This window comes from Misgurnus anguillicaudatus, chromosome 21 (assembly GCF_027580225.2).
Source record: "Misgurnus anguillicaudatus chromosome 21, ASM2758022v2, whole genome shotgun sequence".
Classification (NCBI taxonomy): Eukaryota; Metazoa; Chordata; class Actinopteri; order Cypriniformes; family Cobitidae; genus Misgurnus; species Misgurnus anguillicaudatus.
The window spans coordinates 25,545,001-25,603,628 of NC_073357.2; the positions used below are offsets into that span (position 1 = coordinate 25,545,001).

General features: G+C 37.9%; 3 protein-coding genes across 7 annotated transcripts; all 3 read left to right on the forward strand.

The window, feature by feature from the left end:
• Positions 1-9,271: 9,271 nt before the first annotated feature.
• Positions 9,272-17,202, forward strand: ugt5g1 (UDP glucuronosyltransferase 5 family, polypeptide G1). 2 transcript variants are annotated; one of them, XM_055198794.2, is made up of 2 exons: positions 9,272-10,050; positions 12,757-17,202. In XM_055198794.2, exon 2 carries the CDS (start codon positions 12,768-12,770, stop codon positions 14,352-14,354), a length of 1,587 nt encoding a protein of 528 aa, XP_055054769.1. In that variant the 5' UTR covers positions 9,272-10,050; positions 12,757-12,767; the 3' UTR covers positions 14,355-17,202. The 2 variants fall into 2 exon arrangements, with proteins under 2 accessions (XP_055054769.1, XP_055054775.1); XM_055198800.2 differs by lacking the exon at positions 9,272-10,050 and adding an exon at positions 10,283-10,524.
• Positions 17,203-18,451: 1,249 nt separating this feature from the next.
• On the forward strand, positions 18,452-22,728 carry LOC129439901 (probable G-protein coupled receptor 132). Of its 3 annotated transcripts, XM_073859899.1 has the most exons (5): positions 18,452-18,745; positions 18,855-18,985; positions 19,070-19,166; positions 19,263-19,845; positions 20,072-22,728. In XM_073859899.1, exons 3-5 carry the CDS (start codon positions 19,157-19,159, stop codon positions 20,469-20,471), a joined length of 993 nt encoding a protein of 330 aa, XP_073716000.1. In that variant the 5' UTR covers positions 18,452-18,745; positions 18,855-18,985; positions 19,070-19,156; the 3' UTR covers positions 20,472-22,728. The 3 variants fall into 3 exon arrangements, with proteins under 3 accessions (XP_073716000.1, XP_055054800.2, XP_055054791.2); XM_055198825.2 differs by lacking the exon at positions 18,855-18,985 and having other exon boundaries at positions 18,452-18,730; XM_055198816.2 differs by lacking the exon at positions 18,855-18,985 and having other exon boundaries at positions 18,453-18,745.
• A 3,456-nt stretch (positions 22,729-26,184) lies between these two features.
• Positions 26,185-53,889, forward strand: fxr2 (FMR1 autosomal homolog 2). Of its 2 annotated transcripts, none has more exons than XM_073859900.1 (17): positions 26,185-26,566; positions 28,572-28,624; positions 29,964-30,057; positions 30,478-30,549; positions 33,139-33,287; positions 34,437-34,530; positions 34,619-34,735; positions 36,099-36,269; positions 36,826-36,904; positions 38,829-38,984; positions 39,147-39,235; positions 43,162-43,381; positions 46,065-46,244; positions 46,668-46,871; positions 50,077-50,175; positions 50,455-50,546; positions 52,252-53,889. In XM_073859900.1, the coding sequence occupies exons 1-17, from the start codon at positions 26,516-26,518 to the stop codon at positions 52,360-52,362; spliced, it is 2,031 nt and encodes a 676-aa protein (XP_073716001.1). In that variant the 5' UTR covers positions 26,185-26,515; the 3' UTR covers positions 52,363-53,889. The 2 variants fall into 2 exon arrangements, with proteins under 2 accessions (XP_073716001.1, XP_055054756.1); XM_055198781.2 differs by having other exon boundaries at positions 38,829-38,938; positions 39,149-39,235.
• The last annotated feature ends 4,739 nt before the right edge of the window (positions 53,890-58,628 follow it).

Genomic DNA, 58,628 nt, shown 5'->3' on the forward strand with positions numbered 1-58,628 from the left:
TGTAATGCACTGTAAGTTGCTTTGGATAAAATCGTCTGCCAACTGCAGAAGTGAAACACTATTTTTTTTTAAACTAACGAAAAACAAATCCCCTTATATCAAAAAATAAACTCGTCTAGAGTTTTAGAAAAGATCACCATCCATACTATGCACAACCGTAAACGCATGAAAATGACCATTCACACACACTGGGATATGCGCATCCAAGTGAAAAAAGCGTATTACTCTATAGATGATTATCAGTCATGTGACCTTTTACGTCATTCGCCCATTTTTTTCAGCTTACTGCCGCCATTTGAGTACCTACCGAGTACCAGGCTACTGACAAGCATTGGCTAGCTTGCTATGATTTACAGATTTCTTATCTTTTACTGTCTATGATTCTTACAGATACAGGAAATGGCTTCGAAAGACATTTCGCACCTTGACTGTCATGAAAAGAAACGCTACTATAAAAAAATATATCTTGATTATGGTGTGATGCTTCTCGATCCCTGATGCGTTCTTCCAGCCGCTGTCCGCTGCTACCGAACTACCACTATTTTTACAACACTAAGACTTGGTTCAAACTGCAAACATTAATGCTCAATTCTGATTTTTTGGCTAATCACACCAAACGCGTTTTAAACGCTTGGAACGCAAGGCGTGACGCTCTGCTATTTTAAAAAAAAGAGCAATGCAACGCGAATTTTTATATTGCTAGGCAACCACAGAGTCAGCTATCTTGTCGATTAAATATTGAATATTGCTGTTAAAGGAATAGTCTACTCATTTTCAATATTAAAATATGTTATTACCTTAACTAAGAATTGTTGATACATCCCTCTATCATCAGTGTGCGTGCACATAAGCGCTGGAGCGCGCTGCGGCGCTTCGATAGCATTTTGCTTAGCCCCATTCATTCAATGGTACCATTTAGAGATAAAGTTAGAAGTGACCAAACACATCAATGTTTTTCCTATTTAAGACGAGTAGTTATACGAGCAAGTTTGGTGGTACAAAATAAAACGTAGCACTTTTCTAAGCGGATTTAAAAGAGGAGCTACATTTTATGGCGTAATAGCACTTTTGGGAGTACTTCGACTCGGTGCAGTAACACCCTCCCTCGCCCATTTTGAGAGGGAAAAGGGGAGCGGACTTTTCAGGTGAGTCGAAGTGCTCCCAAAAGTGCTATTGCGCCATAAAATATAGTTCCTCTTTTAAGTTAGAAGTGACCAAAAACAATGTAAGCAAAAACAATGTAAAGCAACATTATTATTTATCCCTGTGTTGTTATTTGTTCAGGAGAATATGGTACCATAGAAACTGGTAAACTATGTGTAATCCTTATGGCTGCTTTTCGCTGTTGTGTTTGGAATGGCCAACAACATTAGCTTGTATATTCCCAATGGCAGAAAGTGTTTGTACCAGGTAATATGAACTATAGAAAGTAACAGAGGGAAGAGGAAGCTGTGGCTTTGTGATAAAGTCCATGAAGTGAGTCATAGCCTGAATTTATAGCCACCAATTACACCTACTTTTGTTGCTTTTGGCAGACCTGGCCCTCCTGCTTTAACCCTGTCACCACAGAAAACAAAGCTATTAGAATATATGCACTAGATATTTATTGCTTGTATTGTGTTATTAGGAGACGATTTTGCAGATTGGCCATCTAATGCATTTGTTGATGTCTGTATTTAAAGTCTCTGTTTAAAGTGATGTACTTCATACATTGTTGCTTTTACCTTGAAAGGCTTTAGCAGCCGTGAACTTTTAGTCAGTTCAGTTCACTCGGTTAACATCAAAGTAAAACATCAATATGCTGAAATGGACTTTGAACAGTTATTAAACTCTCACGATAACACAAAGTTTACAGTCAGCCAACTTCATACTGCAAAGTCACGTATGTTGACGGAAACAAGTAAGAGTTTTGCAAATTTTGTAACATTTTAAACCATTGGTTTTATGGTCTGTAGCCATTGAGATTTGGTTCAATACTTAAATGTAGCCTAATTGTGTTCATATTAAAGTCTTTTACACTGTAAAAAGTGAAAAATTGGATTAACTTAAACAAGTACTGTATTTGCATTTTCTTAAAATGATTTATGGCCATAGTCCATGACTTTTCCACAAAAATATTTGAAAATAAGTGAGCAATACAGATGATATATAAATTCGCACGTAAATGTGATGATTCAAAGTATATAATTCAAAATAATAAATGTTTAAATAATAATTATTATTAAAAAAAATTCTAATATTGTATATATATATTCAATTATTTTTCCTCATGCTTTTTTAATTGTTTTAATTTGTTTCTGCAGGATGCAGCAACCTTTATGGCTGTTGGTAATATTGACTAGGCTTACTGTATATAGTCAAATCCCCTTCCTGGATGTTGCCAGAACAGCAGCAACATTTTGGTGGTTCCCGTCAACGGCAGCCATTGGCTCAGCATAGTAATAATGTTGAAGGAACTTCACAGTCAAGGTTACAACCTAACAGTGATGCGTTTGAACAGAATCACCATTATACAACACAATCTCCATGCGGTGCCTGCAGGATAATACTTTCGTGGACATTTATAATAAAATGGTTAGGCAAAACCTTAAGTACCGCAAAATGGGTTCATTCATTAACACAGTCTTGCAGTGGTATCTTGCCAAAATGTTCGCCAGCGGTGACTCTCTACTTGCTAAAGAACTTACGTTAATGTTCGAGGACAATGCTTTCATGGCACGACTGAAGGAAGCTGAATATGATTTGATTCTTACTAATCCAGTAATTCCAACTGGAATTTTTATTGGCCACTATCTTAACCCACCAATGGTCTTAAATGGACACTGGTTAAACACAGGGGATAGCCATTTTTACGTTTGCCCATTCTCCACTGTCATGTCAATGTCCCACTGACCCTATCAGAGCTTCATGATAAGATGAACTTTATGGAAAGAGTTAAAAAAATACTTCTCTACCTCAGTAGTGTATTGCAAAAGCACCTGATTAGCAATCAGCCCACCTTATAGACAGGGATGGGCAGTATTTCAAATACATGTATTTAAAATACGTATTTGAAATACAAAATAGTATTTTGTATTTTGTATTTTAAAGCCTTTGAAAAAAATTAAATGTTATTTGTATTTAAATACATTTAAGATGAGTATTTTTGTATTTTTAAAATACTCAAAATACTTTGAGCCAGTCAACCATTCAGGGTGCTGTTTTCATGCATCAACTAGTTCAGACCAGACAACAGAGTTCAGGTAAGCAAATATATCTGTGCAGCTTTTAGTGGGCAATAATTGAAATGTTGGAGTGGGAAAACAGCAAGGGTGATTGAATTATTGGGTGTGATGTGATTTGTGTTATTATAACTGTCGCGAAAGGAAATTCAAATTCGAACGCTGACAAATAGGCCTACACTTTTGACCTAAAGGAAAACCACCATTTTTTAATATTTCAGTAGAGTAACCAAAACGTGAAAATGAGACAAAAAGGAAACGTGACATGCTCATGTTCAAACGCGGCAAAACGTGTCATTTTCACGTTGGTCCATACGTGAAATAGTCACGTATTTGCGTGATATTGGGTTGAATAGGAGTGATGATGTTACTGCGCCAGAGGTTGAAGTGCTTTTCCGCCATACAATATAGTTTTTTATTCACTTAAAAATCACGTTTTATTTTGTGCCACCATACTTACTCGTGTAACTACTCATGTAACAGTCTTTGAATGGGGAAAACATGGAAGTGTTTGGTGGCTTCTAAATTCTTCCCTGTTTAGATCCTAAGGAATGAATGAGACTAGGCTAAATGCTAACACATTCATGACACGCTGTGCAAAGAAGAAGTGCACATATTGAAAAAGATAGGCATGTATTCATTCATTTAAGTTGAGGTAAGAACATAGTAAAATATTGAAAAACTGTTTTCCTTTAAAGGCCCTTTCACACGTGAAACGGCAAGTGGTGGAATCAGCACACAGTTGCTGATTTCTTTTTAGCTTTGTGCGGTTGAAGCCTTGTTTACACTTTTGCAATTCGTATGGCTCTACTCTACGGTGTGAACCTGCGGGCTCCTCAGTACTACAAGACTTTTAGGCTTGATGTCCTCTCTGTTGTATAATTCTGTAAATGAGAGAGGGCGACTCTTGAGTAACTGTTCTGAAAACCATCAAAAAGCAGCAATGAGAGAAAGTAGTTTGCCGAATAATTTGTCAAACACTCATCTCGTGAGAAGTAAATACCTGGATTTCTTCACATATAAACTGTTTAGGTTGTGGGTCGACGACACATGAAAAAGTTTTTACTTTACTTGAATGGGTGTTCATAAGGCTGACATGACACGTGTCATGAATATGAAGAAGATTTTATGGACGTTTATGACAACTGTCATTAAGTGTCATTTGTTCAATTTTGTCATTTTTATTGCAAAGATGACACTGCTTGAGATGTCTTTATGACAACTTGACATTAACCCATACATCATAACTTGTCATGACAACTTGACACTAACCAAGACAACATAACTGACCACTTTTTACTAGTGATACAAATTGAATTTGTCATTAAAATGTCATTAAGTGTTAATACTCTGTTAAATAGTTTTATAAGAGCATCATGAATATTCTTCAGTTCATAATGTTTTTTTGACCGAGTATTAATAATATTTGACATAGTATTAACACTTAATGACATTTAAATGACAGTTTAATGTAATGTTAACCCACAAAGCTAGGTAGTTTCTTAAGTTTGATAATTATTGTTTATGACAGATTTATAACAAGTTTTGTTGTATTGGTGTATGTCAAGTTGTCATAACAAAGATTTCTCAAACAATATCATCTTTGCATTAAAAATTACATTATTGAGTAAATGACACTTAATGGCAGTTGTCATAAATGTGCATAAAATCTTCTTCATGTTCATGACAAGTGTCATATGTACTTATAAGTCTTATGCACACCCCTTCAAGTAAAGTGTTACCAAGGTTTTTTTTCTAGTTTTTTTATTTCCTACAGGGCAGGGGTACGTAAAATATGAAAGTTTCTAAGCAGTTGCACACATCTAAATGCTTTTTGGCATTCAGAAATAGACCCAGATAGATTTCAGCCTAATAGGGATACTTGCACTGAGTCACCAATTTCACATGTATTTTGTGTATTTTCAAAATACAAAATACTGTATTTGTATTTAAATACATTTTTCCTCACAGTATTTTGTATTTGTATTTAAATACATTTTTCGACACAGTATTTTGTATTTGTATTTGAAATACATTTCCATGTATTTATGCCCATCTCTGCTTATAGAGAGCTCCTCCTGTCTGGTAAGTACAAGCAGACTTTGGGCCCTATTTTAACAATCTAAGTGCATTGTCTATCGCACGGTCTAAATGGGCTTGTCCGATTCCACTTTTGATAATTTAACAGAGGGAAAATGGTTTATGCGCCAAGCACACGGCCCAAAAGGGTTGTTCCTATTCTCCTAATAAGTAATGGGTTTGTTTTTGCGCATAACGTGCAATAAAGCAATGAGAGTCTCAGCTCTCATCCCCTTTAAAAGCAAGTTGCGCCTGGTGCCATGCTGCTTTCCTATTTAGTGGTATATTGGTGGAAAGCCCTTAATGCTTGGGAACAACACTTTGAAGGTAAATTGCTTCCTCAGAATGATCTCTTTGGTCACCCGAAGACATGTGCTTTTGTGGCTCATGGTGGCACTGATGGGATATATGAAGCTATTTATCATGGCATTCCTTTTTTTGGGCTTGCCTCTTCTCTTTGATCAGTACGACAACATCATTCGCCTGAAGGTTCGAGGTGTAGCCCGAATGCTAGAGGTGGCCACTGTTATAAAGTATGGATGAGTCTCTTGAAGCCATAAAAGATATCCTTGAGAATCGTAATTACTGTAAGCACATGCTAAAACTTTTACACTTGCATCAGGATAGACCAATGACTTCATTGAAAAGTGCCATTTTCTGGATAGAGTATGTTATAAGAAACAAAGGACCACATTATGGACTGACGCATACAGTATGCCTATTATAGTCTGGATGTGGCACCATTTCCCTTGGCCATCTTAGCAACTTTTATGTAAATTTCTCTTCCTTTACGTTTGTTCGAAGAAGGAAAAACAAGATAAATAGAAGCTTTAGTAATACATGATACAGATCTCAAAACCAGCACTGAAAGAAACATGAGCTACAGTACATTTAAGAAAAAAATATTTTCCTATTTTCCCAAAACATAGAAGAAGGTGACTAGATTTGGTAAGGTGTGGCCCACAGCCAAATTTATAAGATTCTATCAACACAACATCCAAAACCTTGGTGGAAAAGAAGACCAACAAAAGGAAAAAGCCAAACAGTTGTCAGGGTTTTGAACACAAGACACAAAAAAACAAATGCAGATGTTTGACGACAAAGGAATTTATTAAACAAATGGGGTAACAGAAAAACAAAAACCCACGAGGAGGCAAAACAAGACAAGAAAAACACGACACTGAACTAACACTAAACTTAAACAAAACATTAAACAGACTAAGGCTAGATATCACTTAATACTCACAGGAACCAATAGGATATGCAATAAGATGAACGTGCACAGAACAGCAAACACAAGGACAATAAATTGGGACAATGTAAATTACATACACCTGGAAATCCTTACAAGTAAGGGATCGGGGGAAAAGTGACGAGACCCGGGAAATGCGTGGTCAGAATAAACCAATACTAAAACCACGCATCTCCGACATAGAACATATGAAGAGTTTTGTTGCAAAGCGAGATAACCACCGTTTTTTTTAATTGTTCAGAAATCTCGTTTTTTGGTTGTGCATTCCAATTAATTTCAATTCAACTGCAGTTGGTTTGTTTTGATTTAAACCTTCATAACCTAAAAAATACAGCTAAGTAGCACCATAAACCAAACTTATAACATGATAACATAATATTATACATGTTTGGACAAAAAAAAAATGGATTTATCTCGTTTTGCAACGAAACTCTTCATATCAACATGATCTCACAAAGTTTCGTGGGATAGTCACGGAATTTTGTGCTCATTTTTCCGTGGCATTCTCACGGATCTTCGCATTTTTCCGTGGCCCTGCTACGGACTGTCTTTTTCCGTGGCATTCTCAAGGATTGGTTACTCAGCTGCTTTTTCCTATTTTCAAACCATTTTCACTTCGGTTTAGGGTTAGATTTGGTGTTTGCGTTAGTATGTCACTTTAACTATTGGTTTATACTATTTTTTTCTGATGTGTTCTTTTATATTTTCTAAACTTTAAACAATTGTCGCCTGGTGTTGGGGTTAGAGTTGGGTTTGGGTAGGGATGTCATTTCATGTAAATCTAACCCTAAACCGAAGCGAAAATGGTAAGAAAATAGGACAAAACAGTTGAGTAACCAATCCGTGAGAATGCCACGGAAAAAGACAGTCCGTAGCAGGGCCACGGAAAAATGCGAAGATCTGTGAGAATGACACGGAAAAATGAGCACAAAATTCCGTGACTATGCCACGGAAATTCGTGAGATCAGGTTGCTTCATATGTACTGTCAGAACCCTGCCATGCTAAACTAGATCTAAATACAAACAAGGATCTGGCAGGATTCTGACAACAGTAACTTTTTATTTGACAGGAAAGTTTGACTTAAAGTGTTTTAAAATAAGCCAAATTAAGCCGACTCAAAATTTTAGGGCAAACAGGTAACTTACTTATTTAAGTTCAGCCACAAATTATTTTTACAGTGTATAACAACTAACAAAGCTTCAATTTAAATTACAGCCCACAAATGTTACTGTTATCCAGTAAATGCATCCACTGCAAAAAATTTACTTTCTTTTTTTGTCTTTTCTTATTTCATTAAAAATATCTAAAAAAATCTTAAATTAAGATGTATTTTCTTGGTGAGCAAAATTAAAATAAGTCTAGATTTAGACAAAATATAAATAAGTGCTAAAACAAACAAGCAAAAAAAAATCTGCCAATGGAATAAGAAAGATTTTCTTGAAATAAGTTTACTTTTTTCATAAAAACTTAATTCAAGAAATGTTTTCTTATTCCATTGGCATATTTATTTTGTTTGTTTTAAGAACAAATTTTCTTAAATTTTAAATTTTTTTGTCTAAAAACTAGACTTATTTTCCTCGGTCATCTTCATTTAAAAAAGAAAATTGATATTTTTACAGAAACCAAGACAAAAATACTAAGTAAGAAAGTGTGAAACAGGAATATATGAAGAGTTTGGTTCCAAAACGCGATAAACGCCATTTTTGAAAAAAATGAGTTACTGCCAAAATCAGTATTATATCAGGTCAGTAGTTAAAAGTAAATTCTTAATTTTACGCAAAATCCAATATCCGCCGTGTTATTGTGTCATCTTTTCTCCCTTTTTTCCCAAAATGCGATAAACGCCACTGCTCCTTTTTTACAGAACGCAATAAATCCATTTCTGATATTACAGCCACCAGTCACGCAATGTAAACAAACAATGGCGGACGCACTGAGTACACGGAGTCCTAGTTTTCCTCATCTACTTTGTACTTCGTGATCAACAAACAAAACAAAATAATACTTTAATTGCATCGCTAAACCTGTGATGGTTTTCTGTGATGGGAAAGAAACGTAAGCCATCAGCATCTAATATTTTTCCTGAGAGGCACTCGGGAGACGGGTGCTTGTTCTCCCGACAGCAAGCTTCTCATGCTAACACATTGACCCCAGAGGATCTTATGAAAAACTTTCCATAATTTTACTCAAAGTCAACGAAAATCGAGCAGGACCAAAAACATTTTACAGCTGATCTCTGTGAAAGACGTTAAGCGAGGACGTCAAGTAACCGCAATGACAGTGATCTTGATATGACAAAGTAAGTGTTTTGATTAATGACATTAATGTTTATATTTTTAATTAGTGTGTACAACTAGTCAACTAAATGAATATAACATGGCAAAGATGAATGCACATTTATATAGGCTATTGATTCAATAGATTTATAGCATTTTGAATAAAAACTTGTCATGGATTTATTGCATTTTGTGGAAAAAATTATCCGTTTTTATAATAAATCTTTGAAAATCAACTTATGGATTTGAATTTTTTATGTTTTTATAACCTAAAGATGCTATGTGAAAGTTTGTAACAGAAAATAGTTGTTTTCATCTTGTCACTTTCTTGGTATAGAAAACACGTTTTTACCAAAATTTGTCAAAATGGATTTATTGCGTTTTGGAACCAAACTCTTCATATATTGCAGTTATTTGCAAAGAAAAAAGTGCTATTTACATTCTATTGAAACACTGACCAGCAAATTAATCTGCTGCACTTTTGCTATTCTAAACATATAAATTATACATTATGCTGAAATTAAAGTGATGTATCATGTATATTTTATTTACTGACATGACTCACAGCTCAGCTGAAATCAACCACTAACATCAGGTAAGTCAAGTATTTAAAATCGTAAAAGAAATTCAATGCATCATTTTCCATTGAAGACATGATTGTAAACCATGACACAATATTCATTTTTATGACCTAATCCATCAAAATAATTACAATAATTGCAACAGTGTTAAACAAAGTAGGTTTTTTATATATAAAAACCTGAATTGAAGCTGCATTCTAGAAACACAAACTATGTGTGCCTTTTGCTTAGCACAACATAAATAAATGCTTTGCCTTCCAAAAGCAACTGACCCAGGCTGTTCTCTGGCAACCAGAAACGTGTGAGCTGAGTGCTGATAGCCCTCCATAGGCGCTTTCAGTTTCAGCGCCCCAGTTTTTCCATTACCAGAGACCTTCATACATCAGTTTGATTCACATCAAGGCAAAGAGAGAATCAGCAAGGATATCCAGCATTTCTCCTCTTCGATGAGCTGAACTGTGAGCACAGGCCATTTCAGGACTCGAGTTACAGAGAACATGATGGAAAAACACACAGGCTTCAACAGATTCGTCTTGTCTTGTGTTTGAAAGCTTGAATATAAGATTTGGGAATCCAAAGCTTGGCAGGGTGTTCAACAAACTACTGGAGCATCGACAGGATTGGCTGAAGTTACACAAAGGTAACGTAAAACCTCATACATTCTGAGGGAATGCATACAGCAAAACAATATTTCCAAAATTGTGCCAAAACAAGATTTTGCAAAAATGCCATATCAGTAAAACTGGTGATTATGTTAACCCAATGACTATTGGCACACAAGGCATGGCTTTCATTTGTTTTTCATTTTGGTAAGGTATAATAGAGTGTTTCCAGACATCTGCTACACTGAATGCAGATGTTTGTACAAAAAGTCCTTAGTGGCAGGGCTGACAGATTGAAAGAGAAAGCCAGTGGGAGGAGCTAAATGGCATGTGGAGTTACAGGAATAAGGAAAATCAGGAATAGTTAACATTTTCTAGCAGTATGAGCTCTGGCATTCAGGATGATACTGATAGCTTGTGCCAAACATTGGAGAGCTGCGAAGACACAGATACTATATGCTGAACATCTACGTGCTGCAGAGCATTTTTTGATCACCTCAAGAACTCTTATGGTGAGACTGAAATAGCTGTTATCATTTGTTCTGGTACAGCAATAAATGTTTAACTACAAACACACACACAGGCAATTCTGGTAGAGACATAGATGTAGGACAATCACAAACCATGCATGCATTTACATAATGGTGAAACAAGCTTATTCGGTCATTTGAAGGTATGTTAAAATCGTATTTTTGTGGTCAGGTCCAGATGTTTGCTTAAGGGGTGTTTCATAAGTAAAGCACTGGACATTTGTACATATTCATGTTCTTTGCTTTAAAATTGTTTGTTCTATGATTTTGGAAGATGCTTAGCACTTTCTTTATTTTGTGTACATGTACCGTAAAGCTTTAGTGTTTATGTAGAAATCTGCACCAGCTGAGTTTTTTTTTAAAAGAAACGTCTTATAGCTGAGCACAAATGCACAAAACTTGCTTTCTGATAATAGTTACTTTAAAGAATATCTGCAGTATTCTCTTAAAAATGCAATAGATTTGAACTTTCGCAGAACTGGGTGCCCTTGGTAGCTCGTGGCCCTGAACTTGCCTAATGCATTGGTTCTTAAACTAAGGGGCGGGCTGATGCCAGGGTGGCCCCAGCTTTATGACATTTTATAAAATGCATACATTTATCATCAATTCTGTGTAATTAAAAAATAAGGTATTGTATCATTAATCTAATCTACACAAAACTAGATTTTACAACACTTTTTTAAGATGTCAAATAAATCTTTGGTGTCCCCAGAGTAGGTATGTGAAGTTCTAGCTCAAAATATATAGATAACTTATTATATAACATGTTAACATTTTTAGGTGTGAGCAAAAATTTGCAGTTTTTTGGGTGTGTCCTTTAAAATGTAAATGGGCTGATGGTTGGATAATGAGGCAGTATTATCCCCTTCTGACATCACAAAGGGAGCCAATTTTCAATGACCTATTTTTCACATGCTTGTAGAGAATGGTTTACCAGAAGTTACTGGTTTGATCTTTTTCACATTTTCTAGGTTGATAGAAGCACTGGGGACCCAGCACTTAAACATAGAAAAAGTCTAATTTTCATAATATGTGTCCTTTAATGCATCTCGAATGCCGAAAAGTTTGAAAACCGCTGGCCTAACAGTTAATTTTTCTCCTGAGCATTTGGTACAGCAATTAATGTTTATCTAAAAGCAGGTCATTCTGGTGGATACATGGATGCATCATAAGCACATATCACGCATGCTTTCACATTATGGTTTTGTGTGTTTTCATGAATTAATCTTAACCTCCTAACACTTAGTGTGTCCACATACGTGGACATTACAATTTTCTGTTGTTTGCACCATAAAACTTCATTCTGTGTAACTGAAACCCTGTTGTACACAAACGTGGACAATTACACTGCTTCATGTTCAAAGAAATATATTTGGTTATTATATTTATTGGTTCTTCCTAACCCAAATAGCTGGTAAAAATCAGAAAAAAGACAAATCAAAGCTCGGGACTTAATGCTCTGTCATTTGATGTTAAGTTAAAGTCATATTTTTGTGGTCAGGTCCGGAAATTTGCTTTAAGGGTGTTTCATACTCTAGTTCGTATTCATGTTCTTTAGTGGTTGGCCATGGTTGTTTGTTCCACAATTTATCATTATTGATGATTGATGATTATTACACTACACATTATTAGGCCAGTAAAGCATTAGGCCCGGTTTCACAGACAAGGCTTAGCTTAAGCCAGGACTAGGTCTTAGTTTAATTCAGATGTTTAAGCATCTTTTATGAACATTCCTTAGGAAAAGATTTTACTGGTGTGTATCTTCAGACAGATCAATGGCACTGGCATATTTCAACATTTGTTGGTGCAAGTTATTTTCAGTTGAAACATCTCAAACATGTGTCTTAGTCTAGGACTAGTCTTAAGCCTTGTCTGTGAAACCTGGGGTTAGTGTTTATTTAGAAATCTGCACCAGATGTTTTTTTTAAGAAATGTCTTGTAGTTTAACACAAATGCACAAAACTTGCTTCATGATAACAGTTACTGTGAAGTAGCTTTTTGTAGTTCCTTTATTTTTAGGAGTGTAAATTCAATCCCTATTATCTTGTAATTATGTTTTAGATTTCCATTTCTTAAATACAAGCAAGAACACAGATTTACAGATTTACTTACTAGGCATTTGCTCAATAACTGACTATTATCCATTTTATCCAAAAAAGTGCTCAGGCTTTAAATTTGAAACATCTCACAGTCTCTATCTTTTGTGCTTTTCAGTTTTCTAAAAGATGGGCTTGAAGTGGATACATCTTGCTCCACTGACTTGTCTGCTCTTCATGATCTGCTGTAGTCATGGTGGAAATGTCCTTGTGTTCCCCGAGGACGGAAGCCACTGGGTAAACATGCAGGTCATTCTTAGAAAGCTCCACACGAACGGGCATAGCATTACCGTTGTGCGATCATCCAAAAGTTGGTACATCCAAGAGAGTTCTCCTATCTACAGCACCATCACCGTCAACCCCACGGAAACAGAAGATGTTGGAGCTGATTTCTTCAAGATACTATTAGAGAGGTCACTAGATTTACAGAGGATGTCACCCATCGTTCGTTTTTTTGAACAGCAGAAAGATATAACCAACACTTTAAAGATATTTCACAAGGGAGCGCTTCAAATGATTTCTGCGATATTGGATGATACATCACTTGTTAAGCATTTGCGCGATGCTAACTTTGACCTGCTGCTAACAGACCCTGCTTTCCCTGCTGGAGTCCTGTTAGCCAAGTTTCTCGCCCTTCCCATGATTTATAATGTGCGCTGGCTAAATGCAGGGGATGCTCACATGGCAATTGCTCCATCACCCCCATCCTTCGTTCCGATGTATAACTCGTTGTTCAGTGACCGAATGAACTTCCTGCAAAGAACGGAAAACTTCCTGAGGTATCTGGTCAGCCTTCTTCAGGAGCACTGCATCATTGTGCCCATTTACAGTGACATGCTTGACCGTCACTTCCCACCAGGCTCAGATCTTCTCAAAATGCAGCAGTCGGCTGACATTTGGCTTATGAGAGTGGACTTTGTTTTTGAGTTTCCACGGCCCACCATGCCTAACGTTGTCTACATCGGCGGATTTCAATGTCGGCCGGCGCAACCACTTCCTGTGGAGCTTGAAGACTTCATGCAGAGCTCCGGAGAGCACGGAGTGGTGATGATGTCACTGGGAGCTGCGGTTGGTGCACTTCCTACAGAGATCAATGAAGTCATTGCTACTGCCTTCGCTAAGATCCCTCAGAAAGTCGTGTGGAGGTACCACGGAGATCCGCCTTCGTCTCTGGGAAACAACACTCTTCTTCTAGAATGGTTTCCACAGAATGATCTCCTTGGTCATCCGAAGACCCGCATGTTTGTATCTCACGGGGGTACTAACGGTATCTATGAGGCTATTTACCATGGAGTCCCTGTCTTAGCTTTACCACTCCTCTTCGACCAGTTTGACAATGTTATGCGACTCCAGGTTCGAGGTGTAGCCCGCGTGCTTCAAGCTGCAACGCTGACAGAACAAGAATTCCTCAAAGCCCTCCAAGATGTTCTTGAGGACCCAGTGTACAGAAATAGCATGCAGAAACTGTCAGAGCTGCATCGTGATCTGCCATTGTCTCCTCTCGATACTGCCACTTTTTGGATCGAGTATGTAATGAGACACAAAGGAGCAGCACATCTTCGCTCACAGGGTGTTAACATGCCCTGGTACTCTTACCACAGCCTTGATGTTGTAGCAGTTTTACTGTCATTCCCATTGATAGGTCTTTGGGCCTCAATTTATGTATGCAAGCTTTTGTGTTGCAGCAAGTCTGTCAGAAAGAGGAAGGTGGACTGAAATAAGCTGCATTTTGTTACAAACTATTTTACATTCAGTGTAAACATACGGCATATGCTAAGTGCATTCTGCCCTTTATATTTTCCTGTAGCTTAAGGGGTAGAGCATGGCGTTTGCAATGCCAAGGTCATTGTGATGCTGTTCTAATATATATATATATATATATATATAGTAGTATTACATTCTTCATATCTCCGAAGAGTCTTTAGTTTTATCAGATTTATAAAAGACAGTAGACAGACTTTACCGATTATTTTCAATAACGTACAAAAAAAATCAGAAAGAGGAAGTCTTAGGGCCAATCTCATTTCTCTGTCTTACCCCTTCCCCTTTGTCTTCGTCTTCCCCTTGCCCCTCGAAACCAAGTGAAGGGAAAGGGGTAAGACAGATCGTTCGTCTAAAAAATGACTGCTACGTAAACAGACAAGTGTTGACATAAACAAAGAAGATGCCGTCGCCTCAGGTTGTGGTATCGATTGCCTGAGCTGAGCTCAACAAATAGCGCATAACTTAGCTGCTAGCTAGCGCCTTAACTAGCGATTCAAAAACACAATTAAAACCTCATGAACATTTTATTAAAAGTATCATAAAACATGAGTGTCATAATATAATCTTAATTAAACTGCTGAAAATAACGTTACTTTCATTTGTGCGACTCCTTGACAGTTCGACTCTTGATGTCGGCTCTCCTGAGAAATTCCTGCGTTAACGTTTACCCCTCTCTTTCAAGTGTTGTCCTTATCACACTTCGTTTCAAGAGCTATCCCTACGCCTTGGCCCTAGCCCTTGATCAAACTGAGAATTGAGACGCCACTTCGCCTCACATGAATGCGCAAAACCGAGGGGTAGGGGTAAGGGGTAAGACAGAGAAACTTACCGCATGCAACTCATGACGCAGTTGGGACTTTTCAATGAAATCCAGCGTTAAACAAACACACACGCACAATTCCGCTGCTACCCCGGATAAACAAACTATATCCATTGTTTCCATAATGCTGGCTTTCTTCTCACTTCTTCTTTTATGCCATTGTTGAGTCTTGATATAAAACAAAGCTGTCGCGTGAAGTGATGCCTGTAACTTAGTGTCCTTAGCGTTTCCGCTCTCCCGCTGATTGATGTGTGGGCGGGGTTTTCCGGGGGAAGTGCCCATAAAAAGAAGTGATACGCATAGCTTACTGAAACTTGTACGAACCCTGACGAAGTGCATTCGGCGCAGAAATACTCTGTAACACATCCAACTTCTTTTTTGACACTTTGCATTTGTTTAGCATGAGGAAACCAACTCTTAAACTGTGTTAATAAGTCAGAATGCATGAAATACCGTTGACCCCCCCAAAAACGTGTTTTTACGGCAATTCATATTTTCACTATTATCCACTAGGTGATGCTCTTACCTAGGTTATAAAACACTGAAGCATCCACTGATCCAAAAACAGTAAAAACTTTGTGTATGTTTTGATCGTCGTTCTAAATCTGATCTCTAACAAAAGTCCGTTACAAAAATGCGATTATTTAAGCTTTTTGCTCAAAATTTGGTATTTTTGAAGAAGCCTACCCATATTTGAGAGGTGAGCAAATTAAGATATATGAAACAATTTTTTTAAAAAGCAGAGGGTCTGTTCTTTGATTTGATATATTGTATGTTATATATTTAAAGAAGAAAATATTCTGAAAGGCATTAAATTTTTGTGAAAATCATAAAAAATGCTGATGCTGGCTGGCAACTAAAAAAATGCTGGCAAGGAAGAGTTAAAGATTATGTGTGTTATTACTAAAAAAAATAATAGGCCATGCTAACTTTAAACCTACAGTAAATTCAGTTCTTTCATTTCAATATCTAGATGGTTTCATTATAATGACATTTTCAAAAATATTTGATGTATTTGAATATTTGAACTCCAAATAAGGTATTAAAAAATATATAGAGTATATGAATATAATTACTCAGAGAAAAAAAATTATGTCTGTCCTCCAGTTCTGTTCCCCCTGTATTCACCATTTGCATCCCTCTAGACATTTCTCATTATCCTCCACCTGTCTCTGCCTGTCTCTGTCATCATCATCATCATCATCATCTCCCCTTCATTTAAGATCTCCTGTTTCTCTTCAGTATTTGTTTATTTTTAGTCTTATACATTTGTCTAATGTAGTCGTATTTAGTGTATGTCTCATGCCTGTTCTTATTATTGCAAATTAAAGTTTATGATAAAAGTCTTCATTGTTTTTCTGAGTCTCCAAATGCACCGTTGACAAAAAAACATATATTTCTTTGCATTTTTCCTACATTAAATTCTTCTTATTATAAACTGTATGCATGTGGTGTCTTAACTAAAGCCTGCACCTTTTTTAATTCTTATCAACATACTACTGTCTGTATGGCAGCCAAAGAGATTTATTTTCAGTTGAGCCTTGACGATACTCCCTCTTCCACTGTGAATGTGTTTCAAATCATCATTAAAAGTTCAAATGGTAACTGCTATGCTTGTTTCACGTCTAATCCACTTCCTGATTTTCTTATCTTAGGTTATGAATACTTTCCTCCCCTGATTTATTTACCACATGTTCTCATCTGCGGCTCAAGGTTGTTCACTGTTAAAAATCAGCAATAGCACGTGACGTGAGAGTATACTTCCTTCACTGTAAAATGTGTTTCTGTGCCTTAGTAGATTAAACACAAATAAAATGAGTAAACTGTATTAAACATTTTGAATTCATGTTTTTTTAATCAAAATATAAGTTAAAATAACATCAAAATGTAAATAATTGGAGTAATTCTAAATGAACACATAATTGAGTAAATTCAACTTCATTTTATCATGTATAATCCAGTTAAATTTGTAAGAAGAAAATTAACTTAATCATTTTGTGTTGATAATTTTGAGTAATGATTTTAGTAAACATAACTAACTAGGCTAATTTAAGAATTTTTAGATATTTTTACTGAAAACAAGACAAAAATACATTTTTTGCAGTGTACCATTGTTCAGAAGACTGGTGCTTGTGCATAGACTGTTGCACTTTACAGGTGCTCAAAACAAAACTGTGTGGGCACGTTGATCGAATAAACGTTTCATGCCCTCATCTCACAGAAAAATGAAGTCTAAATCATTGTTTTTGGAATGTTACCTTTACCAAGAAAAAGCAAGTTAAATTAACTGAGTAATACTAGTACTATTAGTTAACTAAACTTGATTTTGTAGTGTTTGTATTAAAGGGATACTTCACCGATTTAGCATTCAGCTTTGTATCTGTAGAAACCTGGCAGTATTACTGAATGACCATGTTTCCCTCCATCATTTCCCCCTGAGAGGAGAGATATCTGCATTTTGGTTCTGCAAAAAAGTCCTCCGATGATGCAAAAATCGTCATATTACATCATCGGAGGACTTTTTAGCAGAACCAAAATGCAGATATCTCTCCTCTCAGGGGGAAATGATGGAGGGAAACATGGTCATTCAGTAATACTGCCGGGTTTCTACAGATACAAAGCTGAATGCTAAATCGGTGAAGTATCCCTTTAAGTAATGTGTTAATTATACTTAAAAAAGCTTTTCACTGCCTTATTTTTTTTGTTATTATTAAGTTATTACTTTTTACAATGTTGTTGCTCTTAAATTTTTTTTAGGTTTAATAAATTTGAATTTACAATTAATTTCCTTCTTGAATTGTGAGGAGTTGCTATAATTTATAAAAATAAAGTTGAAATAGCTTAAGTTATTTCAACTTTATACTTATAATTTATAGCAACTCCTCACTAGACAAGAAAGTTGAAATTAATTGCCAGAGTCAATTATTCCTACCGTTACCACAAACCTTGTTCTGGTGGTTATTTTAAGACATTTGAGAGGTAATTTCTCAACCAATCAGAATAAAGCATTCAACAGGCCCTTAGTAAATTAAAATATTTTGTACACACTTCCTAGGACTACTTTCTTACTAAATGTACTCTGGCATTCAAAAGTTATTGCTTTTATCACCTATGCTACATTGTTCACAGACACAAAACAGTGCTTTAGATCAAACCAGTTAAACCATTAAGGTGGGGGGGGCACAGGGTAGAAGGGTGTCACATGGAAACAACTATAAGGGTGTTACAACTTGTCTCTCAGTGGTCCTTCCGTCTAAAGGAACAGCCTGGACTCGCTCATATCGCTCCTTCACATAATGGCCAGCAAGCAGGAGGGTGTTTTTGTTCGGCAGGAGAAAGGCTTCAGGATGTTGCTGCTCAAAAGCAGTAGAAGTGGCTTCCTGCTGGGGGAAATGATCAAAAAAGCCAGACAAGCTCCTGTGTGAACAAGGCAGGACTCACAAACACATACTCTAGGCACATGTAAAGGAGCTAAACATGCAGAGAACAGTTTCCAGACCTATTCGATGTGAGTCGGCGAGAGGTGAGTTTTTAATACTTTTAGAGTTCATATAAGTGCCTTAGAGGTACATATTAGTATAATTTGTATACATATATATGTACCTAATTAGGACCTTTTGGTACTGCCCCAGTGACAGATGGGCTACATATTTTGACAATTTAACAGTGTAGCTCAAATGGATTGCGTAACGTCAAAGGTTGTGAGTTCAAACCGAAATAACACCCAAAGGGCTAATGATAAAATGAATACTTGAATGCACCGGTAAGTCACTTTGAATAAAAGCATCTGCCAAAAATGTAATAAACTGTTGTGGTGCGCAAACTGTGACTTTCCTGTTCTCCGCAGATCTGTTGAAGGCAATTGAAAAAAGGCCCTGTGAGTGAAATATAACATGTTGGATCTGAGTTTTGGAAATTCACACCTATAGAAACCATGATTTTAAGTAAGTTACCATTCCTCATTGCATTATATATTCTATAGATTGGTAGCCCTACCCTTAGATTTACCTTTAAACTGTTGCACTTTCGATTTTCCTCAGACCTGACTAATGGGAGCTGCCAAATCCCCCTTGAAAACGAGAGAGCCGGTCTGACCTTCATTTACAGCTTGGCTTTTTCCCTCGGACTTCCAGCCAATCTGCTTTCTCTCTGGGGACTCTATCAGTTAGGCCGGTCAGGTGGAGGTGGCTGCCAACTGGTTTATATCCTGAACTTACTGCTTTCAGATCTTCTCCAGCTACTTACGTTGCCACTGTGGATCCTTTACCTGCAGGGAGACCACCATTGGCCATACGGGTCTGTGTCATGCCAGCTAGTGGGCTACGTTTTTTATGTTAACCTCTACGCCAGCATCATCTTTCTTTGCCTCATTGCCCTGGACCGGTGTCTGGCAATCGTGTACCCTCTAAGCAGCCGTGGTGTACGGAAAGTGCGCGTGGCAGCGATCTCAGGCGCAGTGGTGTGGACTTTGATATTTCTTTTCTGCCTGACCGGCCTCTATCCATCTGTGTTTGAACCCCAAAGACAACTGTGTCTGGAGCAGTATCCCGTAAGCACTAGATATGCATACTTCAAGATTGCCACAGTCGCTTTGGGGTTTTTGATGCCCTGCTCTATATTAGGGTAAGTAGGCCTTTCGGTATTCGTGTGATGATGTTGTCTGCCATACGAAAACTCTTAAGCAACCCGTATTTATTGACATTGCATTGTCAACATACAGGCTTAGGAATGAATTACCATACCAATGAAATGCCATTGCAAAGATGACTAACACAGATAGACGTCTGTCTCTTTCAAGGAATTTTACTGTAAACAAAGTCAAATCATTTATAACCTTTTGACCTTTCAGGTACACCTCAGCCCGAATCGGGTGGACTCTACGAAACTCTCCTTCAGTCTCCGATCACGAACACCGCAGAATTGTTGCGACGCTGGTTGTCATCACTGTCATCTTCATTGTGATTTTTGGTCCCTATCACCTAGTGGGCGGTTACAGATTCGTCACCCTGCTTCTTACAGAAAGCGAGGAAGAACAGTGTTCAGTGGAACTCTCCATTTATCTTTACTATCGAATTTGCTACGGGCTCACCAGCCTCAACACCCTCCTAAACCCTCTTTTCTACATCTTTCTTTGCAATGATGCTCGCCAAGGGCTTCGGAAATCACTTCTCTGCCCCTGTAGCGGCCAAAGGGTTCACCAGGGATCACAAGTCACGCCTTTTCCGAAAGGACGCAGAGCAAATGTGTAGCCACCTTGTGCCGATGCTAATCAGCCTTTGCACGGCATGTGCAGGTTTTCTCACACATACGTGAAAATGTCTTATCAGGCGAAGCTTTGACAAATTGCCTGTCGCCACAGTGATGACATCAGTGTCAGAGACACGGCTGGTATGAGACATTAGCACGCTCTCTGGATCACTGTCAGCAGAAACTATGAGCTCAACAGCAAATTCTTCAGTCGGACGTTCGGACTGCCAGACTGCTAGTAAAGATGTTAATCGGAAGTGTGCTGCTTAAAAGTCTCCATTGAATTCATTATAATTTTGTCTTTTTCTCTAACACTGAAACACATTTCCAAAAACTCCAACTTTAAGCTGTTTTAGAAAAATAGTTTAAAGATGATGAAAGCAAGAATCGGTAAAGTAGCAAGACTGGTTAGGTCACAACAAATCGGTAATCAGAGTGAAGGTCAATTTCTAACAACATTATCTCAGTAATTCACAAATCAAGGGTGACACCATATGGAGGATATATGGTAAAGCAAGTAAACACAAATGAATGTCAGATTAAAGCAGTATAACTTCATGGTCAAGCATGAATGTAATATGAATATGTAATATATAGTAACTTCATATTTAAAGAAAGACTCTATGTGCCTGTTTTGGGGTGCACTTGACCACCTTGTGGCAGTATGTAGATTGTAACTTGTAATTTGTAAGGATCAGGTGCATACTAGTTGTATTATTTCTATGTATGCTGTGCATAGCATGCAAATTGTTGGTGTTTACATAATACATAAATTACCTAGTATTGTGCAACCAGAGTGCATTACAGTACATACATTATATAATGCAATATGCTTGATTTTGACCTTCTGTTTATAAGAGTGATGATTGAACCAGATACAATGTCAACCATGGCTTAACACTTAATGACTCATAATCACACACAGCAATTACTGTTTCACAAACTTTTTATATCAAAAGTAAGCAATATATTATATATTGAACAGTACGCAGTACGTTATATACCATTAAGAACATACTGTATAGGTTTATGGCCCAGTTTCACATACATGGCTTAGATTAAAGAGATAGTTCACCCAAAAATGAAAATCTTGTCTTCATTTTCTCTCCCTCGTGTTGTTCTAAACCTGTATGAATTTCTTATTTCTGATGAGCACAAAAGAAGATATTTTGTTAAACGATGGTCTAGATGTCGCCTTGGGGTTATAAGCATGCGTCAAAACCGCCGCCATCTTGGAACAGGGGTCTTGTCATAGCAAGTAGCTAGGTAAAGCTGCTATCTCCGCCTGTACATGTCTGACTGTTGAAACGAACCAAAAGAGCAACTACAAAATCGCATTCATGACAATTTATGGTGATGCCGCTGCAATGACGCTGATGCGGGGCTCCGCTGTTTCAAGATGGTGGCTCTATTTGACGCATTTGCTCCAATGAACTGCCGTAGCCAAGGGGACATCCAGTGTACATATCTCTGAACGATGGCAAGCACAGCTGATTGTAACCACTGACTTCCATATAGGAAAAACAAATACGATGGAATTCAATGGGTATCGTCAGTGCTTACAAAGTTTTATCAAAATATCTTCTTCATCATTTATTACAATATTTCCAAAATATTTGTTTTTCTAAGATTAAATTCAATGGTTGCGGCAGCTGTGTGTTTACCATCATGTATCCAAATATCTTATTTTATGTTCATCAAAATAAAAAAACTCATACAGGGTTGGAACAACATCGGGGGAGAGTAAATGATGACAGAATTTTCATTTTGGGGTGAACTATCCTTTTAAACCAGATGTAGGCCTTAGTTAAATTAAGTAGCTTTTGTAAATGTGATTAATTTTAAGATATGTCAAAGCAATTTATTTCAGTTAAGAGACCTTAAACATGCATTTTGTCTGGGACTAGACTTAAGCCATGTCTGTGAAACCAGGCCTATAATTAGTACAATGTGATTTTAGTCTAAATGAATCAAGTGCAATGGACAATTTCATATAATTATACTTTGTTTTTGTTTATCGACCAAGCTGATTTTTTATTTTCGGCACCATGCTGTGGTAGCACACTTTTTAGTAGCTGCAACAAAAAATGAAGAAGAATGAAGATGTGTAACTGATGCTTTGTGTATTTTTCCATTTTGGTGCTACCACAGACACAGGAAATTTAGTTTGGTTGTGCTAAACGTAGTGTTTTCTGCAAACATAATATCATTTTTTTAACATAACACAAAATGGATCCAATAAAAACAGAATTTGGACAATATCAATTTGCTTCCGGGATGATTTGCTTCCTTCACTTGACACACCTCCAACTTGGAAAGTCAGATGCTTTGCCTGAAATAGCCCCCTATACCCCCTATAATTTTCCTGTTGCTAACTTCTCCTAGATTGAAAATATTAAAGCAGAATTTTAGTTGTGTGGATTAATTGTTGTGCTCATCACTCAACTAGGTGTGTTTAACTTTTTGAGGCACACCACAGACTGACAGGAGTATGACATCAGCAATAGTGATTCGAAAAATTTTATAATATTTTATTTAAAAAAAAAAAAAAAACATAAATTAAAAGATAAAAGCAAAAGGGTTGCCAAGTCCAAGGTTTTCCCGCAGAATTGTTTTTTTTTATAACTGTTGCCGTGGGTTGCTTTTTCCTGTGGGTTGAAGGTGGAATGACTTTGTTCATAATCTGAATCATGTGTTGTTCATCTGTCCATGAAAACAGACTGTGGTTATGACTTATTATGCAATGATTTTTCAAGAAAAAATTGTGAAACAATGATCAGTGGTTGTAACAGACACACTGGCACTGCACTGCCCTCTGTTGTTGGATAAATATGATAACATGTGAGTATTTTTACTTCAGGGAGACCATAAATGATATCGCAAAGCTTTGTGGTGTATTCTTCAAATAGACATCACATCACAGTGGAAAATAGTCTGTCTTCTGCTTAGTTTTTTTTTATTAACATGCTGTGCTTGTCTTAAGCAGAAAATGTCAAAAAATCTCACATAAATATAGAAAAAGTAATGATCAAAATTCATTAATATAATATATTTTGTTAATCATTATATCACATTAACGTCACATTCTTTACAAAGGCATGCTCAGGCATCCTTTCATCCTCTATTCCAACATCTGTCTTCTGCTGTTTTCTTTTTAACCCCCCGGAGTTTAACCACCTCACATTTGGTCACACTATTTGACGTGTGATTCCTCACTCATTAGTAAATGATCAATACAGACAACATCCTGGAGTGGTTTACACCTTCAACATTTGCCCTGCATCCTGTATCATGTTGGGGCTTGGGCAACCTTTTCTGCTTTTCCATTGTAAGTGCAGTAGTGGTTAAAAATTATGTCTTATTTGGAAAAATTGATATCTTTGCCCTTTACTCACAAAATTATTACAAATGTATTCAATATTTTGTATGCATGTTGCATATTTAGTTGTCAAGTAACAACTAAAGCTCAGCTTCAGAAGGCTTTAAGTAGGCTTGACTAAAACATACGAGTCAAAGCAATCTGGGGATCAATTAAATATTAATAATTGACTCAAGCCTCAAGGATACACGGTAACTTCTCTTTTTTGGCAAAAAAATTGTCTCTTGACTATTTATTTAATCAAAGCAAATATTATACAAATTTGCCATCTAAGCATTACTATTGGTCACTCCCATATGTTATAACCTTAAAGGAAAACATGAGTTACATTTACAAACATAACTTAAATCATTTTTACAACTTAATGATCCAACAAAAGAGAAAGCATTTTGACATCTCTTCAAAGAAGTCATCATAGATGCTGTAGAAAATGATTATAGATTATTAGTTAGAACAGACGTCAATACCATGTTAGGGATTCATGATTTCAATATATTAATATTTTCAAAAGTTTTTTAATTACACTGACCTATTAAGACCAAAGCTTTGTCTTTTTTCTCACATTTTGTCCAGTTATTTGGGGTTAGTAAGAACCAATAAACAAATATTTTTCTTTGAACATGATATTGTTTTTCTGTGATCATTTGTGTACAGGCTCCAGTTACACAGAATTAAGTATTATGGTGAAAACAACAAAAAATGTGATGTCCACGTATGTAGACACACCAGGTCTTAAACATAACATGGTATTAACAGGGTATATTTTAGGGTTATTATATTCTTAGTACTTTTATGAGGTAAAATAGTCTGAGAACAAATTGTAAGACCATTTAGAATGGCTTTAAAACAATACATGGCTCAGTGACAAAAACAGTTTGGCAAGAAATTCAAAAATCTTTGTAAAAACTTGCTTTAAAAGCATGCATCAGGTTTATTGCAATGCACATTGTGTATTTATGTTAATTGTATGCAATAAAAATTACATTTGCACCATTTTTATGAAAGTTAAGACTTAATGGACCTGAAGATGTCAAATGGTGTAACCGGCAATTGTGCCAATGAATGAGAAATATTACATATTTTATCTACCTTGATGGCATGTAAGCATAATCATCAAAAAAACAATTTTAAATATCATTTTATTAGTTATTTTTAATGTAAATTTGTATGCGTTTTTGTAATATTTGTCCTGACATATGCTAAAAACAGCGCTGTTTTCTAAATAATCTTTGACAAATGATGTAAAAATGTATGTAAAAAATCATATTACACTAGATGATTATATTTTATTCCACATTTTTTATGAATATATTTATATTTTCATTTAAAAAAAATACTAGTTACACCAATTGACACAGACCGGTTACACCACATTGACATTTTTGCAATTATCCCCAAAATAATCTTTTAAAATGAAATAAAACCAGAAATTTTAGACTTGGTCCTCAAAAAAGAGAATATCTGCAAATTTATTTTGAAATTTTAACCCTTTTACATTTAATTGAACCGCATACAGACACAAAATAATTAACGTCACGTCACATACTGATAATTCACAGAAAATTAGACTGACAGACACAATGAATTAGATTTGTTCAATACTTGTTTGGAGGTTTATAATTTTGTTATATTTTATAAACATTTTATAAATACGTATGTGTCACAAAAGGCCCTAAAACTAATAAATTCAAGATCAACAATACGGTATTGTAACAATACTGTACTGAAGTTATTTTCAACATTGTCAATACATGCCAGAGTCGCAACACAAAATATAGCTAGTAAACAACGTCTGTCAGTAAATCTAAAAGAAAGATGTTTTTGCAGCTGTGGTCTTTACATTGATCGGACGTCACAGCCGTGTTTTGTGAATTAGCGTGTTTGTAGTAAAAAAACAGAGTGGCCCAAATTTAGCAACTACACAAATGTCTCACAAACACCAGCGAACCAGGAGCCGCGTGCACTGGCTTCGCGTCGACCGCCCACGACCGTTCTACCAATCATTGCACAGACTTCTGTATGATCGACAACGCAGTAAACCATTCGCGACATGGAAACCCATTCAGGGCGGGGCATAGAGTAGAGAGGGGTGGGGATTTGGGGGTCATTCACAGTCTTGCTGCTCCACTCTGACGGCGTGTGTTGGAGGGGAAGGGTGAATTAGCACAGCACTACACTCTCTCAAAAGAAGAAACGTCCTCATCAACAGCTTTTTGAGAAACGTTAGAGAGCATTCCCTCACAGAATCACTCCGACATATGCCGAAACCGCGAGTTCAGGTGCCAAAAGGTGTCGATGTTTGTTGATAAGCGGTTACGCTAGCTGTTGTGCTAACATCTCGTTTACATCCACCGTCATCTGGCAGCATCAGTCCTGTCCTCTCCGGACCAGAGGCGATCTGATCTGCTCCAGACCCGCCTCCCACGGCGAGCTCGTACGCTCGAGACAGGCGTTAAGCAGTCGCCTTGCCCTGCAGGAAAGGGTGTCGAAGCTGCCGAGGCTCCTGTGCCTCCCTGTCACCTTTGCCCCCCTCTCCCATCCGAAACACTGGACACACAGAAGCTGCCGGAGGACGGCGAGAGGCCCGTGAAGCTGGGGGTGGTACCGGAATCGCAGCCTGTCGGAGCGCCTACAGAGAGGCACAGTCGTGGGGACGCGCCGACGAGCATGGACGGGCTGGCGGTGGAGGTGCGCGGCTCTAACGGGGCCTTCTACAAGGTAACTTTGTTACAAACTAATGCATGTAAGATGAGTAAACACGCATTTCTGCTCAGTTCGGTTGATGTGATGCAAACGCGCATCTGATACGCCTCACTGAGTATGCTATCACTTTGAGAGGCCTGACACGTTGGGCTGATCTGGATCGGTGGTACCGTGTCTGGTGTTTTCTAGTAGAGTCGATTCTGGTTTGCCTTAGCTAGCCAAAGGCCTACTTGGGTTGTTTTTGTTATTTAAATATACAGCTTGTTAACTGAAGAATCACTGTGTCCCGTTAGCACTGCATGTTAGCTAATAAGTATGTGAGGATGAAGGTAGTGGCTCAAATCTGGTCAACTAACGTTACCTACCTAGACTTCATTTTGGGCATCGATGGGCAGATCACTAGGTTTTGACGGGACATTACTTAAAGCTTGGGGCCGTCTGTACACGCTTTAACAACGTTATGAAATTGGTTACATTGTGTTGTGTGTGTATATATAAGGTGCCAACGCTCGTGTCCTCTTTGTTTGGTCAGCTTGAGTTCAGGTTAGATCGTGGGAAACGACTCATTCCGGCTTTAAAGATGAGAAAACACGATGGTGTTATGAAAAGAGTGCAGTTTGGACCTATAAATCTGTTCCTGTTATAAATAAGGTCCCTTTTCAAACCTTGTCTCCTATCGCAGTCCCTGTTTATTTGTGGTGCAGTGCTGCTCTGACCAGACATGGCTTTTGGTTTGGTAGGGTGACCGAATGCAACAAGAAAGTCACACACATGTGTGTCACGACAATGTTTCGTAAATATTTAATAAAAAAAATTCCAATGCTGAATCTGTAACTGAGCTAGTGTTTTTATTTTTTTCTGTGTGTATTAATGGCCACATTATATCAAAATATAATTTGTGATTGATTTATAGTGTAGTTTTTTGCTGTGAGGTGACTGCGACGGCTGTCTCGAGCTGTTAAACTCTGAGGGGCGTAAGCAGGTGGGTGAGAGGAACAGGTGATCACTTATTTGACACCCAACACTTCACAGCCCCCTCCATTCAACTACTATTACTACCACTCTCTATTACTTAGTACTTGTCTGGTCTTATCATCTCTAATTCTGAGATTCAAAAAGTCAGACGTGAGTTTCAATAAGCTTCCACTTCATCCAAATTTCAATATGTCAATCTACAGAGAAAGCACATGGTGCCATCCACATGCTCCAGGATCATCTGCCACTCAATGGTCCGGGTCCTGCCCACCGTAGTGTCACATTCCCATTACTGCACTGTTGACGTAAGGGGCTTCCTTTAGCTGGCTTAACTGGTCAGCAGTTGATACTGGAAGATATTTTGGAATGGTTTTCACACAGTATAGTCTAATAATGCAAGGTTAGCGAGTTTGCTAGTATTTTGAGTACCTAAATTATGGATAGGTGTGAGAGGGCACAAAAATATTTTGTACTGATTTCAATTTAATAAACAGAAAGTCACTTCAACCAGGTGGAAAATGTGAATCAGGTGACCGTGGTAGTTTGGAAATCTCCAGCGGATTATATTTTATTTTAATCCATGTGTCTTGTGACTTTAGGCATGCATGTGTGAGCCGTCAGTCTCGGCAGGTTACGTTCTGTCTAACTTTCCTCTCCCTTTTCTATACGTCCCATATTAGGTGTTGTCTGTATGTACTCTCGCTGTGATAGGGGTGGCGACTGGAGTAATAGTTTTTATGGAGGCTCTTGTAGATTTTAAGAGGAAGCAGTGATTGATGAGGAACAGATTTTGAGGAGGGGGCTTGGGTGTCTCCCCCCGACCCTTCAATCACGTCTTACTTTCTCCAGCTATCATATGCTACACCTGTGACGTGTCTGTGCCCACATTTGTTGCTCATGTATGAGTCAATTCCCTTTTAGTACAGATCAGAAATCTTTTCAGTGTTTTTTTTACCTTGTGTATCACATTATAGGGGATGCTGAACAGCAAATGTTTGTTTTCCCTAGAATTTGATCATGTTTTCCCATCTTTTTTTTTTTTTAGGGTTTCGTCAAGGATGTACATGAAGACTCTCTCACAATAGTCTTTGAAAACAAGTAAGTTGGCTGAGCATCTTCTGTCCACGTTACTTTTAAAAGCTTTTTGGGGCACGATAATTGTTCATTGTCTGCTACTCTGTCACCAACAAATAAAAGCATTATTAACCATTAGTATATTTTACTCTTTTTCTGGGGTCTCGAACTAATTGTGAAAAGCCCTTCAATCAAAGCTAAATTTCAGCTGTTCAAAACATAACAAATATGATGTTTAAATGTCTTTGCTATACTTTCATGCTGTAAATCCATAATAAGGGCCTAGTGTAGACTGCTGCCTTTCAGATCAGTGCATCATATCAGATCAGTGCATATCTTACACTCAGTCAGCTTATTTCTTATGCTCTTAATTAATATATCACTTCCACTCATTTAGCCATGTGCTCCATGCTGTCTATCTCGCACCTGTGCTACCAGGCAGCTGTCACCCTTTATAGTTCTTCCCCTTTTTATAACTCCTGCCCCCCTCCATTTCGGTTTTCCATCCCTCATACTCCTCCAGTCTTTATCTTGGTCTTCCTCTCCCTTTCACACATTTAGGCAAGAGGGAGGTCCATTTATAGCCCACTGAGGTATGCAGGCAGGGGAGAGCGGTACAGTGGCACTTTAATTCTTGGGATTGTTCTGCTGACCCATCAACAACCAATATCACTGTCATCTCAGTGAGACCATGTGCTGTAGTTTGTAGCATTTTATGAACTCTTAGCTTGAGATCTGCAGTTGAAATGGTCAATTAGATGATTTGAGATTTATTTGTAGAGCATTATCAGGTTTCTGCTAAATATAAATAAATGGAGTATTTTTAGGACCCTGGCGTTTACAAATGACTCATTCAAGCATACGTGCGTGAGGGCATATGAGGAGCTCAGATGCAAAAGCAGCTAAGGGTCACAATCGTAAAAAATGAGATGATGTTATTAAAATAATACTTTAAAATTTGCTTAATCAGGCCATTCAGAAATACGGGTTTGTTGGCGAAATCCATTGAGTCTGGTTAAATAAAGCTAATTTATGAAGAAACATGTAAGGCGCACTTCATATGTTTGTCAAATTGTTTTAGTAGAGCTTCAGTGATATCTCCGTGTTGGCAGTCCTTCTTTTACATTAAGTCTTCCAGCAGTTTGCTTTTTAATGAATTGACACTGACTGATTTGACATCTGTCATCTGCAAAAGAGAAAATGTATTATGTTACACTGCGCTGCTCCTCCCCGCCTTGGGTTTGTTAGTCCAGCAAACTGAAGCAAGTCCAAAATTTAGGGGAGGGTTTATATAAGTGATACTTTGTTGATTAATTATGTGGTTAGAAAGTTAATTGACAGCTGTGTGTGTCTTTTCCAAAAGCTGGCAACCGGAGAGACAGCTGCCCTTCAGTGATGTGAGGTTGCCACCCCCACCCGATTACCACAAGGACATTGGTGAAGGAGATGAGGTGGAGGTAGGGTGCATGTTAACTTTTGAAACACTTGGTGCATGCCTCAAGATATCACTCTGAAGACATCACTCCCTATAATACCCCAAATGGTCCTTTAAAGTTACTTGTTGCCTGTCATATTTAAATGTATTTCAGCAAAAGTTTTTATTTTATTTTATTGTAAATTCATTAATTTAGGTCTTTTTTAAATTTTGTTAAGTTGTTTATAGCTTTTTGCCATCCCGTCACAACCCACTGAATTTTGCTTATCTTGCCATATCGTGCACATTTAAAAATATTTCGTCTTTCTCTTTGCCACACATTCCTGCAAACACACTTTCGCTGCACTCATTCAATTTGCTCTTTTCTTCTACCCTCAAAAACATCTGGCCATTTCTTTCAATGCTCTTATATGCACACCTGACCTGGTGTTTTTCCCTGCAGGTTTACTCCAGAGCAAATGAGCAGGAACCCTGCGGCTGGTGGCTGGCGAGAGTGAGGATGATGAAGGGAGAGGTGAGTCGGGCCAGGTGTATAAGCAACCACTCCAAACATAAGTGCATGTTTGGTCACTGTGGGTTACATGGTCTGCATTTCAGCTCGCTTTGCTCACTCTGTCAGTCTCCGCACATCCGTCTAAAGTGAATATATGAATATTGATAGAGTATTTTTGGGACTTGCCACTCCAGTAGGCCATGAACACCCATCTGCGGCACTGACCCAGTTACCCATAAGCACTAAAGTGATCTCATTTATCAAATCAGACTGAATTGCCTGCTGATCTAACACCATAAACGCGTTTTGCGAATACTTCCCAAGTCCACATGAAAAGAAGTCAACACCTCACAGTTGTTTATGGAGCTTAAGGTTGTATTAAACCTTGTTGCTGTATACTTATTTTATATTAATTTACATTTATAAAGAAAATAATAATTGAAGTGCTCAGTTGCAAAAACCACTAAACGGCACCTTCGTCAAAAATAAGATGATGATATTAACCAAGTGCTCTCGGCACGTATAATATGTTCAATATGGTAATAGTCTTAAAAAATATGCACTTTTTAGCGGGTGCACCAAAATATATGCGCCAATGATGCTTGCTTTGCGTCTCATTGAATTACGGTGAAATGACGCTACATCCAAAAGCCAGAGGGCACACTCGTGCAGAAACTCAATATGTGCTGCAGAAGAAGAACCATAACGCGCAGCTCCAGGAAAGAGTAGGGGGGCAGCCTCCCCATATATCCAGGGAATGGCTTGAGGATATATTTATATTGATGGTTTCAAACCTTTGTAGGTATTTTCATGATAATAAAAAATATGTAATTATGTTTGACGAGTGTTGCTTTTTCAAATGCGTGTTATAAACGACTCAAACTAACAGTGATACAGTAATACAGTAGCTGTGCACAATATCGGCTGTGCGATTCAGAATCGGCAAGGTATTATTAGGGGCCGTTCACATGTGGTGCCTAAAAATGCGTGAAAAACGCTAGGTGCACCGCTTTCTCCTTCTTTCCAAAGTGCTCAGGCAGTTGCGCTCCTAAGGCGTCTGTCGTTGGACCGCAATTATGAGCTGCTCCTCCATTTTTCTGCTGAGGTTTCAAAGTAATGGAAAAGGTGAGGAAGCTGATTGCTTTCGGCATTCTGAAAAGTTTTAAATCTTTGTAACTCGATGCAGTGCGGCCCCACCTGAAAAAAATGAGTGCAACACGCACGTGTCACTTTCATTATGAGCACGCCTACATTTAAAACAACGAACTTGAGTGCGCAAAATACGCGGTATGTGAACTTATAGTCACATCCCTTGCAAATAAATACACTTGTGAACAACAACTAAACACCTCGTAGCTTGTGTCTGCTGAACGTTTATTGACAAAAGCACCCCGTGTGAACTGGACTCGCAACCCGGCTAATTAGGTTAAGGCGGCACATGGGTTAACTGGAAGACTCTTGTAGTGTTACATGAAGCACTTGGGAACTGTCTTCTCCCTCTTGCACATACTCCATCTGATACCGGGCCAGTCGAATAATAGGACGAAATAAGACTTGACTTTTGACTGCATTCTAGGTCATTGAGTTTAGTGGCATGTTACTGCTGATACGAGGTGTGGCCGTTCGTTTTTAGGTAGAAGTGGCTGGTACCAGATTGTCGTTGGGTCAGTAATACTCCCACAGCATTTACGGGATTCACCCCATGGTCACTGTAGCTTAAACCTGTCAGCTCATTTTTTTTGATTGGACACAAGTGAACAATTGAATGCTGTCATGTTATCTTATTTGGTAGACAATTTGGCAAAGCTCTTGAGTAGTTGATGAAGTGCATAACGTGCATGAACCAATGAGATTGGAAACTATCGACGTGCCTTCATATTTGAATTTACTGCTCTGATATGTTTACACAACATTTTGATTTCTAAATAAGCTCAGAATTGTATGAATTAGTCATGAGTTAACTCACTGGAGTCATTTGGATTACTTTAGTTGTTGAAATGTATGTTCTTATTTGAGCTTTGCCATGTTAGCTATCACGCAAGATGATGAAGGCATTTTAATATAAAGTTATTTGTTTTCATATACATCTGGGATGGCATGGGGTCGAGTAAATTATGAGACAGTTTTCATATTTTGACAAACTATCTACCATCTGTATCCAGTTGATGTTTTCTTTTAAATGCGTCTTGCCAAAAAAAGTGGCTTCAGTTGCTCTTTGTGTGTGTGAGAAATTGTAACAGGTCTTATCACTGATGAACAAAACCGTCTTTGAGCAGTATCAGTCTGTTTTCTGTATCTTTAAAGTGGGGAGACTGAAAGAAGCCATTGTGTCTTAATGTCTTTGTATCTGTGCAGCTATTAGTTAGTGAGTTATTTTCCAGTTTCTCTTACATAAAGGTTCCTCACATCTGTGCAATCTTATAAATATACAGAGTCTTAAGAAATTTCATGTAAAGGTCATACCTGTCATTAATAAACACTAGTTTCATTTTAATTTAATTCCTGAAACAATTAACAAACAACCAATTTAATCATGTAGACATTGTTTTCTTTCTCATGTGTGTGTGTGTGGTGGTCATTGTGATATCCATTGTGTTTTTGTCCCCTCAGTTCTACGTGATCGAGTATGCAGCCTGCGACGCCACATACAACGAAATCGTCACATCGGAACGGATCCGGCCGGTCAATCCCAACAGCCCCTCTTCTGAAAACTCCTTCTACAAAGTTCCCATCCCTGTACCCGAAGACCTCAGAGAAATGTATATCACTAATCACAAAATGTGTTTGGATAAAAGACATTAAAGGTCACCTTCTTCCTGATCCCATTTTTCAAACTTTAGTTAGTGTGTAATGTTGCTGTTAGAGCATAAATAATGTCTACAAAATGATAAAGCTCAAAGTTCACTGCCAGGCGATATATTTAATTTAACAGAATTCCCCTTTTAACTCTTTGGCTGCCAGCGTTTTTTTTTTAAGTTGCCAGCCAGTGCCAGCGTTTTTCATGATTTTCACAAATGTTTAATGCCTTCCAGAAAATGTTCTTCTTTAAATATATAAACAAACAAAACACCAAATCAAACAACACACCCTCTGCTTTCAAAAAAAAAAAAAAAAAAAAACGTTTCATCCTACCTTCAGTATTTCTTTTGTAATCAGCTTTTGAATATGGTTAGGTTTCTGCAAAAACACCACATTTTGAGCAAAAAGCTGAGATAATTCCATTTTTGTGATGGACTTTTCATAGAGATCCCATTCAGAGCGATCTTTCAAACAGACACGGATATGCAGACGCTTGCCATAGGGCAATACTTCCAGGTTTAAAAAGTTGCAGAATGGTGGATAATAGCGGTATTGCGGAAAGCCAGAAATACTTGTCATTGGCAGGGATGCGTTTTCTCTTGATTGACGAGATATCTCATCAATGGCGGCCAAAGAGTTAAAGCCTACAGCGAACGGCTGGTTTGGACTACACCCCTCTACTTCCCGATTGAATGACGTCAATATAAGAGTTTTTGACTAAACTCCGCCCTCATGAATACATCATCGCCAGCTTTGGCTCAAACGGGTCTGCTAAGCTAAGCTGTTATCGAATCACAGCACACTAAACAAACTACACAATCAGAACTCGATACGTATTTCTGAAGGAGGGACTTCATAGAACAAGAAAGACGTCAGCCCGTTTTTAGGATTGTGGAAACAGCGGTATAGAGATATGTAAATTGTGTAAAAATACTGTGTTTTGTTTTAACATGTAAAACATGAACATATGTTATATTGCGCACTGTAAACACCATCAAAGCTTCAAAAACACAGGAAGAAGAACGGGACCTTTAATAGATTTCTCTATACATTTCTCTATATTTTTAATTATTGAAGAATCGATATTTATTTTTCTTTAAATGTGGCAGCTGTTTGACCGAGAACATCCACAAAGACTTCAGGAAAGCTATCGGAGCCAACTGCATCTTCTACAACACTTCAACGCAACAACTTATCGTCCTGGTCAGTTATTAATTTTTCTTTTACGTTCACTTTGCAATTGAGTAAAGTACAAAGCTGTGCCTAAAAGTGTTTGTATGTTCATCTTCAGTCCACGAATGAGTCCACAGTGAAGAGAGCCGGCCTGCTGAGTGACATGCACTTCCGAAGTATTCGCACCAAACTTATGTTGATGTCCCGCAATGAGGAGGCCACCAAACACTTAGAGGTGCGCAAACCCAAAGATGACATATACACTTTAATGTTTCTGGATGGTAAAGGTTAAATATTATGAAACACTGGATGTTCCCCTGCTTTGAAACGGAGCTTGATGTAATTTGCAGACACAGTCTTAATTTCTAAATGGATCAAGATAATAGTTCAGAAATTGCTGTTGACGTTGAAACCATTTGCACATTTTTTTGTGTGTTTTTTTGTGACATTGTAATATGGGAAACGTAATACAATCATATAACCATATTTATATAGAGAGGTCTTAAAGGTGCAGTAAGACGAATAGAAAGTCATTATTTCTGTAACACTAACCTTTAAAGTGGACCCCTTTAATGTACAGATTTAGCTAAACTAAAGTTGAGAAGATATTGTGTATAATCATTAATCTTAGTAGTTTTGTATACATCTAATGCACATTTGCTATCATTTTATATAACATGTTTTATGTCCACTGTCTTTTCTGAGGCCAAACAAACAGGAAAGAGGCAAAAATAGATCTGTGTATCCATCTGTGCATTTTCAGTGGGTTTAAACTGCCTTAAAGCAACACATTCGTGGGTTGAGTTCCTGAACATTATACTAAGTTCTGGAGCCAGTTGCATAAACATGGCCACTGAGTTGAGAAGTTTTAAGAACTAGTTTGACCAACTAGTAGTTAGTCAGGGCTAACCGGTCTTTTCCAAGAGTTTTTCCAAGAATCAAATTCGATCAGTCTAACTTTTCATGTAACTGACTCAAAGTTATGACTAGAATAGAATTAGATGGCTAACTTGTAAGACTAGTCAAAGCAGAAATGCAACCGGTAACTCTGCATTACATATGTTTTTCTATTGTTGAATTTGTAGAACATGGCATTTCAGTCACAGGGAATGGCAAAAGTGGATCAGAATTATGTGCAATATAGACGGTTTCGTCGGGCGCACGTGCGGTGACGCGATTACGTGTTTGGTCTGAACTTTACTTCTGGTTTCAGTTTTTTTTATGGTCTGACTAGTTGCTAAACTGAACTCTTGAACACATACCTCATCAAAAATAAAAAAAAATTGGTTTTCTAGGTAATCTACGTGTTGTTTATTTTGCTTGTTTTATAAATAAACTACTTTATTTGTTGTCATTTATTTTTAGCGCAGTTTACCGGAAGTTACGTGTTGACCTCGAAAGCCGCTTGTTTCTGTTGTTACTGCTGAAACCGTCTATAAACTAGGTTTTCTGTTTGTGATGATTCTCTATCTCTCTTTCTTTTCTTACTCAAGTTTTATTATTATGCTTGTAAAAGATCCTAGTCTTGTTGTATTCCTCCTGTGGTTTAATTAAATAGACAAGCAGGGCAACATGTTGTGTTTTTGTCTGTGCCACAGACGAGTAAACAGCTGGCGTCTGCGTATCAGGAGGAAGTGAGGGTGCGCGAGGATCTAATGGGTCTTGCCATCGGTTCACACGGCGCCAACATCCAGCAGGCCCGCAAAGTTCCCGGTGTGACTGCCATAGAGCTGGAAGAAGAGAGCTGCACGTTCAGGATCTACGGAGAGGTGTGTGCATTATGAAGTGACTTGGGATTACTCGTGGTTTGTTTTGTTTTTGCATTGTCACCACCAACGTTCCCTCTAAGCAGCACACAGCCATCCGGGTCTGATGTCGCTTCCACACAAAGGCAGACTCGGAAATATGTGGGTTTATTTAAACAGAATGAATGTAAAATGATTTATGGAAATTAATGGCTAAGTCTGTAGAGCATTGTTGGCAGCTAGGACATTGGTTCGATCCCAGGCAACACACATGACGCATGCTGCAAAAAAATAAAATGTAATGCACTGCAAGTCACTTTGGATGAAAGCATCTGTCAAATTAATAAATGTGTAATATAAGTAATAAAATAGATGTATACTTCTGATCAAGTTTTCTGTAGCTCACCCTAAAAGCTACTAGAGGGAATATTGGTGAGACAATTTCAAGCACACGGTTTGGAGATCATGCTTGAGCTCATGAACTCGGGTGGAATGTTGAACTAGTGAAAAGTTTATAAAAACGAGTGTAAGATGTTTGAGTGACATCAGTGATTTTCAATGCTTGTTTTGTTTGAATCAGACCCCAGAGGCAGTTAAACAGGCCAGGACATATCTGGAGTTTAAGGAAGATTCCTTCCAGGTACCGAGAAACCTCGTAGGTGAGTCTGCATGTCACAAACATTCCGTCAAGTTTCTAGATGAATTTGTGGGTGCATTTATTGGTTAATTTTCTACATGCACTCTTAAAAATAAAGGTGCTTAAAAGGTTCTTCACAGCAATGCCATATGGCGCTTTTCAATTGCGTAGTACCCCACAGTTTGGTTTGGGTCAGGTCGGGTCAACTCACCTCACTTTGGCTTGGTTAGCTTTTCAATCGAGTTTAGTAACACTTCGGCGTGGGAGGGATTATAGGCGTGTCGTTATATTTGCGCTGCCTACTGATGTGACATACAAGTGAGAGTGTCATTGTACATTCCCATACATTCATTTATTTCTCAGTCCGCAACAAAATTAAAATTGACCACCACAAATAGATGTTTGCACGTAGCGTTTATCACTACCTCTGTCTCACATGACAGTTTCTGTACAAACACCGGTGGCATCGGTCGATGCGCTCCGCTGAGCCTCTTTTAGGTTGCATATATGCGGATGTGCGGGTTGCGAATGTGCCGCCACAAACTGCAAGTCTGAAAAAAAATTTGTGTGTTCCTGATTCACAACCTATGGATGTTTTTCATGGCTAAAAGGGAGTTTGGGAACTTGACAACAGGTTTACTCGAGATAGCGCAAGCTAGCATGAAGGTAAAGCTAATCTTTTACATTATAGCGATGACGCTGGTAGTGCCGATTTTCTCAGACCAATCATTGATCTACAGTCAGGGTTCCCACGGGTCCTTAAAATCCTTGAACTTTGTGAATCTGGGAGAAAAAATTTAAGGCCCTGGGAAGTTTTTGAAAGGTCATTGAAAGTGCTTGAATCTATTTTATGCAAGAAGTTTTCTGGGAAAAGATCCATATTATTCCCTGTCTAGTGTAGGATAATATCATAAAAATCTAGACTTTTTAAGCACACGTGCTAAACTGTTCGCTTCAAATGCTTATATCTTCTGTATGCGAATGTTGATTCATACCAAAATGCTTTTTTGCATAGTTGTGTTTGACACATGAAAACATCTTGGGTTACGTATGTAACTGTTGTTCCCTGAGAAGGGAACGAGGCGCTGCCTCTCCCTTGCCATACTTCCTGGGTCAATGTAACGCCGTCTTTGGCAATATTTCAGACAGCGATATACTTCCTGGCTCCTGCGTCACCCTGTCTTTGTCATTAAGCCTCACCATTGGTTGAATTTGATATACACATTCAGATGCACTTACCCTTGGAGGCGTCCCCAAAGTGTCACCGCAGTGACGTAGCACGAGTTCCTTTGAAAGGGAACTGTAACAATGTATCTTAAAAGGTAACACAATGTAACCTTGCTCTCACTTGAAATGTGTCCCCACATTTAGTCCTTGAATTTAAGGATATTGGACCTGGAAAGTCCTTGAAAGGTCCTTGAATTTGAAGTTAACTAAGGTGTGGGAACCATGTACCGTGTTTTTGCGTCAGGTTTTGGTATCATCTCGGGTCGCTTGGAACCCCAACCAAGGTGGTACAAAAAAAAAGTATTGTGTACTCTGTACTGCACTCAGTGGAAAAGCTCCCAAAAGTAAGCTGACCCAAACCAAACTGTGGGGTACTATGCAATGGAAAGCACCAATAGAAGAACCATTTTTGTTACCTCAACCATTTCTCTCATACCTTTTTATAATCTGGGAAAATCTTTTATCGTCTTTTGTGAAACAGAATGGTTCTTCAGATGTTAAATGTGCTTTATTGAACCATTTAGACACAAAAGGTTCTCATGGCATCATAAGGCACCTTTTTTAAGAGTGATTCTAAAATGTGTGATACTAGGGGTGTGTGATAAACCGGTAGAGATGTTGGACTACTGTCTTTTTCAAGGTTACGCTCCCACATCAAGTTTGCTGTGCGCATGGTCACCTCTAGTTCTTACTCAATGGTTCTCTCTCTGTCACTACAGGCAAAGTCATCGGTAAGAATGGTAAAACTATCCAAGAAATTGTGGACAAATCCGGTGTGGTTCGAGTCAGGATCGAAGGGGACAATGACAAAAAACTGCCCAGGGAGGAGGTAGGCAGGCAGGGGTCTGGCAGAGACAACACTGTTGGCGGCCAAGAGGGAATGAGCCGCCCGATGCACCATTAGAGTTTCATAAAAATTACTGTGGAAATCAACACCTCAGTATTTGGTGTTCTTTCTGTTTTGATTTTTTTTACTTTTTTTTATCATTTTGATATTTGCTAACTCTACCTGATTTATCTTCTCTTTATTTAATTTCAGGGAATGGTTCCCTTTATTTTTGTTGGAACTAAAGAGAATATCAGCAATGCCCAGGCCTTGCTGGAATACCATGTGGCTTACCTACAGGTTAGTCCTAAGTATTGATAACTGATATAGGAACAGGTGTGTCTCCTCTGTCCCTGTATTTCTGCTTTGGTTGTCTAGCTCTTCAACTGATCAACGATAACTGACTGTAATATTAATTACTATGATTATATGTAAAAAGTGATTTTGAAATGAATTTCTGTCTTTAGAGCTTTTAGCAGATCTCATCCTTTATGGAAAGCTGTTGGTCAACCTTAACCACCAGCCGATCCTAAAAATACCACCGTTAGGGCTAGGGGGAGGGGTTATAGTGTGGATTTCATGCTATGTGCCCATTTGCTTCTCGAAATAGCCATTACCCCCTTCCACCCCATTGGTCTCCCATATTTCCCCTCCTCCTCCAGTTTTCAGCTGCTGTTTGGGCAGCTGTCACATTCAGATTGATACTAACATGCACGTTTGTCAGGCACGTCACGCTTAGCTTAAAGCAGTACTCCAGTCAGATATCAAAATTACCTCTTGATTTACTCACCCTCAAGCAATCTGAGATACATATGTCCATCATATTTCAGACGAACACGTTTGGAGTTATTTTAGCAAATGTCCTTGCTCTTCCAAAATTCATAATGGTAGGAAACGGGGATCAGGGAAAATCTTCTGACTTTAAACCCCAAGAAAGTGCATTCATCCTTCACAGAGGTAATCACTGCGCAACGCATTCATGGCGATGAACGTTCAATATGCTACAATTCTTAGATTAGAGTCCAAGATGACATCATTACCGGAAGCTGCAGTAGTTGTTATAGTTTATGAATATAGTTTTGTTTTTTTTAAACACTGATTACCCACCAAAGACCTTTATTAACCCATTAGAGCCGTTTGGATTACTTCTGTGAAGGATGAAAGCACTTTTTGGGCTTCAAAGTCAGTTGTTCCCTGATCCCTGTTTTCTACCATTATAAGCTTGGAAAAGCATGGATATTTACTAAAAAATTCAAATGTGTATGTCTAAAAGATGATTGACATGTGTATCTCTGATTGCTTGAGGGTGAGTAAATCATTAGGTCATTTTGATATTTGACTAGAGTATTGCTTTAAATCACCCCAATGAATGGGGTTGATCCCAGGAAACATTCATTCAAATAAATTGTATACTTTGTAATGCACTGCAAGTCATTTTTTTAAAGCTTCTGCCAAATGCATAAATGTACATGCAGCTTAAAGGAGCTTATATGTGTTTTTGATGAGTTATCTGAGTTTGAGGGATAGTTTGTTCATTTTTATTTTGTAAAATTTTAAACTACATTTTAAAATAATCAATAGGAATGGTTCATCAATCAACCATTATTATTTAAATATTATTGAATATTATTGTTATTCTTAAAATATTAAAATATGTAAATCTCCTCTTCTGTGTTCCTTAAAAGCAATTATATTAGTATTAGTGCATGGCATTTACAAATAACAACCCTAATCGTATAGATAGTAGATGTTGTTCTGATATTAGCACTGATTTTTGTAATTACTTTATAACAAGGACCAGGGGCGTCGCTAGACCCCTTTTACTGGGCACGTGCCCCAGTGTAAATTTTTGGATCCCCTGGTGTAAATCTCAAGTTTACATTTTAGCAGTTAACTAGTGTATTCCTTTACAAAGATAATCGCAGCAAAACAGATCTATATGCAATGGTGTTACCCAATTCTCGTTTGAAAAAGCGATGCAGCAGTTGCACTGACCCGTGCACGCACCAATTCATGTCCGTGCGCGTCTGGTTTGCCGTGCGCAGCCGCATACAACGTACATGTGACGGCATGCGATTGAGTTGGTTTATGAAAACATGACGAGACTAAAGTACGTTTCTAAATAATAATGATAATCTTATTTTCACCCGATCACTAGACGCATGTGTTGGACATCAGAAAGGTTTTGTGGAAACAGGGAAAGGGAAGCAAAAAAGGAGAGATGATGAGTTTAAGGGAGCTAAGACAAATTACATCTTCACACTGTCAGGTCTCAAACATTAGAGAAAAAAATCTCAGGATAACCTCTGTCAATAGTCTATAGCAGAGATTCCCAAAGTGTGGTGCGCGCACCCCCAGGGGTACGCGAGCTGCCACCAGGGGGTGCGCGAGAGGAAAAATGTAATGGCGGTCTGTTTCTTTAAATGGGATTTTCCATACAATAAAAAAATGAACAGTAAACATTTCCTTTGTAATCGCTTTTATTTTAAATAAAAAACTATAATAAATTAGTTTTTGATAGAAACGTAGAAGACAGCTGCTGTCTTTTTCTACGCACTGCTCTTCTGTTATGCACTGCAGCCACCATATGCGTGCCAACTCGTTTCATTCATTCCATATATATTATAAATATGCTTAACTGGCTGAAATCAGGGAAACTGTCAAGTGTGGGACGTCTTATGATAAAGTTGTTAGTCACGAAGGAGGAGAGGGACCAAGAGAGAGAGACGTTTTAATGGCAAAAATAGAAATAATGAAATGTGACGAGACATGGGCACGTCTAATGCACAGGATACGCGAGCAATGTGTTTTCATGCATGGTAGAGACCGCCAATGAATTATATAATAAAATACATAAATACTTACAAAGACACTGTAGAGAACTTATTAAAAGCTTTCATTTAATTTTGTTTTAAACTTGAGCTGTTATAATGAATCTGCAAACTATTATACACCTTTTGTGCGAACAGTAAAGGCTTTCGTGAATGATGGGTCTGCACGTTACGCACGCATCTAGAAGGAGAGCGCACTGCTAAACATGAGGAAACTCTCATATATCTTCTATTAGCTGAAGTGTAAATTTTTACCATAGGAAACTCGAATGGCATCTAAATATCACAGTGGTTAAACGCATACACGGGGGCGCGCATCTACGCTGAGCATAGCTGCGTCTGGTCGTATATATATAGTTTCAGATGGTGCAACACACGTAAATATTTTTCACAATGTCAGACGTAGTTGCAACCAGCCCCTGGTTATTTGCGCAAGATTAAACATGAGTCTTTAAAAACAAATCTTTTTAGCTTTTTTTTTTTTGAAGTGTGGATTGGGGGTGCGCCAACCCGGTTGGGGCATAGAAGGGGGTGCGCAGGAAAAAAGTTTGGGAACCCCTGGTCTATAGAATTGCATTGTTCACATACAAAAACTGTGTTATACTGTTCTGTGTACCTTTCAGATATGAAATTAATAATTAGTTCACTAGCTCTAGGACATAAACAGTTAGCAGTAACTAAAATAAATAAAAAACAATTTAGTAGCAGTCATCAAATGAAACATATTCTTAAAAATAAGTTATTAATCATTATTATGTAAAATGCAAATGTGCATAAAAATGTTTTCTCTGCTGTCATTATTTCCAAACATTTATGCCTCCAAACATGTTAGTAATGTTAAGTATATGAAGATGATACTTAAATATTTTTAAATACATGTTTGTCTTTCCCAGTACTTGTTGCAATGTTGAATTAGTGGGTTAAGTAAAGGAAATTGTATCTTGCACACTCCAGGCTTTCAAGAAAGTTACAAAAAAAAAGGGACCTGTGCCCCAGTAGAGCTTTATGTCTGGCAACGCCCCTGACAAGGACACATTTAAATAAACTTTCATAGTGAACATTTTACTATGGAAGCATATGGGTTGCAGATATCAATTTTGAATGTAATATGTACAAATGTCACTGTATTTCTGTATTTAAATTTACATTTCCCATACCATCTGTGCAGCGATTGGCTATTTTACTGTACATACTGCATTCAAAATTTGCAACCCACATGCTTCTATATTTACTTTTGAGTAATTTTTTGACTCCTACTTGAGTGTTACATTTAAATCTTTTCTTTTACATGGAGATCGGTCCCTATGTATTTTTGTGATTTTGCATACGTAGCTTAACAGCAACGGCTGGCACCTGTTTCTCTCTTACGCACACACATACATTTGTGATTGACAGGAGGTGGAGCAATTGCGTCTTGAGCGTCTACAGATTGATGAACAGCTTCGTCAGATTGGTGTGGGATACCGTGCACCCCCAAGCCGCTCTGGCTCAGGGGTCGCTGGTGAGCGTGACAGAGGTTACCTTACAGATGAGAGCACCAACTCCCTGCAGACCACACGCACATATGGGGGAAGAGGCCGTGGACGCAAACCAAACAACACGTACTCTGGATATGGTAAGATCTCAAGTGGATTGGACTAACAGTATAAAAGATCATATGCAAACTAAACATCTCTACTATGATGATGTCATGCGACCCTTCTATAGCTTAACTTGTAAAAAATGCTCACAATGATCAATATCAACAAAATAAACATTGCCTTGAATACACTTCATGTAACTTCATATTTAAACACCTAAAAGAAGAATAAACAGCTTGAAAATAAAGAAAAAGCTTTAGTAGTGATTACACCCATATGCTTTACTCTAACCTTTAGAATTTGCATGTGCTTTACATTTGGCAGAGGATTTAAATTATTCTGGAAAAAAACCTGATAGGTTGACTAAAATAGGACTTATGTGCTGAGCAGGATGTAAATGACTGTTGCTGTAACTGGTCGAAAAAATAATGCTGAATCACAACAGTTCGATTTTAAAACGTGACGACAGTCTGTAACAACCCAGCTGAAGTTTTTTTGTGATTTTTACATAAAATCGTAAATCTACATAATGTAAAGAAATATAATCTTGATATCTTTAATACTGACTGAGAAGGCCATGTCAAAGATTAATTTCACATAGATTTTAAACTTTGATGCTCCAAATTTCCATTCGATTGAGACTTTAGTCTGAATTTCACAGACAGGGTCACATGTGTTTTCAAAACACAAAAAAAGTAAGATAATTTGATATTTCTAAAGGCTGCATTTGGTGCATCAAATGTTATTAAATTACAAGTCGGTTCATTTAAAAATAAATTAAAAAAAAAAAAATCACAGATAAAAATAAGTGGCCAAAACGTGTCGGGACACTCCACTTTTTTTGAAAATGGGCTCATTTTCTAGCTCCCCTTGACAGGGTTCCCACAGGTCCTTAAAAGTTTGTGAATCTGGGGGGAAAATTTAAGGCCCTGGGAAGTTTTTGAAAATATATATACATAGATAGAGGTCATTGAAAGTGCTTGAATCTATTTAATGGAAGAAGTTTTCTGGAAAAATCCATATTATTCCCTGTGTAGTGTAGGATAATATCATAAAAATTCTAGACTTTTAAGCACACATGCTAAACTGTTCGCTTTAAATGCTTATATCTTCTGTATGCGAATGTTGATTCATACAAAAATGCTTTTTTGCATAGTTGTGTTTGATACAAGAAAACGTCTCGTGTTACGTATGTAACTGTTGTTCCTTTGAGAAGGGAACAAGACGCTGCGTCTTCCCATACTTCCTGCGTCCCTGTAATGCCGTCTTTTGCAATATTTCAGATAGCGATATACTTCCTGGCTCCCGTGTCACCCTGTCTTTGTTGTTAAGCCTCAGCATTGGTAGAATTTGTTATACACATTCATATGCACTTACCCTTGGAGGCGTCCCCAAAGTGTCACCGCAGTGACGCAGCGCGAGTTCCCTCAAAAGGGAACTGAAACAATGTATCTTAAAAGGTAACACGATGTAACCTTACTCTAACTCTCTGAAATGTGTCCCCACATTTAGTCCTTGAATTTGAGGGTATTGGACCTGGAAAGTCCTTGAAAGGTCCTTGAAATAGAAGTTAACTAAGGTGTGGGAATCCTGCCTTGAGTTAAACATTTGTTTTTAACCGTTTTGGAATCCATTCAGCTGATCTCCGGGTCTGGCGGTAGCACTTTTAGCATAGCTTAGCATAATCCATTAAATCTGATTAGACCATTAGCATCACGATAAAAATAACCAAAGAGTTTGTATATTTTTCCTATTTAAAACTTGACTCATTTGTAGTTACATCGTGTACTAAGACAGACGGAAAATTAAAAGTTGTGATTTTCTAGGCGATATGGCTAGACTATACTCTCTATACTGTACTATGCTATACTATACTCTCATTCCGGCGTAATAATCAAGGATTGTGCTGCCGAAGCATGGCTGCAGCAGGCACAATGATATTACGCAGTGCCCTCGAAAATAGTCCCTTTGGTAACTTTCAATAGCAGGGGACTATTTTCGGGCACTGCATAATATCATTGGTCTTATCAGATTCAATGGATTATGCCAAGCTATGCTAAAAGTCACCAGATATCGTCTGAATGTATTCCAAAACGGTAAAAATCAAATGTTTAACTCTAGGGGAGCTGGAATATGAGTGTTCCTTTAACCCTTACATTTGCATTGTGTAACTTTTAGAAGGATCTCTTGACAGAAATGCAATATAATCTACATAACTGTATTATCAGTGGTGTATAAAGACCTTACAAAATGAACTATATTGTGTTTATTACCTTAGAATGAGCTGTTTTTATTTACATACATGACCCCCTTACATGTAAGACGTCGTCATGTTTCTACAGTAGCTCTAAATGGACAAACTGCTCTACAGAGCGTGTTTTGTTTCGTCCCCATATTGTTTCAGACGATGATGTTTTTGTCCTGTGGCAGCTATGATAGCTTCTCAATGCTTTTCCAAATGGAGGGATGAGCTGTGGACTGAGCCATTTGTTGCAATTCACAGTCTCAGCACTAGATGCCACTACAAATCTACACATGGTCCTTTAACTGAATTGCCATAGTTTTGTTCATTTCAGAAAGAAACTGAACAAATTAAGAAACGGCACAGAAACAATCATTTCACATTCGGAGACAATGAAAAACTTTTAGTTTCCAAACTGTTTATGTGAACTTTAATCTGTCTTCTAATCTTCATTTTTTGATCCATCCTCCCTGCAGGAACAAACTCTGAGATGTCCAACGCTTCAGAGACGGAAGAGATAGTGGACCGAGATCCCAGGCCAAGAGGTGTTGGAGGAGATGATAGAGGCTCTAAACGTGGCGGGCGTGGTCGTGGCTCCAGCACTGGCAGGGGCCGGGGAGGACAGGCACCCAGAAACGCCAACACTATCAGCTCAGGTAGATATAGTGTGTACAGATCGGATGTTTTACATGAGGAACACCTGGAAGCCCTTTAGACTCGGCTCTAAAATATGTAATACTGTCTGTGAAATCTAAGAAAGTTTTGTAATCTTATTTTGAGATTAAGAGCATGAAAGTTCTCACTGTTTTCACGTTTAATATCGATCTTTGACATGACCTTACTCAGTCAGTATTAAAGGTTATGTTTTCACAAAATGTTCTTTACTTGATGTATGATGATTTTGTATAGAAAACTTTTTTACAGGCAAGGTCACATATTTTATCGGCTGGAAATATCTTGCCATCATGCGTTCTCTATGAAAAATTAATTTAGACAAAAGGTGTGGTAATCCTTAGTCACTTAGTCAATAAAATATGAAATTTCATTGATTAAAATCATGTTTTGTGTGTGTTTTGCAGTGCTCAGAGATCCAGACAGTAACCCGTACTCTCTGCTGGAGGGTGAGTCAGAGGTCGCCGGCGATACAGATGCCAGCGAAAGCATGGGTGGGAACGACCGCAGGCGACGTTCACGTCGTCGCCGTAACGACCAGGAACCCAGCCTGATGGATGCAGTCGCTAACGAATCAGACGGTCAGGCACCCGCCAGTGAGAACGGACTGGGTAACACAAATTTTATGTTATTTAAAATTGTACACTAATCCTTTGTGCTTGCGCAATCTGTAACCTGTATTTGAATAGCAAAAAGCTTGCATTTAGCCATTTCCTCTTAAAAGATTTACAAAACAAATTGCAGTCTAATGCTGTACAAGGCCACAGTAAAAGAGCACCACCATAGTATCTCACTTCATTTGTCTTCTTGTGGACAGCCATGTGTATTTATTAATTAATTTGACAGAAAACGAGCAACTATTTGGAAATAAAATGGTGGAGTTATACAGCCATGGACAAAAGTTGTGAGAATTGACGTGCACATTAATTTTGTCTGCTGCTTCAGTTTTTTTTACATCTTTTTGTCAGATGTTACTAAACAGCATTACAAGCATTTCAAGTGTCATAGGCTTTTATTGAAAATTACATTCTAAGTTTATATTTGCATTGATGACCCTTTTTTTCAAGTCACCCTGATATGTTGTCAATCAATTTTTGTACAAAACATCCCCACGTGAACAGTTTGCTGACGGACAATGTCCATACCAGCATAATGGAGCAACTTGATTTTCTTGAATTTGGCCGAGCAATTATGTATGCGAATGCTTCTAATACTTGAAGGAATAAGCCGGACCAAAGAGACGTGTAGCGTGACCGCCTTCTAGATCTCAACCAAACTTCTGCCTGTGGGACATACATTAAGACAAAAGGGCTACAAATAATAGAGAGCTGTTAGGACCTCCTACAGGAGATTGGTCTATCGAGCAGTCTACCACAAGGAGTGTTTTTTCTTTGTTAATCACACTTAGCAGTTTCTATGGGCCATACATTTGTATGAGACATTTGGTTCACACCTTCACTACAGACACGGTGTGTTGATTACATCAGAGCACAGTTGCAATGTAGCACATCAGACCATGATTACACTAGGAAGAAATATACACACAATCCTCATTCCCATAAGGCAAAAGTGACAAAACAAAACATTGAAATTTTGGGTTTATGGACAGGAAACTCCAGGGTAAGATTTGAATAGCCCTGCCATAGTAACATCTGACAAATGCAGCAGACTTTGTGAAAATGTATATTTGGGACTTTTGGCCATGGCTGTATTTAAATGTACTGTCGTCGACAAACAAATTTGTTTCTGGTCTGGTGGAGTTGCCGCCGCTTTGACTGTCCACTTTACGGGGTTGTTGTGCATTAAGCATTAGGGCTGCACGATAAATCGCATGTGTTTGTCACGCACATCTCGTCAGTAATGCCGGTTCCTTGATTAGTGTTGGATCGCCGTCGGCTGTTTTCGGATGGAGCGGCTTTAACTGCACAGAGCCGTAGTTCCCTGACAATCAGGGCAATTTCGCATTAATTATCGCGGACGTATCGCCTGCGATATGGCCCAAATTGTCAGGGAACTACGGCTCTGTGCAGTTAATGTCGTGCCATCTGAAAACAGCTGATGGCGATTTGATGCTAATCAAGGAGCCGGCATCACTGACGTGGTGCGCGTGGTGTGGTTACTTTTAAGTTACTTTTTCTTACTTGGCTGAGGCTTGATCTCTTTCAGGCTTTGCAGGTATTTTTTATGACGGAGAGAAGTTCTGCATTCAGAAATTGCATATTTCCGTCGCAATAATGTCAACTATTAATGTGTTCATTTATAAAGTAATACGTGTACATTTTATAAAGTAATTACTTCAGAAAAGTAATATTATTACTAAATGCAAGTTACTTGTAATGCGTAACCCCCAACACTGTGCATGATAGTGTGTATACTTTTACTGTAGTTAGGTTTACAGTGCAAAATAACTTTTGGTGAAGGTCTCTTCTTGATGCTGGTTCATCATCAATTTAACCCTTTAAATTCTGATTTGTGGCTTGTACAAAACCAAATAATATAACTTAAACTTGTAGGCAATGGTAATTTAGATTTGGGTTCCCAAACATTTCATTTCGCATTTCATTCTCTTAAGGGGGTCATAGCGTGAAAGTGTGACTTTCTATGTTTAAGTGCTATAGTTGCCCAGTGCTTCTATCAACCTGGAAAATGTGAAAAAGATCAACCCAGTAACATAGTTTTGGTAAACCATTCTCTGCAAGCATATAAAAAATTTGGTAGATTAGATATTGCCTCTTTTGTGACGTAGAAAGCTAGTCTTGTTACAATAATACCACCCCTTAATCTGCACTGTACAACCACGCCACTGCCATTTAGTGCAGAGAGTGAAAATAATTGGCAGCATAATTGAGTTTGAATTTCAACAAACCACCATTATGGTGATCCGTGTTTGCTTATAAAAGGACACAACCAAAAACGGCACAATTTTGCTTGCACCTAAAAAGTGGCAATTTTAACATGCTATAATAAATTATCTTTGGGGTATTTTGAGCTAAAACATCTCATACAGACTCTGGGGACACCAAAGACCTATTTTACATCTTAAAGGGGACAAACTTTTTAAGATGTCAAATAAATCTTTGGTTTCCCCAGAGTACGTATGTGAGGTTCTGGCTCAAGATACCCCACGGGTAGTTTGTTGTGGCATGTTGAAATCGCCACTTTGTGGGTGTGAATAAAAATTTGCTTTTAAAAAGTGTCCTTTAAAATGCAAATGAGTTCATCTCTGCACTGGATGGCAGTGCCGTGGTTGGATGGTGCAGATTAAGGGGCGGTATTATCCCCTTCTGACATCACGGGGGGCCAAATTTCAATGAGCTATTTTTTCACATGCTTGCAGAGAATGGTTTACCAAAACTAAGTTACTGGGTTGATCTTTTTTATATTTTTTAGGTTGATACAAGCACTGGGGACCCAATTATAGTACTTAAACATGGAAAAATCAGATTTTCATGATATGGCCCCTTTAAAAATATCTTAAATCTCCCCTTTAAATCTGTTTCAGGACCTACCACAATACTTTTTAATAGACATATGGGGAAACGCATTTTTTCTTTTTTGGAGAGAGTAGTTCTTATTCTTCCTGTCATTTTATGAATTAAATTTTAAATGTTTGAAGTTTAATTGCAGTTGTCTTTGCCAATTTGAATGCTTGAAAGAGCATCACCAGAAATGATTGTCCACATTAAGAAAGCCATTGGATCGTAAGGAATCATTAAAGGAAATTAGTTTTATGGGAATTTGTAGAACTGGCTCAGAAGATAAACTGAATATAAATTGGTCCCCTGACATCTCATGCTCCTTTTCTCTGATTCTCAGAGGAGGAGGGCAGACCCCAGCGCCGCAACAGAAGCCGCCGTCGCCGTAACCGTGGCAATCGTCCTGAAGGAGGCTCTGCCAGCCGTGACCGACAGCAAGGTGAGCAAGAAAGAATCGAATCGTTGGAAAGAATCTGTATATTTATAGTGGTGAAAAGGAAAGGATGTGCACCATGGCTCCAGTTGTTGCTACATTTTTACTTTTGCAAGCCTGGACTAAATTTCACAGTTTTTGCTCTGAAAATATTTTGCATTAGATATTGACATTTCCAGACATTTGTTCTTTTAGTTCATTTCCAGCAGACTCGTCATAGCATCTCCTCCTGTTTTTCTTATCAGACGTTAATAATGTGTTCCCCTTTGCCCTGTGTTGATATAGAAACTGTTGCTGACTTAATCTCTCGTGCCGAATCCAATAGCAGACAGAACCTCCCAGGAAAGGATGACAAACAGCATGCAGCACATACCAAGGTGAGCCAGAATTGGGTCAACAACAAAATCCAGCCTTCATTTTAACTCTTTCCTTGCCAGCGTTTAAAAAAAAAAGTTGGAAGCCAGCGCCACCATTTTTATGATTCTTACAAAAGTTTAATGCTTTCCAGAAAATTTCTTCTTTAAATATATAAACATGCAATATATCAAATGAAAGAACAGACCCTCTGCTTTCACACATGTCATCCCATTTTCAATTGATATCTTTTTAGCACCTCTTAAATATGGGTAGGTTTCTTCAAAAATAAAAAATTTTGAACAAAAAGCTTAGATAATTGCATTTTAATAAAGGAGTTTTGTTAGAGATCAGATTTGGAACAATGATCAAAACATACACAGAGTTTTACTGTTTTTAAGTCAGTGGATGCTTCAGTTTTTTATAAGTTGGGTAAGAGCACCACCTAGTGCATAATAGCGGAAATATGGATTGCTGTAAAAACTTGTAATTGGCAGGGAAGCGTTTTCTCTTAACTCTTTCCCCACCAGCGTTTTTAAAAAATGTTGCCCGCCAGCGCCAGCATTTTTCATGATTTTCACAAAAGTTTAATGCTTTCCAGAAAATTTCTTCTTTAAATATATAAACATGCAATATATCAGATGAAAGAACAGACCCTCTGCTTTCAAACAAAAAAAACGTTACCGAAGGCGCTACTTCCGGGTTGTTTATGTTGCGGAAGTGCGCCACCTGGTGGATAATAGCGGTATTGCGGAAAGACGGAAAATCTCGTCATTGGAAGAGTTAATTGACAAGATAACTCGTCAACGGCAGGGAAAGAGTTCCCACGACTCCTTGAAATCCTTGAAAGTTTGTGAATCTGGGGAAAAAATTCAAGGCCCTAAAATATACATGCATAGATACAGGTCATTGAAAGTGCTTGAATCTATTTTATGCAAGAAGTTTTCTGGAAAAAAATCCATATTATTCCCTGTGTAGTGTAGGATAATATCATAAAAATTCTAGACTTTTTAAGCACACGTGCTAAACTGTTCACTTTAAATGCTTATATCTTCTGTATGCAAATGTTGATTCATACCAAAATGCTTTTTTGCATAGTTGCGTTTGACATGAAAACCTCTCGGGTTACGTATGTAACTGTTGTTCCCTGAGAAGGGAACGAGGCGCTGCGTCTCCCTTGCCATACTTCCTGCATCCCTGTAACGCTGTCTTTGGCAATATTTCAGATAGCGATATACTTCCAGGCTCCCGCGTCACCCTGTCTTTGTCGTTAAGCCTCATCATTGGTTGAATTTGATATACACATTCAGACGCACTTACCCCTGGAGGCGTCCCCAAAGTGTCACCGCAGTGACGCAGCGCGAGTTCCCTCCAAAGGGAACTGTAACTATGTATCTTAAAAGGTAACACAATGTAACCTTGCTCTCACTTGAAATGTGTCCCCACTTTTAGTCCTTGAATTTAAGGGTTTTGGACCTGGAAAGTCCTTGAAAGGATTTGAAGTCAACTAAGGTGTGGGAACCCTGAAGAAGCTATTCACGCTACCAAAAACCTTTCAGTTTTGTTTCTTACAAATTTTGTTTTCATGTATCTAAATATTTTTATTGATCATTCCTGGTTCATGAGAATTTTGGGGGGGGCTTTGCCTTTGTTTAAAATACATTCTATTATAGGTAAACTTCAGGAAAAGCCACGAATTAGCTACAATTATCTTCTCTTTCTTAACAGGAAAACGGAACTAGCTTGGATAAAGAAGAGCACTCTCCCTCCAAGCGTTCCCCTAGCAACGGCGTGGCATCGCCCGGGGAGGCTCTGCCGCTGATGAACGGCGTGTCGTAAAAGTCACGTCGCCCCCCCTCAAGACCCACGTCTAGAGCAAGACACCACAGCGAACTCTGTCCCTGCTTGCATTCACGTAAACCTTTAAACTGACGAATGAAAATCGACTAAATCCTTGAAATCATACACAAGTTTACGAGAAGAAAAAGATACAAAAAAAAAATGACGAACACATCTACTTTAAACCACACATAACAGTGTATGTTTATCTTATCTATCAGTACCTAGTGCTTATTTAAGACAAGCTTGCCAAAAATGAGCTGATGGATGTGACTTAAATTTCTGACGTAACACAGAAAACAGGACGTGACTATTTGGGATTTATTTTGGAGATTTTTCGTGTTTTGTTTTTTGTTTTGCTGTTGTCGTCGCTGTCATTATTCGTTTTTTTGTTTTGTTCGTACTCACTGGTGTGGGATTGTGAAAACACTCCCAAACAGACGCATCTCTGAAACAGTGTTAGCATACGAGAGAGGAGCTAGTGGAGAGGTAATAGGATGAGGGCGGAGCCTCTTCTAGTGATTGACAGTCGAGTATGTGGTACTCTGAAAATAAGGGCAAAACGGTGGAAAGGGAGAGACATTGTGCCTTGAATTTGAAAAACTTGAGTATTTTTCCTTGATATTTACGTTGTTCATGGGATGAAGTAGATGGTTCCTGTTTTGTGGTGTTTTTATTTTGTCCAAGAAGATGAAAGGATTATTAAGAGTATGAGTTTAAGATTAGATGGAGAAGACGTATAATAATGCCAAACGTGAAATTACGACATCTGTCTACCGTCAAGTCATTATTGAAAGCCGTTAATGTGTGTATGAGTGTGTATCTGTTTGTACGTGTATAGTTGTCAGAGATGCAGGAAGAGCATTCAAATGTGGAGGAACGTTACATGATCCTGTGAGAACAGACTCTTAAATAAGTGGAAAGCAGAGAAAGGGGTCTTTCTTTCCTGCATTCAGAGCCAGGGTCCTGGGTCTCTGCTGTAGTGGAAGCAGCCTTACCAAACCCAACCATAAAGAGAGAGAGAGAGGTGAACGCTAAACTGACAGGTTCAGATGGGAGTGGAAGGTTACACGCGCATTTATAGCTTCCAGTCCTTTGTCTACAACTGACTGAAGGGAGGGGTTGTCACCTCACTGGCGCCCCCTCTGGTGTGGATGGTTGGTCTTTGGTTAAGAAGGCGCTCTGGGAACAGTGCAACCTCATAAGATGAAAGCTAGACAGAACGGATGCATTCATTCACACGCACTCGCGCACACATCTGAAAGCTTTGTCTTCGTAATACACTCCAGTTTACGTCACACAAGTGTTTTGGCCTCTTCGGTCTCTGTCGGGGAGGTTTAACGTTGCACCAGAGAAACTGTTCAAGGTGTTTGTCATGATTGAAAAAGGTTAGGGACCCCTCTCCCTTACTTTAATACTGTCGTCTTTGTTCCTGCTCTCAAAGTGTTTTTTTTTTTTTTGGTTCTTTCCACATCATAAAAAACAAAGAATAAAATAGAAATGAAATAAATTATTTCTGGAATGATACCATTGTTTGTGGTCATTTTTCTTGTGTTATTTACTTATTAAAGGTTCACATTTAAATATATTAATTTGGCAGATACTTTTATCCGAAGTGAAGTACAAATGAGGAATATAAGGAATATTATTACTTATAAAGTATTGAATAAAAATCTGAGTTGTTTCAACTACTGTTAAATTTAAAGGGGACATTTCTCAAGACTTTTTCAAGATGTCAAATAAGTCTTTGGTGTCCCCAGAATAAGTAAGTGAAGTTTTAGCTCAAAATAACCCACAGATAATTTATTATAACATGTTAAAATTGCCACTTTGTGGTTGTGAGCAAAGATTTGCTGTTTTGGGTGTGTCCTTTAAAATGCAAATGAGTTGATCTCTGCACTAAATGGCAGTGCCATGATTGGATAGTGCAGATTAAGGGGCGGTAGTATCTCCTTCTGACATCACAGGGCAGCCAATTTCAATTACTTATTTTTTTCACATGCTTGCAGAAGATGGTTTACCAAAACTAAATCAGTGGGTTGAACTTTTTCACATTTTCTAGGTTGATACATGCACTGGGGACCAAATTGTAGCAATTAAACATGATAAAAAATCTGGGCCCGTATTCATAAAGAATCTTAATGCAAAAAGTAGCTCTTGGTGACGCAATTCTAAGAAAATTCTTAGAAATGTGGGCGTTTACTCTTGAAATTAAAGAAAAAATCCTAGTAAAGAAAAAAGTAATTCAGAAAGCATCTTAACCCTTAAAAGAGGTCTTAAGGTAAAATTGTTAGGGGCACGGATGAGGACTTATAAGAGGCTTAAGAGTTTTTTAGCAACCGGGAAAGTGGACAAAACACAAAGAGGGAGACACAAATGTTGCACACAATGCATGACAGTAAGTTAATAACATGCAACACATTAGATTGTGCAGGAATCATGTTTGTGACCGATCTTATTAGTGACATAATAATATAATATAACGCCAGAAATAAAAGTAATCACTACATTATCTACACTAACAGATTTGGTAACTAGAAAAAATGCAACTGCAGCAAAGATTTAGGTCTTTTACAGACATCTATAAAACAAAGTAATCACACAAACTTACAGAACATTGTGTTGCTGTTTATTTCCTATCTAATGCGTTAAGTTGTATATTTTCTCAATATATAAAATAAGTAAAAGTATACATGTAATTTCAAATTGATGGCTAATAATAGATCCTATACTTAAAAGCACTCTTTTTCTTCCTTCTTGGACAACCAACCAATCACAGTCTTCAAAAGATTGTGTCACACGTAGCAACGGGGTCAACCCCGCCTCCTCACTGAGATAAAAGTTTTTGTCTTTTCCTTACTCAGAGTTACTCTCAGATCAGCCCCGAATCGATCTTAAGCTAAGACTCCTATGTAAAAGTTTTTAAGCTAAATTAAGAGTTTTCTGAGAGGACTCTTTATTAATACGGGCCCTGATTTTCATGATATGTCCTCTTTAAGTAAATGTAACATACATTTTAAGTGCAATAAACATAAAACTATCAGTAAAAATGCTGTGAAGAATACCTAGTCCTTGCACCTACATATAAAAAATTCAAATAATAAGAACAGGGCCCGTATGTACACTCTAAAAACAAACGGTGCTCCCAACCTTTTTAGCCCCAAGTACCCCCACAGCCCTATCAGTAAGGCTCAAGTACCCCTTCATCGAAACTAAACCAAAGTTGTTTTTTAAAGACAAATAATTAGTAATATTAATTAATTGATTTTAAACATTAAAGTAAAAAGCACTGACTGATGAAGCATGTTTATTTCAACAAACCACTATCATTGCGATCAGTGTTTGCATTTTATCAGCTCATTTGCATTTTAAAAGACACACCCAAAAAATGGCACATTTTGCTCAAGCCTACAAAATGAATTTTGACATGCTATAATTAATTATCTGTAGGGTGTTTTGAGGTAAAACTTCACATATGGACTGTGGGAACGCCAAAGACTTATTTTACAAATTAAAAAATTTCATCATATGACCCCTTTAACGGCCAGATACTAACAGCTTGCGCAAGCCATCATTTTGGCGTTAAATAACGACTGAACTTACTAAAGACACGCAGTAGATATTTAGCTCTGAAAATGTGTTATTTTTGCGACCTTATTGCATATGCATTTGTGGAAGTTTTCCTACATTAACATTAATGCGAGGAGAGTATTAAAATTTGCCAGAGGAACATTACATACTTTAAAAAATATATATATATAGTTTGCCAAGTCATGCTATGTTTAATTTGCTGGAGAAAAGAGGAGAAGTCACGAGGAGAAGTCAAATCAGGTATTTCAAAACCTCTTTTACCCGTCATCTTTCGTCCTCCGGTTTTTACTTTTACTTAGCTGGATTTTCACCCCCCGCAGTCCGCATTTTCATTGCGATGTCCTGCCGAGGTCTCTTATTTGCGACTCTGTACTAATTTGCGCTGCTCTTATAGATTGCAGTGGTCATTAGAGAAATGTGCTTATGTCATTATTGTGCCTGTGTATTTTATTTGCGCCTTTGTAGTAAATCACACGCAAATTTTCCACTCCGGCGCTTATTTGGAATTGAGCTCTCACGTCCTTTTTAGTAAATGCCCTAAATTTACTAAAATCTCAATTTAAGTTACTGATAATTAAAGTGTGCAAATAATTTAAATTATTCTGTTAAAATATAAAGAGAAACAAAATGTGTTAAGACATTCTCTATTAATACAAAAGACATCATACGGGACAAAATATGTTAGCCAAAAACAATGCAAAAGTTATTTTGCATAATTTGAAAATGCAATGGCAGCGGGAATGAATATTATAACATTATTTGAACATTATTTATAGTTAATAAACTTTGTGTCTTTAGAAACTATTCAAGTTCACTGAAAATAGTCAGATCGTTCTTGAGCTGGACACAGGGCCGGATTACCATATGGGCATATGGGGCAGTTGCCCCGGGGCCTCCGGCCACCAGGGGGCCCCCGACGACATGTCATGTAACGTGCATTTTTTTACTTTTTTTTTTTTTTTTTTTTGCACAACGACATCAAATACAAAACACATTTTGTACAAAAAACTTATTTTGATGTAATGTGCATTTATGCCACTAAAATAAATTAAAATGTGCAAGTCAACAATCCAATGTTTACACACTCACTGTATAAGCGTGACAAATTGACCAATTAAATAGTGTGAATATTTTCTACCAGAAGACATGCCCTTTACGATTGGTACAATGGTATGGGAGGGCGGGTTTAATGTCAATTCGTGACAAAATTAAGAAAAAAACCGTAGCTAGACCGCAAAACCAGAAAACATAATGGATCGACGCATTCCTACCGGAAACATTAAACGAAAGCAAAAAAAAGCTTTTTTAAAAAGGAGGTTGCTAGTTGCTCGTTAGAGAAGGCACCTGTTGCTAATGTTAGCAATGAGGCTGATTGTGAGACCACCAGTCCCGCTTGCGAGCCCGAGCCGCCCGAGAGTCTCTTGCCACCACCTGAAGCAAGCAGTGCTACATGTGACACGGTCCCAGAGGTTAGTGCCAACAGCTCAACATAACCTGTGGAAATATAAATGACCCGTCTTTGTGGGGTATAAAAGACGAGCGACTTCTGACAGTGTGTTTTTTGCACTAAGACCAGGGGCTTCGCTAGACCCCTTTTACTGGGGCAGTTAACTAGTGCAATCCTTTGCAAAGATAATCGTGGCAAAAACGGGTCTATATGCAATGTAGTTACCCAATAAAGCGACGAACCAGTCGCATTGACGCGTGCACGCACATATCCATGTCCGCGCGCGTCTTTGCGTTCATCAGCGCACAACCGCATTCAAAAGGTGACGCCACGCGAGTGAGTTAGCTTATGAAAACATGACCAGACTAAAGTAAGTTTCTAATAATAATGATAATCATTTTAATTTCTCGATCATTATTGGCTTCTGTAGATGTACATCAGAAATGTTTTGTGCAAAGCAGGGAAACAGAAGAAGAAAGGAGAGATGATGAGTTTAAGGGAGCTAAGAAAAACTACATCCACACCCTGTCAGGTCTCAAACATTAGAGGAAAAATCTCAGGAAAACCTCTTGTCAAGTCTATAGAATTGCATTGTTGCTGAGAAAATCAACACATGTATGTGTTATACTCTTCTGTATTTTCAAATGAATTTAATATTTAGTTTACTAATATTTATCTCTAGGACACTAACTTACATAACAGGTAGCAGTAACTATGACTGAGATTATTTAGTATAGCAGTCATAAAATGATAAAATTGCTGTCATTGTATAATGTAGAAAATATTTCTCTGCTGTCATTATTTCCAAACATGCTCTGCCATTTATGCCTCCAAACATGTTAATAATGTTAGGTATGATGAAGATTACACTTGTATATCTTTCGCAGTAACTGTTGCACTGTAGAATAGTGGGTTAAGCAAAAGATATTGTATAGAAGTGTTGCACACTTCTTGCACACAGCAGCCTTTCAAAAAAGTCAGCAAAAAATGGGGGGCCTGTGCCCCAGTAGAGCTTTATGTCTAGCAACGCCCCTGCCTAAGACTTTTTTGACTCGTTTTCGCAAATGGCAAGAATAAAAAACGAACTCCGAACAAGTACATTCTAAGGCATAGAATCATACTGTGTATTCCTTTTATATTGTATATTAAAATTAATTTAATACCTAATTACATAATTATTGTGCACTTTTACTTTTCTGGAGTAAAAGTACGAAAGTACTTTTTACTT

What these genes read in the sequence shown, in the direction of transcription:
- ugt5g1 (XM_055198794.2), top strand. Translation starts at nt 12,768, where the DNA reads ATGGGCTTGAAGTGGATACATCTTGCTCCACTGACTTGTCTGCTCTTC.
- fxr2 (XM_073859900.1), top strand. Translation starts at nt 26,516, where the DNA reads ATGGACGGGCTGGCGGTGGAGGTGCGCGGCTCTAACGGGGCCTTCTAC. An exon ending in AGGCCACCAAACACTTAGAG is followed by an intron (nt 34,736 to 36,098) that starts GTGCGCAAACCC and finishes TCTGTGCCACAG; the next exon opens with ACGAGTAAACAGCTGGCGTC. An exon ending in CGCCAGTGAGAACGGACTGG is followed by an intron (nt 46,872 to 50,076) that starts GTAACACAAATT and finishes TCTGATTCTCAG; the next exon opens with AGGAGGAGGGCAGACCCCAG.
- LOC129439901 (XM_073859899.1), top strand. An exon ending in ATGCCCTGCTCTATATTAGG is followed by an intron (nt 19,846 to 20,071) that starts GTAAGTAGGCCT and finishes TTGACCTTTCAG; the next exon opens with GTACACCTCAGCCCGAATCG.